Source organism: Amblyomma americanum, chromosome 2 (assembly GCF_052857255.1).
Source record: "Amblyomma americanum isolate KBUSLIRL-KWMA chromosome 2, ASM5285725v1, whole genome shotgun sequence".
NCBI lineage: Eukaryota > Metazoa > Arthropoda > Arachnida > Ixodida > Ixodidae > Amblyomma > Amblyomma americanum.
Genome location: NC_135498.1, coordinates 163,211,600 through 163,283,688, shown reverse-complemented (window position 1 = coordinate 163,283,688; position 72,089 = coordinate 163,211,600). Strand labels below are relative to the sequence as shown.

Here is a 72,089-nt window from a genome sequence, read left to right as displayed (position 1 = left end):
TGTTTGTTTCATTGCTGTCACTGCTGCGATGTTCGCCGTGATTAATTTTTCGAGTTTGGTGAATCTCGCTTCGAATTTGGCCTCGGGGTTGTCGATTCGATCGTTTTCTGTTTGCTTGCGCGTGGCCTCGACGGCTCGCTTCTTCGGTGCCGGTTCCTCTACGGCGGTCTCCTGGGTGTTCATGGTTGTTTCGTCGGTCTTGCTTGTGCGAGTGTTTTTCAAAATCGCCAAAGGTCCGACAAACGCCTTTTGCCAAGCACCGCATTATAATCGCTTTATAATATCGAATTATGAAAATTTTAAACATCGCATCACATTATAACAGCAATTGCCGATCGCTTCCTCGGATTTGTTCCAGCCGCCTGAAATCTGGGAACATGACTTGTGTCTCATCGAGCTCCACACGGTGACTGCGTCAACTACATACCCAACAGCGCCGCACTATCAGCAACGGCAACATCGAAGACGACGACCGTGAAGTCAGTGTACTGGTATATAAGCCAGGCCTCCCGCAGAGAATCTTTAACCTGGTACCTGATTTAATATCTGCAGCGGGTCCTTGGACCTAAGATATTAAAATTATTTTTGAAATATGGCGGAGTGCTTGGCTTGAAGCACTCTGGCACGGGTGCCCGGTATTGCACTGCCTCCGGGATCGGACCGGAACATATTAGCTCGGCGCGTATTTTCTTTCACCCCTTGCTCTCCTATCCTTTTCCCCTCCGACTTTCAGCACGCGGCAGCGATCGTGGTTCGGCTTGAGCCAGTAGGCAGGCCCGTGCACTTTCCTCTTCCTTCTTCCTCTCAGGATGATCAATCAGAGAATCTTTCAGTGGGCGCGGTAGCACTACCAAGATGCCGGATACAAACCGTTCTCTTTTGTGATTCAGATGAGAAAACGCTTCGGCAAAACCTTTCGTAGCAACAACCTTTGTCTGATTTCGCTACCGTGCCCACTGCCGCTGTTTGAATGGTTTTGCAACATGTTGGTCTCTTTACAATCTGTTGTTACTGGCGGAGGACGTCGAGTCTTATCCCGGGCACAAAAGCGAAACAATTGAAAAGCAACTGAAAGCGATCGCTAAAGACATTCAGGAGATAAAACAAGAGAAAACGGGGAACAGCTAAAAGCTAGGCTCCATAGATAAAAACTACAAAATTTGGTAACATATAAAAACCAGAAATGGAATGCGTGGCACGAGTTGATAAGCTTGAGAAAATGGTTGTGCCCTTGACGAAAACAGTTCATGATATAGATAACAGAATCCGGGGGTCTAATATCTTTATATATGGGAATTAGGAACAAGAAAATGAGACCCCCAAAGCTTGCATGACACTAGAGAAAAATTTTGAAGGAAAGTTAGAAATCAAAACGCCAGGTTTTGAAAGGATCCATTGTCTCCGACGAAAAGAAGCATCTGACGATTCAAAGCGTAGGCCTGTTATAAGTTATTTGACTACAGAGATAAAACAAACGTACTGGGAAACTGCACTAACCTGAAAAAAACTGGGTATTAAATTGGTGAAGACTTTTTCGGGGCTGTGGGACAAGATAGAAAGAAACTCTGGGAACAAAAAAAGTAAATTGTGATTAAAAAGATAAGGTTTTCAATAGTGCAATAAAATAAAAATAAACAAGCGTTTGTACATTTGCGACGAAGAAATACACGACATTATTGACTTTGCAAAAAAACTAAAGCAAGGACGAGGAACTCGAAGCTGCCGACGCCCCTAGCTGTTATCAATGTTGATGCGCGCAGTCTCTTGAACAAAGTTGAACAGCTTGAGCCAGTCTTGATTGATCTAAACCCCGATATTGTTTGCATCGCGTAAACGTGGCTGCACGCAGATATCAAGAGCCATGATATTGCTCCTCCTGGCTACACCATGGTGCGTAAAGATAGAAAAATTGGGCGTGGTTTAGCTCTGGTTAAACCTGTAGTAACGCGATAGCTACAGCTGGCCGAGTGGAACTTGCTCAGTTGAATTGCAAAGTCAGTCTTTCGCGACTCAACTTTTAGAAACACCTCTTATAACTTTATCAAATAATCGCCCCGCAAATTCTGGCGCTATATTAATGGCAAAGAAAACCCTTCCAATCCTTTGCCTTCTTACGAAGAAAAAAAGCAGGCGCTTGAGTTCAGCGCGTTTTTCCAATCCGTATTTACACCACACAATGATATTACGCATTCTTTAACGCAAGAAAACAGAGACAAATATGATGTGGTAAATGCCCCAGTCGTAAATGAAGAAGGGGCACTATCACTCTTGTTAAATCTAGATGATGAAAAGTGCAGCGGTTCAGATGAAATTCCATATGTCAATATGCGAGCGCTGCCTCCCAGCGGAATGGAAAGTTGCAAAAATAATGCCAGTTCTTAAATCAGGTGATTAGACTAGCCAGTCAAATTTCAGTTCTATTTCTCTTACGTGCACTTCCTGTAAAGTTTTAGAACGCAGTATCCTAAAATAAATATGAGAGTTCGTTGAATCAAATAACCCTCTCCATCCCCAACAAAATGGCTTCAGGCATGGTCTGTATACTGTTACACTAATTGTCAAGACTCTACACGACTTTTCAAAAGCAATTTACGACCAAATCCAAACATATGTAATCGTCATAGAGTTATCAAAGGCTTTCGACCGGGTCTGCACGCCAGACTGCCACAGAAACTAAGTCATGTATTAAGTGGCGGGCCAATAGTCCAATGGATCGCCGATTATTTAACCGACCGTCGCCTGTTCGTGCAACTCAGCAACCACACTACAGATACTGTATCGGTCCTTTCCGGTGTACTACACGGCTCTGTTTTAGCCCCAATTCTCTTCCTTCTCTACATAAACGACATTAATGACAAGGTAGAGGCGAAACGTAAGTTGTTCGCACATGATTGCGTACTATATATACAAATGAGAAGCCGGCAAGACCAAATAAGTTTAAACAATGATATTGGCAAGATAGCTGAATAGTGTTCAAAGTGGAAAATGGCTGTTAAGTTAGTCAAAACAGTTTAAATGGCTATAACAAGAAAGAAATACAAACTTAGCAGCCCTTACTGCTATAACAGCACTGCACTCAAGACAGTCACTGAGCATAACTACTTAGACATCATTACATCAGCCTGTATGGGGTGGACACCTCAGGTAACAAATCACGTAACACGTAACACATAAAGCGATGCGGAAGCTCATCTTTCTGAAACAAGCCCTGCGGTATTTTATGAAAGAAGCCAAGCTTTTGGCGTATACTATTATCACACGCCCAATACTAGAATACGCTAACCTCACCTTGTTCCCTTACATTCAACATAACATAACTGCGATTTAGACTGTCCAGCGAATAAGTGTGCGCTTTATCTGCAACACTTGCAGGCGCACCGATTCTCCGAAGCAGATGCTATCTGAGACTGGGCTTGATAAGGTAGCTAGTCGTGCCACGCCTCACCGTCTGGAGTTTCTGTACATGATTTTTCATAAGAAACTTAGAGTTGATTCTACTACATATATTACCTTGAACACCACGAAAGAAACGCGTCCCAAAAATAAACTCACCATACATGAATATTTCTGCGCAAATAATACCTTTATGTTCTTTTTTTCGCGAGCTGTGCGGGAGTGGAGCTCCCTTGATGATTCCGTGCGTGTATAGCCAACTACCGAAAAATTTATGGTGCTAGCTGGCAAAAGTGTTCTGTCAGGAAGCAAACTGCGATTTTTATTTACTTTTCTAACATTTTGAAGGTATTCCATGTATTTATATTTCCATGTATTTGTATTTCATGTATGTATCTGTATTTATCGTGATCATTTATGTAGAGAAAAGTTGATAATTATTCTTGCGTTATCTTTGTAATGTCTTTTCCAAAGCCTATTCACAATTTCCCCATAATCTACACTATCCTTGTGGGCTCGCCTCCTTTTTGCCTACTTGAATAGTGCTTATGCCTGGTCGACTGTTTGTCTATGGCCAGAACCCACTCCTTTGAAAAGTCTCTGAAAAAGAGAGCGGCAGTATTATAAATAAACATATAATCGAGCAGCACGCCCGACCTCTCCCTCTAAGCCCCTCCCGTGTGTCGCCGCAAGAACGACAAGCCATCCGTAAACCCGTGGGAGAAATGCTTCGCGACGACGTCATCCCGTCTTCAAACACACCCATCGGCGGCACCGGTTGCTCTAGGGAAAAAGAAAGACGGCGCTTTCGATTCTGCGTTGATTACCGCCGCTTGAACAACATAACAAAAAAGGACGTCTACCCCCTCCCCCGCATTTACGCCACACTGGGCCGGCTCTGCAACGCCAAGGATATCTCATCGATGGACCTCAAGAGCGGCTAATGGCAAACTGAGGTCGATGAAAGGTAACGGGGGAAGACGCATTCATCCTTCAGGATCGCCTCTTCGAGTTCAAGGTGATGCCATTGGGTCTGTGTTCTGCACCAGCGACGTTTCAGCGAGTAATGAATACAGTGCTGGCCCGCGTGAAGTGGCAAATTTGTCTGGTATATAGATGATGTCGTTGTCTTCGCCTCGAACTTTGAAGAGCATCTCAAAAAACTTCGAGTACTACTAGACGCCATCAAGTCATCTGGCCTAACCTTGAAAACAGAGAATTGCCACTTTGCCTATGAAGAGCTGCTCTTTCTAGGCCACATCTTTAGCAAGGAGGGAGAATGCCTCGACCCGCGGAAACAACTGCTATTGCACAGTTTCCACCGCAGGCCGATAAAAAAGCAGTGCACAGACTCCTGAGACTGTGCGCATATCAACTACGATTTGTGAAAAACTTTTCGCGCATCGCAGAGCCCCTGACCCTACTGACGAAGGCAGACGTCCCGTTTAGATAGTATGCGCCGCAAGCAGAAGCCTTTCAAGAGCTTCAGCGTATCTTAGAGTCTCTACCGATCCTCGCGAATTTTGATGAAAACGCCCGTACTGAAGTTCATAACGAAGCAAGCACCCTGGGCATAGGCGCCGTCGTCGTTCAAAAAAGCGACGGGCGGGAGAAATTCATCCCATACGCTAGCCGTTTCCTTTCCAAGGCCGAGGCTAACTGTTCGACAATTGGGGAGTGAGTTGCTATCATCTGGGCTACGTAGAAATTCCGCCCCTACCTGTACGGACCACCGTTCAAGGTGGTCAGCGATCATCACGCGCTGGGCTGGTTTGCCACTTTGGTTTGCCTCTCGCCGCCTCGCTCGATGGAGTCTGCGCCTCCCGGAGTTAGACGTCACCGCGGTTTACAAGCCGGACGCGAGCACTCTGACGCCGATTGCCTCTCAAGAGCCCCTGTAGATGTACCGCCGCCGGACGACGATGAGGGCTCCTTCCTTGGACCGACCCGCCCCAGCTCTTTTTCACAGCAGCAACGCCCAGATCCCGATCTAAATGGCCTCATCGATTTCTTGAAAAGCAAGGTTTCTTCACCTCCCGCGTCATTCAAGCGAGGACTGCATTACTTCTGTGTACAGAATAATGTCCTCGAGAAGAACTTCGCAGCGAAAAAAACAGCCTGCCGGCTTGTACCTGCTTGGCCAAGCGAAGAAGTTCTACAGGCTTCACACGACGAGGCGGCAGATGGACATATCGGGTTTACTCGCACCCTCCGCCGCATTCAAGACAAGTATTACTGTCCCCTACTGTCCGCCGATGTCGCACATTATGTGAAAACTTGCCGAGATTGTCAGTGACGAAATACCCCTCCCGCCAGACCAGCAGGATTTCTGAACCCCATTGAACACCCTCAAGGCACTTTTAGGTGATCTACATGGACATGCTTGGCCCTTTCCTAATGTCAACGTCTGGAAACAAGTGGATCTAGAGACCGACTACCTGACCCGCTGCGCCGAGGCAAAGGCCCTACCGAACGGAACACCAGCAGAAGTCGCCAAATTTTGCGCGGAGTGCATTCTTTTGCGACACGGTGCCCCAGATGTGCTCATCACGGACAGAGGTACAGCATTCATCGCGGAAATAATGGAAGCCATCCAGCGTTACAGCCAAACCGGCCACCGGAGGACAACTGCATACCATCCGCAGACCAACGGACTGACCGAACGCCTGAACAAAACCATCGCCCATTGCCTGGCCATGTATGTTGATGCCAAACACAAGACCTGGGACATCACCCTGCATTACGTCGTTTTCACGTACAACACCGCAGTGCAAGAAACCACCCAGATGACGTATTTTAGGCTCGTCCATGGCAGGGAGGCCACGACCACGCTAGACGCCATACTGCCCAACGTTACCGAAGAAGAGAACGTCGATGTTGCAGCCTACCTTCAACGGGCAGAACATCCTTCCGATAAAAAACAGTGTGTCCTCTGTTAAAATTGTGTATGATGACATTGTCCCGACCCCGCATTTTAAATGGTTATTAGAAGGCAATTTACAAAGCCTACATATTAGCTTAACCATAGCTACTGACGCCTCCCAATGTGATGAAAAGGCAGGGGCGCGAATATATTGCCCGCTTCTAGATTGGTCTTTTTCTATGCAGCTTCCCGACCACACCCCAATTTTCCAAGCGTAGTTTCTGGCGGTGGTGCTTAAGCTAGAGCCAGATATCTCTTAAGTCGCTGTCATTACAGACTCTTTCTTTGTGCTCGTTCCTTGCTTCGGCTCTGGACTCGCCAGTCTTAAACACCTTCCAATCATTACTCCCTCCGCATTTGAGCCTTGTTCACATGATATGGGTGCCAGCTCATAGCGTTGTGACAGCCAATGAAGTTGTGGACTGCCTGGCAAAGGCACCCCTCAATAGCCCCGTGCTACCTATTGACCCGGCTACAGCGTACATCACAGCCGCGAGGTTTCGAAGACAGAATTTGTTAAGAATGACAACTGGATCTCTTTTAATATCTGATGATTAGCTGCAATTGAGTTATTCGTGGAGCAGGCAATCATGCCATTTACGGCAGCTTGAGGTATCTCTGTCAAGGCTCCGCTGACAGATCCCACCCTTAAATTTTAATTTGCACAAGTCTGGGTTGGTGCTTAATCTTGTATGCGTATTCTGTGGTGAGCACGAAACCACAGACCATTCTTTGTTGTTTTCTCGCCGATACACCATGATGAGAAGACGGTTTTTAGAGAAACCACTACAACAGCTTGGAGTTGGACTTTGAGCAGCTCAGTCATATTGCCGTTTGGAGCCACTATACTTGGGTACAGGCACAAGTCTGTTTTTACTGCTGTCTAAAATGTTTTATTGGAAGCACATCAGCTACCTTGGTAATTCTTTTTCAATATTACTTTTGTTCTTACAATTAACTATATCATTTATTCACTCGGTTATAAACATCAGTCTTGATCTCCTGCGTGCGTTATGCATTTCTCGTTTCATTTCAATGTTCCTTTTTTGTTTACTTCTTCCTTCTTCAGCATTCATTTTATTTCCGCCCAGGAAATATTTATCTGAAAAACTCTCTGTGCCCCGCAATCCCTCGCCAATCCCCCTATGTGGGTATGTGTCATTGTATGGGGGTAACAACCACAACAACAGAAATAACGCGCAGAAGAAGCTCGAAGACTTGACCGATTAAGGATCAAAGACCAACCGCGGACCGACGCCAGACGCTACAACCTACGAAGACGAGACGCGCATTTCAAGCCAAGAGACCAAGTCTGCGTTTGGACACGAATTCGTGGTCGTGGGTTGCGTTAAAATCTTTTGCGCCGCTCTTTCGGCCCGTACAAGGTTCTTCATCGGCTAGGTCAACTGGATTATGAAGTCATTTCTGACGCAATGACTGCATCCCAGCGATGCCGCGTACGACCACAAGTTGTCCATGTCGTCCGTCTAAAGCCCTATTATGCGCGCTAAAGGACGCTGTGGTTCAGCACTCTGCGTTTATGTTCGCACGATCCGTTTTATTGGTTGCTATAGTCACCTTATTTGTTTTACTGCGTCGGGTCGATTCATTGATAGGGGAGTAATGCCGCGAGTTTTTACTGTGTTGGTTTGTTCATTCTTCAAAGCTGCCGGCACGCTGCTTTAAACGTTGTTTGAGATGCAAGACGCGACGAAATTTATCTCGATTGATTGCATCCGGGTAGACCTGATTCTACATTGGTTCCAGAATGTTCTAGTAACTTTGCACGCTTCATTTCTAAAGTTCACTATCAGCTTTAAATTGAGCTCGGCCGACAGCGGTGGGCATTCTGTTCGACGACCGCCAGGCACGCTTGTTGCTACGCCGCCGCCGAGTGATTCAGTCCATTGTGGGCGCAAGTCAGCCCAAATAAAGTGTTTTGTTTAGACACTATTTTCGCAGCCTGTCCGCTCTCCGGACTGCAGTCACCACTTCGTGATAATACTACCTTCAGTGGCATACACTGTAAATTAAAAAAATATACACATTTTCTGGCAGCTGTCGTGCCCGAAAATATTCGTACAGTTCAGTTTTCTGTTTTTAAGTTCTTCGGTTATTTTACAGTGTTATTTTCTATTATTTACCAAAAATTCGTGTGAAATTTTTGTGAACTTTTCTTTTCGGTTTTGAAGTAAATCTGTTGTTATACAAATTTTTTTGTCAGTATTTACTGAAAGCTGGCAAAATGTCATAGAGTTCACTTGTCTGTTTTCAATTCTTCTGTTATTCTACAATGTTTCATTGTATCGTGTACAGAAAATGTGTAATATAAATTGAGTTCAGTTGTCTGTGTTTGGCTGCCCTGCTAATTTACACAGATATTTCTTTTTTGTTTGCAGAATATATATTTTAAATTCCTGCAAAGGACTATTTCCTGGTTGCTGTTCCTTTATTTCAAAGGTTTTTTGCCGCACAAAATACGGTTTCTTACAAATATGATCTTTACGTCGTTTACACATTTGAAAGTGTGACATTCCATAATTCGCTGCTCGACGGAAGTTGCTTGTAGGTAACTTAACATTATCTCAATATGAAACGTTTGCGGAACACACTGATTTTCATCGTTATAGCATTGCCTGAGAACCAAAAGGCAAAGACCTTCATAAGAATGAACACTTTATTAAAGTGAAAGTGAAAACATGGGAGCACGAGATTTAGGCAGTCTCCTATAGCTCCAAAACTATTTGTGTGCACAACATTTATCAGTGCAATAATAAAATGTGCTGTCCTAGAAAGAGCAACACAAGCCAAACATCTAAAACTCATAGTTGAGTGGTGTTATGAGTGCAGCAACTATCAGTGCCAGACAGTGCTGCTTCCCGCCTGTCTTCTCAACCTTCGTTCCTCTTGCAGGAATAATAGCTGCAATATCCCTGAAACAAACAGCCACGAGCTACGACTAACGACCAGACACAAATACTAAATTTGTATAGTTGAAAGACAAATATATATATGCTGTACACTGGCACCACCACTCCGAGAGGGCAAAGCAAACTAAGATTCAAACCTTTATCCCTAAAGTTCTGAGACTGAGTCCATTGAAAAAAATACGTTTAACATTGAACTCATTTGTGCAGCACCCCTTCGAAATATAGTCTTCCTTGCAGTCTATGCACAGCTTATATACACAGCCTATACACAGTCTATACACGACTATACACAGCTATACACAGCAAAAAAAAATATACACAGCTTCCCACGCTTCTTGTGGCCTTCGAAACAGGTTTACAAAACGCTTCTTTTGGCACGGCTCTCAGCTCCTTTTTCGTGACATCTTGAATGGCTTCCACGCTCCCCATCCAGCGACCTTTTAGGGCTCTCTTAACACACGGAAACAAGAAAAAATCGCATGGGGAGAGGTCAGCCGAGTATGGCGGATGAACAAGTACAGTAATGCTGTGCTTCTCTCAAACTTCTCAAAAGCTGTCACTGACTGATTGTGTTTGGAAGGGCTCTGAACTTTAAGGCTTTCTGCCTCTCTGGATATGTATTTACAAAGTAGCACCGCTTCTGAAATGTCTGCTAGTGCGAAGCACACCGTACCATTTACATTTTATTTTTTAGGAGCGCTTTTCAGTTCAAGCCTGCAAAAAATAACAAACCTACTCATTTCTTTTCTTACTTCTGGACAAAGGACGGACAGCAAGAAATATATTCCTTACCCATGCTGAAGGTCCCTATCAAAGGTCATTTATCAAAAGTCAGACATTTAGAATAGACATCTGTTGAATGACTCGAAGCAAGAAAAATTTGTTTTCCGCACACTTCAAACTGCAATTTCAGCAACCTACTCTAGATTTTGCTTTTATCGGACAATGAATGGCGTCAGTATCCTGCTGGGAGTACAAGGTTCTCGGAGTCACTGACTGATGTTGTTTTCCAAGTGCCCTGAAATTTAAGGCTTTCTGTCTCTCTGGACATGTTGTATTGCTCAAGTAGCACTGCTTCTGAAATGCTTGCTAGCGAGAACCCGACCGCGCCATTTCCATTTTATTTTTCAGGTACGTTTTATTTTTTCAAATCAAGCCTGCAAAAAATAACAAACCTACTCTTTTCTTTTCTTACTTCTGAACAAAGAATTGACTGCAAGAAATGTGTTACCTACCCAGTTCATACTAAGGGCCCCTGCATGCGCCTCAGTTTTGAGGTCTACGTATATTGCATGGCCACATTTCGCCTATTTCCTAGAGTGCCCATTATCTCGTCCCTCTGGAATACATTTTGATTAGGCAGCTATAAACAAGGTAGGTTACCTTTAAAGCATTCTAGACCAAAGCTATCTATTAGGGAGCTTATTTATGATGTTTCTAGGACAACCACCTTGATGCCTATTCATAAACCAGGTGTTCCAGGGACGACTAAGTAATTCTCAAAAATAAGTGTTTTCGGGTAAAAATGTAGCCTTTACGGCCTAGTATTACCAGTGTTGGTAGACATCGGAAAGTTAGTGAATTCTCTTAAGAGTGAGACTGGTAACTCATTTCTGATCATTAACTTTTTAACTATTACAGTTAAACACCTAGTTGCAATTAGATTTGTAGCCGCTCGTTAGTAATAGCGATATGAGTTTTTAAAATATCGAAAATTTGATTTCCATCAGCGCTGTAACTCGACATGAATTTGGCTATATTGTGCCACAATACAGACATTTTCGAAAGCATGCAGGCAAAGCAAACCCTCCAGCGCAAGTAACTAAACAAAGAAGGCAAATTTTGTGGAGCCACAGCGCCAACGGTAATCACGTTTTCTAAATTATAAAAGCTGATATGGCTATTACTAACGACCAGCTCCAAATCTTTATTTGCAACTAGGTGCCTAACTCTTACAATTAAAAAATTGATTATTAAAAAAATAGTTAACAAGCTTGCTCTTTGAAAGGAATCACCGGTTTTCTTGTGTTCGACAACACCAAGTGGTCTATCACTGAGTGCGTTAACTGAAATAGCTCAGATTTTTTCTGGTTATCTTCGGAACCTTTTCATACTTATCACTCAACTGTAATACATCAAACTTTTTTGATAACTAACTTTCCTACAGGCGAAAATTGCGCAGCGACCGTGTTGCACATGTGTTTTCTCCTTCTCTTTATATGTATGCACTCATACGTAGCCTTTACATAACGGCAGGTTTACAATAAGTGTCCTAAAAGAAGGAGACCTGGGATTGATCATATGCGCGCTGTCAGAATGTTTCTCCACAAGAGGAAAAGTTCTTTCCATTTTCCGAATATGTTGTACACTGGAGACACCACTCTCGAAAAGTCACAACTTTACTGGTGTCACATTGTAAGTCTCCTGCAACTTTGCAAGCTTGAAAAAGAAGACCCTGTACTCCGAGCAGATTTTAACTGCATTGTTCATAAGATAAAGCTCATAGCGCAGTTTACTGCAAGGTGTGTGCCTTGAGAGTTAATCAGGCTGTACGACAGTAGCAATCCTGCAAAGGAGATTGAAAACACACGCGAACGTGAAAAATTGTTGATCTAATTTTATTCACAAGGTTGATGTCAATGATAAAGGTTAAAAAAATACCCTTTTTATTGACTCTCTCCGAACTACGTGTTCGATATCTCTGTCAAATAAGTTCCTACGATCATATCTATATGATTTATCTGCAGCGCCTCATCTATGGCCAGCCGGGGGCAATACGTACAAGCTATATGAAGGCAGGTTCATCACTAGATACGAGCCATAGTCCGCTCACAACAACCATTTTTCACGCCTTCAAATTTTTTATGTGTTATCATTTTCATCGCTCCAAAAGATATGACTGCCTATCTGACATCACGATGAGTCACTCCAGTCCCAAGACTCTGAAAAAAATTGCTTTGAATTTACAGAGGATTTCGACTCCCACGCCTGTGTCGCGAAATCTGCGAAATTTGACAACAGGTTTTATTGGGCTTCGTTGGTAACAGACAAAAGAAGTCTACACCGTTGAACGAAAAATATATTTAGTGACGCTCGCACGTTTGACTCTTTAGAGCCTTAGCTCTACCGGTAGCGTTTCGAGTCTCCGAGTTATGGTTATTCCGCGCATACAATCCAAGATGGCGGTCTCCAGAGCAGCGGCATTGTATTAGAGCGTTAAGCTGTACTTCTTGCGTTTCGGCTCTGAGCGTTGTGCTTCATAACGCAAATCGTAACCCAGTGGTGCCGTGGAAACTGATATGGTTACATAATTTACTAAAACCGTTTTATTTTGTGGTAGGTGAACAACCCAAAGTGACCTAGGCTATGAGGGACGCCGTAGTGAAGGGACCAGGAAATTTCGATCACCTGGTTTTTTTTAAATGCACTCACATCGCACAGCACACGGCCCTCTAGAATTTCGTCTCTATCTAAAGTCTACCGCTACGGACACCATCGTGCGCGGGTATTTCGCGGCAATGAAATAAAACTATTACCGGTCACAGCGTGATGTCCGCGCAGCACAACTGTGAACTGATTTGATTGGGATAACGGTCATTGTTAGCGCTGAACCCTAGCGGTCGCTTTACTAGATGGCTTCGAGCCAATGGCTCTCGGCACCTTTGTGAGCCCACTTCGTTGCGCATACTGGTGTAAAGGGGTCTGAGCTGGCCACTATGTCCTCCCACCACTTTACAGAAGGCAGTGGTAGTAGGTCCGCCTGTGGCAGCGCCTTTGGCAGCTCCCTAGGATGTGGTCGTATCAGGCAATCTCGCCGCATTCTTTGCGCGTCTGATTGTGTTGCGTTGGATACATCAGTGTTAGTTTCGACGGGCTAAAGAAGGCTCGCGTACAAAGCCGACGCCACGTTACATCCTGGCTTTTGTCGAGCTTTTTGTCTGGTAATGGATAGATCCTCCTTTCCAGTTTGACTTGATTAGGGAAGTCGTGAAAGGATACGAATGCATCTTTCGTGAAATTTGGGGACCCAACCAGGCTCGCTGCTCGGCTTACATAACCTCGAGCTATACTGTGAGAAAACTCGTGTCCCCTGTTCGGCGAGGGTGCCGGCACCCAAATTGGTTCCACCTCTCTTTGGTTCCAGTCTTGATGTCTTATGAATAGTTCTGCCTCTTTGGAGACCATGCCCCACGCGAAATTGCTTATAGTGATCCTGGACTGGTAAATTATGGCAACTGCTTTAGTCCTGACCATTGCCATGGCGATAACCGCCTCCTCCATCATCCCTGAGTTCTTTCTTTTGACCGAACGAACCGTTAAAGTTTCACCCGAGTCGGCCACGCACACGATCACAAAGAAGTCGCCTCCTTCTTATTCCGCCACGTCTACATAGGCTGTGTATTCCGGGCCTTCTAGCTTGGCTTGAAAGGCCTTTGCTCTTGCTCTCCTTCTGCCTTCGTGAAAAGCAGAGTGCACGTTTTTTTTTTAGAAATGGTTTAATAGTGAGTAATTTTCTCACTTCCGTCGGTAATAATGCCTGCGCGTTTCTCTCCGGGTTTCTGTGATGTACTCCTAGGTTTCTCAGGTTGTTGCATCCCGCTGGTGTGGTTGTGAGCCTCCTTAATTGCCCGAATATAGGTGTCTCGCCTAGATCTGTGGTGGTTTTGTAGACCCTCAGATTAAGAACTCTTTCAGTAGTTTGCAGTGGCGCAGCCCCAAGGTTGCTTTATATGCCTGCCGTATGATCCCCTCCGTTTCGTTCTTTTCGCAATCCCTAGCTTCAGATATGGGATGGCGTATACTGTTCTCCCAGTCACAAACGCCTGAACCATTCGGTACAGATCTTTTTGACTCCCCGTCTTTTGTTAGCTATTCACGTTATGAGCCTGGTTGTCATGTTATTTGTCGACTTCCCTCTACTATTGCCCTGGCTGATCAGTCCTAGTACCCTGATATTGTTCACTCTGGCTACCAGTGTCTCATTTACCTGTACGAGATTGCTCATGTTGGTATCGCATTTGCCCGCCCCTCGGATCACTAGCAGTTCGGATTTGCTAGGCGTGCATTTTAACCCGGCCCATTCCGCTTATTCCTTGACAATATTGATCGCACGGCGGAGATTTTGTTCTATTTTCTATGCTTACCTGTGTGCGTCCATATTGTTATGTCGTCCGCGTATAGCGTATGTTTTATCCCTTCCACAGTCTTCAATAGCGGCGGTAGGTTCTTCAAGGCCAGGTAGAATAACAAAGGAGAAAGCCCTGACCCCTGAGGGGTGCCCTTGTCTCCCACCTTAAATAATTTGGACTTAATTTCTCCACAGTTCTGCTGTTATTTCGGTTAGAAAGTACCCAACGTAGTCGTAAATTCACTTGTTAGGGGAAATATAAGCCAGATTAGTTAATATCGCCTCGTGATTGACGTTAACAAAGCCTTTAGCTAGGTCAAGGCCCAGTATAGTTTTGACGCCCCCCTTTGTTTTTTGTAACCTAAAACTGCATCGACGCGGTATACGCATCCCTGTCTGGCAGGCTTCAAAGTCGGGCCACTCAGTCCCGCCATTCATGTAAATTTTGTGGACCAACCATTTGCCGCAGAATGTTCCGCCTGGTGTCATAGGATTGCACGTTTTGGGCAGCATAAACTTACTAGTTAAGGTACAGCCTATCTTCTGGCAGAGGTTGCAAGCGGCGACATATATACCCCCAATACCACGTCTTTACAAACATTCATGTGAACACTGCGGCTCAACCGTTTATCGCAGAATGATCGGGGTTGTGGCATAGATAAGTCAGGGTCTAGCTCGCGCCCGCCATTTGAACCGGTGTCCTACGTTAAGTGTGTTAACGGTCGATATTTGATCGCTGCCTCAGTGCCCGCTAATTTTTTGGAGCTATGTATTTACACAAACTCTTATGTACGCCTTCAATACCCCGCCGTCTTCCCTCCAAATTCTACACTGCATGCATACTGTTGTCAAACTGCAAAGAGGCAGCTTGTTTTCCGCCGGAATTTGTTTCGGAGACCGCCACTGCGGCACCTGTTCCATTCCTTACTTCCTCCACTCCCTTCTTTATCCTTTCCTTACGGTGCGGTTCGGATGCCCACCGAGACATCTGAGCAATTACTGCCCCATTTCCTTTCCTCAAAACGAACTTTTTCACCACCTGTATTTTGTTCATGAATAAAAATCGATTCACCGATTGAATGATTCCACTTCTCCTCTGTCGCCAGTAGCATCGACTCCCTATCTGCTCAGCCTTTTTTCGCGGACCCCATTTATGTGCCTTTTATTTCTATTCCTGTTTTACAGATCTACCAGTAGGCCTTCTCATTTCTGTCTGCCTTATATGGTATTGTCATTCGTCTTTTGTTCTGTGCCCTTTATATCGCCATTTCCGCAGATCATACAGGATTGCCGGAACAACGACCAGTACTCCACGTTCCGCTCGCGTCTCCTAACTCCTGGTCACTTCAAAACCTTCTGTTTAATCACCATCCTTGCATTCTTCGTGTCATCATCATATGCTCACGCTGTATTCCCTCTCGCTTGTTTTGACCCCACCATAGGCGCCTGCGTTGCCGTGGCACTAACTGCTTTATTCTAACTTTCTCTGACTTTCTCCGCTTGGGGCACAACAGCGCTCTTGTTTTCTATTTGGCTTCTTCCTGCCGCAAGTGCTCTGGGTGCGGGCTCCCCCAACGTTTACCTAAATCTTTTCTTTCCTTCCCGGAGGGCAGAAACGCTAGGTGGAATTCTTAGAATTGGCGCTCGACTCCATCCCGTTAAGTTCAAATATTCAGGGAACGCTTTACCATAGGTACTTTTGCGCGATTATTATCAACTTATCTTCAAGTTTTGTTCAAAAATATTTTATTTAAAGTCATATTGCATACTCTGTCACGAGCCTTCGAAGTCCTCGTTGACGAATGCAAAGCGGCGATCTTCCCAAAAATGTCTTCAAGAACTATTATGTGAAAAACCGGTCGTTTTAGAGAACGGTCGGTAGGACCCTTTAAATGCATTCACAATTTTTAAATGTCGTGCGCGTGATGACAACAAAAGTGCCCTTAGGGAAAAATAGTACATTTGCAGTAAACTGCAGAATGTGTATAATGTATTTTAATCATTTTTTTATTTATAAATTCACTGAAAACCTGCAGAAAATATTTGTCTGGAATTTAATACTCCCTATTAGGAATATATCTCTTCAAACTGAATAAATAAAAAAAGATCTTAAAATTTGTGAAAAACAACTAACCTAAAGCATGCTTCGAGCGAACTTCAAATGCATGAAAAAATATACACTTGTTTTTAGCCTCTTTTTAGTGTATTAAAAGTTTTCTTTCATAAACATCAAAATAATTTGTCCCAAATATGCTCCACGTCTAAAAAACGAGCAGCCGTCAAAACATACTTTCACCACATTTCTAGCTGCCGTAGAACACTTTAGTCCTCGTTATTGCGTTTCGGGAAATATTATTGCACGATGGCAATGCATTAAAGGTGTACTTTAGCAAATATGAATATAAATCGTACAAATTATATTTCAATCGTAACAAATGAGGAGTCCTTGTATATATTGGTTTATGGTTTATGGGGGGTTTAACGTCCCCAAGCGACTCAGGCTGTGAGGGACGCCGTAGTGAAGGGCTCCGGAAATTTCGACCACCTGGGGTTCTTTTACGTGCACTGACATCGCACAGCACACGGGCCTCTAGAATTGCGCCTCCATCGAAATTCGACCGCCGCGGCCGGAATCGAACCCGCGTCTTTCGGGCCGGCAGCCGAGCGCCATAACCACTCAGCCACCGCGGCGGCTCCCTTCCTTGTATATATATTTGCAGCGCACTTTAAGCTGCCGCAGTACAATCTAGTGATAGAAATCGCGTTTCGGAGAGTAGTATTTGCATTTTGGCAATGCATTGAAAGTGGGCTTTCGTAAATACAAAATTAATTTTACTCAAGTACAGTTCAATTGTAACAAATGGGAAGTCTTCGTAAACACATTTGCAGCACACTGGACTAATCTAGTGCTCGAAATCACGTTTGTAGGAACAGTCATAACTCTCCATATTTTGCCGTCCTTTCGTTTATTGAAGCATCTAGCAGGAACAAAACCACCACTTAATTACAGTACGTGTAGGCGACGTGATTGCATCAGACCGGAAAGTGCGTCTCCGCAGCTCAGGGCACGAACATGCTTTGGAATAGGACACTGACTTGCAAGGCGCGCCAACTCCCATGGACGCCCATGCATTTGGTGGTTGACAGCTCGACCCCTGACCGATGCCTGACGTAATTCACCAGTATCAATTCACTACTCGGCCCCCAGGTTAGAACGCGACAAGTACGGCACTTTTGCGACAATTTGTGGGCCCACAGTCTTTGAGACTGAAACGGCTCATCGAGAAGGTAATGTCATCTCTCGGTGGGGTATATAAGGCAAGGCGAGCACCACGCTTGCATCTCGCTTTCTGTCAGCTATCGCGGTGTAGAGAAATCCTTTCCGCTAGTTAGAGTCACGTGACCTTGCAACGTCATCGACCTCTTCGTTGATGAAAACACCACATTTGCTCAAGGATGCGGATACTTATGCATACGCATCAAAAGGGTCACCGAACAAAGGGTTCTCACGGCGGTTCTCAGTGATTAGTTTTTCTGTTCACAATTTTAATAACTCTCGTCCGGTGAAACCAACTTGTAGCCTTCTTTTAAGTTTAAATGAATTTTCGAGGTATTTTTCGCGTAATGTAGAGAATCTATTGTACCCTTTGATTGTTTTTTTGTGTATAATATGATTACTAAGCGGAAAAAGTTTTTTTTGCATTTATGTGAGTATATTCAAATAATTACTCCAAGCATAAATAGAAAGGCTTTGTTTTGAGTATTTATGTATAGAGAAAAATGTACAAAATTAAAATCAGTTTAATACACTATGTTCGAGATGCATTCTTAGAAGAGCCTTTTTGGCTAAGGCTGATGTGCAAAACAAATGAGATCAGCGTTTTTCAGCCACATGGAAAATTGTCGTCACGTGGTCTTCGATAGAAGCTTCACTCGTTGCGCTATCGTTGACAATGCTTGTTCAGCCGTAGAAGGCTCCAATGTACGCTGCGAGAGCTTGTGATGAAGATTATCGGATGTCTTTGCTTTGTTTTTGTTTCTGTAACATCAAAGGAATCCTATTGCACTTTAAGACCATTCATTGTTAACATTGGATGATAGATTTACGTTCGCCTGTGTCGATACTGAATAGTGCCATTAAGTCCATCTAGCTCACGAGCAATACTGATTACGGAACTGAACCACTTCTGTAGACCTGTTTATTGTTTTCAGATCGGTTTGAAAAAGCGCTGCAGTGTGTCATCGCAAACGGCTCTGGCTGGAGAAACGCGCTTTGCCATCGTTGCATTGCGTAGGTTTGCTACAGCGTTTCACCGTTGGAAGGCCCGTCGAAAAGGGTCCTGTAGTGGCATTTACGATCAATCTTCTTTTCCTGTCAAAAGATTTAGACGATACAGATCGCGCTTTCGAAAATAGTTCACGAATCGTGAAGGAGTGCGCACACACCGTGCAGAAACAAGAACTCCAGTGTTCCTTAAGGCCTCTATCTACAAAATAATGCATTCCCTTGTACTCCAGCACTCACCTCTGACAGTGAAGCTTGGAAGGTAACAAAAGAGATTGAAATCAACTTTAGCAGATTATGGCGAGTTGTGCGAAGTATTAATGATATGCACGAAGTAGTGAGATAGGAAGATAGTTGAGTCAGTGAGGGAGCTATTGAAAGTTAGTCACATCTAGCGATTATCGTGAACATGTAATGTACTCAGACAGGCATGTAATGTAGGTGATGTATACGTGCATTTAGACAGGCATGTAGGTTCCATTAGGCCAAGGGGTGAACTCGAGGAGTAAGGAAGATTAAAAGTGAGGGAGGCAGAGAGGTGGATGGATGAGATTAGAAAGTTTTCAGAAGCATAGTGCCGTCAGATTGTTTTCAGTAGCTTAGTGGCGCCCTCTGGGCTCAAGTCGAGTCGCGGTATGTTATCATTAAAGCATTTATGTTTTGTAGGCTTCGCCCTATGGGCTTGCCGTCGCAGCTACGCGGCACGGCCTCTAAAGCACTCCATGCGACATTTGGAGCTCAGGTCCATCCATACCTGCTACTTCTCCCGAGTAGACGAGAGAACGGCCGTTACCATCAGCCTTCCTGGCACTGGGTTCACGGTCTTCAGAGAGTGGGGCGCGCATCAGATTTGTTCTTACGAGTTCCTTGTAAACGTATAACTTTCAGTATAAATCAAAATAGACGAATAAAGATACTCATTAGGCAGGAATAATATGAAACATTAGCCAGGAATACTATTTAACTCAGAATGTATGAACAGTTATTTACCACGTGCATTTATAGTTTAACAGATGGGCATCTCGAGCCGCCTTTCCTACAAGATATATATATATATATATATATATATATATATATATATATATATATATATATATATATATATATAGTTAAAGGAAATGAGGGGCCCGTTTGACAAATTTATGAAGGGAGCCAACAGTCACCGAAACCAAGGTACATAGGGGAACGTTAATTTTTTTTTAATTATTAATGTGTTATGCTTATCAGTGGGATAATAATTACTTAAAGAAAATTACTTATAAAGCAGCAGAAAAAACAACCATGCCGCCGGTGGGATCCGAACCCACGAGTCCGAATATCGCGTCCGGTGCTCTTACCAACTGAGCTACGGCGACGGCTGTCCAATCTGCTGCTCTCGTGGGTATTTATGTTTACTGGGTGTAAGCGAGCCTTGAGAGTGTTCACCAGCGCCACCCTCGACCATAGCGGCGGACGTAGCACGTCCTGTAATACCGCGAGCGTGACGTAGAACGTCATCTAACGGTGAGGGCGGAAACTGTGCGAGAGCCCTCTTATGCTAACTATGGCATCAGGACTGCCAGAACCGAGACCCTCGTGAAGCTATTAGCAGACAAGTTAAAGGAAATGAGGGGCCCGTTTGACAAATTTATATATATATATATATATACCGGCATTCCACCAAGTATTGCGCCTGTGCTGTAACCCCCATCAGCACAGGAGGGTGGCTTGACGAGAAGAGATAAAGAAACAAAGAGAAGGTGCCCAGACTAGACACGTGGACGCCGCCAGCTATACCTACCGTACAGCAATGGTGCCACCGCGGTCAATGCTATCCAAATAGATATCACCAGCGCTACCTTCAAGAACTGAATAATGACGGAAGCCGAGGAGAAAGCGCTAGCTGTCACCATTGGCGAACCATATAGCAATGGTGGCCACAGTAGTTGTTGCTATTCATATTGATATCACCAGCGCCACCTTCAAGACCTGCGTTATGATGAAAGCCGAGAAGAAAACGCTAGCTGTCACTATCGCCGAAAGCAACCGACCGCATCGATCAATGGGAAATATTTCCAAATAACACAGGGGCTAACGTAATTACACCGACAGAAAGACTACGAAATAACACAGTCAAATCAAACTTGATCACATGCACCTTACGTCACCTGGGTCCCGCGACACGCCGTCCTGACTGGAAAGAAGGTAGCCAACGCAAACGCTGGCCAACTACCAACCGGGCAGGTGACGGCAAACGAGAATCCGCTAAAGTCTTAAAGACGTAAGGTGTCATCCTGCAGCGTGTACGAGGAGGAGGCCAATGCTACCAAACACCTTCCTTAAAACTTAGGAGCGAGAAGTTGGTCCCCTAGAGACATTTGCAAATCTTGATATTTCCAAACCTATTTATTTACACAAAGCTCACCCGGCCAGTACGTCCCATAGGTTGCATAATAGGGCTCTCGCACAGTTTCCGCCCTCGCCGTTAGATAACGTTCCACGTCACACTCGCAGTAATACAGGACGTGCTATGCCCGCCGCTATGGTCGAGGGTGGCGCTGGTGAACACTCTCACGGTTCGCTTACACGCAATAAACATAAATACCCACGAGAGCAGCAGATTGGACAACCGTCGCCGTAGCTCTGTTGGTAGAGCATTGTACGCGGTGTTCGGAGAATGATCGAAGTATGATTCTAATATCATATTCTATTATTCTATTATTATTGTAGTCAGCACTACAAATAAAAAAATACATTCCCCTATGCCCCTTGGTTTCAGTGACTGTTGCCTTCCTTCACATATATATATATATATATATATATATATATATATATATATATATATATATATATATATATATATAAAAAATATATATATATATATATATATATATATATATATATATAGATATATATATATATATATATATATATATATATATATATATATATATATATATATATATATATATATATATATATATGTGTGTGTGTGCGTGTGTGTGTGTGTGTGTGTGTGTGTGTGGGTGTGCGTGTGTGGGTGTGTGCCTGTGTGTGTATGTGTGGAACGAGTTTATGGTGTCGATAGCTGTGATCGATACACAAAAGAAAAAAAACTGCGCAGCACGCAGGCTTTAGCAAGTATCACCTAACGCGTTCGCGTTGTAGCTGTACACCCCCATGTACACGATCTTGGCTTTGACCTCCGCCACCTCCGTTTTCTCAACTTCCTCTAAAGCGTGACCATTTCGGATTTAGCGATAGTAAAGGCATACTCACGCTCCCGAGAGAGGCAAGCGACACGATGGATCACGCAAAAATTTTGTCCGACTACTTCGTCGAAAATGCACTGTGAACGCTCTATTCATGCACGAGGCTGAATATCGCTGAAAACGTATTTATTTTTCTGCGATTGCGCTTTTGCTGTACCACCGCGACGCAGATAGCTGCATATTCTCAACTGAGAGCACAATATACCGTAGACTCGGCGTGTCCATCGCTGACTGCTACCAAGAAATTAGCGGCGACAAAAGCGCGACGACTGGAGCTACCTCCGTGAGCAAGAGGTGCCGTCCTGATAAATAATGGGAAAAACGCCAAGGTCCTGACACCTGTAGTAATGGATAAAGAAGGTTCAAACACGTTTCCGATAGTCATAGACACCGGCGACACAGGAACACTTCGCCTTCTCCACGGCAGATTCTGTAAAGACGTTGGTCTCTGAGCGCAATTTTAATATCGAAAATCACACCGTCAACTCAAATTCGGTCTGATCGTCTCTGGCGCCCTCAAAGAATGTCAGAATTAAGTCCTTAGTGTCAAAGACGCGATTAGCCGCCCACAAACCAGCGAGAAGTTTCTCAAAAGCAAGCTTTGCACGGACCTCCACTCATAACATGTTGCCAGACTTCGCAACGCATCCTGAAGTTGAGTTTGCTTGTGAATAATATGTCTACAGACAAAAGGAAATAACGTTTGTTATTGTGATAGCGTGAGCACCTAGCGAGCCGCTGACGTGTCATTCCGTGCTGCTGAGAAGCTGCGCACGGCACGCTATCGGCGCACTATACGAACACCATGCTCTTGGCAATAAACGTTTTTTAGTTCTGGACCTTCGTCGATGCTGGTCGTAGTTATTTCACTGGCGACGAGGATGGGATCCGTCGGGACTGGCCTGCCAAGCGTGTCTGGGCAAGATCGGACGACGCACATCGGAAGCCACTAACGCGGACTGCAAGTGGCTGGCGGCCAGGGGCAAGCAGCTGACAACGGATCCTACGCACCAAGCAAGACATCGACACGATAAGTAACTGCACCGAAGCGTTGTTACGTTTACGTTGTTACGTTTGTGCACCGAAGCGATGTCGCGTCTTGGCAGAATCGATGAGTACGACCCCAAGGTCCAGAATTTTGATTCTTACTTGGAACGGTTTGAACATTTCGTCAGCGCCAATGAGGTCTCGGAAGCAAAGAAACTGTCAGTTTTTCTAACAGTACTTGGCGCAGAGGCGTATGAAGTCCTCAAGAACCTGGTAGTTCCAGCGCTTCCCGGTGAAAAGACTTTCGCTGAAATCAAGATTCTGCTGAAGAATCACTACAGCCCGCAAACTTCAGTCATTGCTGAAAGGTGCAGGTTTAACCGCCGAGTTCAACTGGAGCAAGAGAGCGTAGAAGATTTCGTTCTGGAGTTAAAACACCTTGCTCGGAAGTGCAATTTCGGAGACTTTCTGCAGGATGCCTTGCGAGACAGACTGGTAGCAGGCATTCGCAATGAGGAAACTCAAAGAGCTCTGTTCACCACGGAAGGCTTAACATTTCAAGGCGCATGCAAAATTGCGCTGGATAGGGAGTTGGCCACACAGCAGGCCGCGCTATTGCAACAAAGAGGTCGCAGTGAGGCACTCAACGCGGTGGGAACGCACGAGAGGTGCGACCGAAAGACAAAAGACTCAACGCGAGGAAAAAGTCAAAAACAGAAGTGTAGCCGCTGTGGCAAGGCGCATACTTCAGACAGCTGTTGGTACAAGAGGTACAAGTGCAGACGGTGCTCGAAAGTGGGTCATCTTCAAAATATGTGCCAGGCAAGCCGTGAAGAACTAAAAGCGCATCTAGTATCCGAGTCATCGGAAGAGGAGTCCACGTTATACAGTTGCGACGCTACGCCTTCTAAGAAGAGCTATGTTGTGTCTGTGAATGTTGAAGGCCACGACCTGCCAATGCAGGTTGACACCGGTGCTGCTGCGACTGTTGTACCCGAAAGCGTGTACGCCGCTAAGTTGTCGCATGTCAAGTGTGAGCCAACGAAATTGGGGCTCAAAACTTATACAGGTGAAGAAATGCATGTGATCGGTCAATGCAATGTTACTGCTCGCTATGAAGGTCAGTGCGCCGTGTTACCTATTGTTGTTGTGCGTGAGGGTGAGCGCAATCTGCCTATACTTTTAGGCAGGAGCTGGCTTGAGAAGTTGCAGCTTAACTGGAAATCTCTTTTCGCCTTGAGCATTGACGACAGGGTGTTGAAGTTGCATTCCAAGTTCCCTAGTGTATTTTCTTCCACTTTGGGAGCGATTAGGAACTATGAGGCAAAATTGGTTCTGCAGCCAAAGTGCACTCCTGTGTTTTGTAAGTCCCGGCCAGTACCCTTTGCGTTGCGAGAAGCGGTAGAAAAAGAACTGTCTGACCTTGAAAAGAAGGGTGTAATCGAGCGAGTAACGCAGAGTGAGTGGGCAACTCCCCTCGTAGTGGTTCCAAAGAAGGAAGGTGACAAACTAAGGTTGGGTGGCGACTTCAAAATCACGCTCAATCCGGTCCTAAAAACGGATCACTATCCATTGCCCCTACCGGAAGATTTGTTCACAGCCGTTTGTGAGGGAAAAGTGTTCTGTGTGCTTGACTTATCATCAGCATACCAGCAGGTGATGCTAAGCCCGGAATCCAAAGCAATTGTTACAGTAAACACGCACCGGGGGCTCTATCGGTACAACAGACTTCCCTGTGGTATAGCGAGTGCCCCGGCTTTAGCAAAATGGTGGTTTGAGCTAGTTGGCTTTGTTCCAATCTTTAATGGATAAAGTCTTGATGGGCATTAAGAATGTAGGTTGCTACATTGACGATGTCATTGTAGCTGGCCAGGACATAGATGACTGCGAAAAAACACTTGAGCTAGTTTTGCAACGATTGAACGAATACAACATTACTGTCAAGGCAGAGAAATGCAAGTTCTTTCTAAGCTCAGTGTGTTACCTCGGGCACAAGATAAGCTCTGAGGGGATACATCCCACTGAAGGCAAAGTGAAAGCAATCGCCCGTGCTCCTGAGCCGGCGAATGTCACTGAGCTGAAAGCTTATCTAGGGCTACTGAACTACTATGGCAAATTTTTAAACAGCCTAGCGTCTGTAGCAGAGCCATTGTACAAGCTACTTCGAAAGGGAAAGCGTTGGGTTTGGACGAAGAAATGTAGCGATGCGTTTGAGGCCACGAAACAGCTCCTTATCAGCAGCCGAGCGCTCACGTACTACGATGCACGCAAACCTCTGTTGTTGCAATGTGATGCATCAGCGTATGGTGTGGGAGCGGTCATTTTTCATGTGTTTCCCAACGGCCAAGAGCGTCTAATTGCATTTGCTTCGCGTACCTTGACACCTGCAGAAAAGAACTATGCGCAGTGTGAAAGAGAGGCTCTAGCTCTTATTTTTGGTTTGCAGAAATTCCACAAGTTCTTGTATGGCAGGAAATTTGACTTGTACACGGACCATCAGCCACTATTGGGAATTTCGGGTCACAACAAAGCCACGCCAGCATTAGCAGCTGCCAGACTACAAAGGTGGTCTTTAATTATGTCTGCTTACCAGTTCACTCTGAAATACCGCAAGGGAACTGAAATTGAGGTGGCTGATGCTCTGTCAAGATTACCTACTTGTGGTTCTGCTAAAGCAGAAACTGCGGAATGTCTGTTTTCGAATGCACCCCGCTCACAGCACGGGATGTGTCAAAGGAGGCTGCACGAGACGGCACCCTCAGCAAAGTAATCGAGTATGTTCGGTCGGGTTGGCCAGCAAATGTCGTGGACGAATTGCAACCTTATTACGTCCGTCGCCTGGAACTCTCCGTCGAACAAAATTGTCTCAAATGGGGGACGAGAGTAGTTATACCTGAGAATCTGAGGCCCGCAGTCCTGTCCTTGCTTCATGAAGACCACCCTGGCTCTAGTCGAATGAAAATGTTAGCAAGAAGTTTTGTGTGGTGGCCCAACATGGACAAGGCTATTGAGGAGTACATAAGGAAGTGCAGAGTGTGTCAACTCGTACTACCGGCAGCTCAGCCAGTACCTCTCCAGCTGTGGCCGTACCCAACAAGGTGTTGGCAAAGAGTACATGTTGACTATGCGCAACAAGGTAACCACAACTTTCTTGTCTTGGTGGACGCCTACTCTAAATGGGTTGATGTTTGGCCTATGACGTCAACTACCACCTCTCAGACTATTAGTAAGCTTCGCAGCCTCTTCGCAGCGTATGGTTTTCCAGAGGAGATTGTCAGTGATAACGGCCCACAGTTTGTGTCGCAGGAGTTCGCAGCATTCTTGTCTCGTAACAGTATCAGACATACTAAGACTCCACCATATCACGCAATCTCTAACGGAGCAGCCGAGCGGCTAGTCCAGACAACCAAGAAGGCGCTTTTAAAGCAAGTGTTGTCCCTAGCTGAACACGGAAAGCAACAACCCTTGCAGGAAGGATTAGACAGTTTTTTGATGTCGTACAGGAATACCCCTCATTCTCTAACTGGGAAGACACCAGCCGAGCTGTTTCTGAGGCGACAGCCACGAGTTAAATTGTCGTTCCTCAAACCGCGTTTTGTGCAAGACATGACTGATAAGCAACGATGCATTAAGCAGCAAAGAGACAAGGACAGGGGCTGTGAACGTGCTTTCGCCGTGGGGGAAAGGGTGTTTGTGAAGTGCGTGCGTAGTGAGGACACCTCTTGGGACGATGGCACTGTGGTACAAGTTGTGAGCCCAGTGACTTATCTCGTGCGCGTGACGGGTCAAGTTCGATTTGTGCAAGCCGATCACCTCCGCCCTTCTTTTGCACGACCAGCCTCGCTATCGCAGCAGGCATCCCTACCAAGTGAGCAGCCTCGGGAGTCGCCAGGGTCGGCAGGGCCCACAGTTGAGACCACGTGCCCCGAGGAGACATCGTCGGCCAGCACCAATGCACCCGCCTCGCCACCTTCTCCGGCAGCCGACTCGACTGTGCAACTCGACGCTTCAGGTGATTCGCGAGAGTCTTCGCTGCCAGCCAACGACGACGCTGTGGTGCCTCCTCGCCGTAGCCAGCGTATGCGCCGGCCCCCGGATTGGTTCAGACCATCAGACTTCAAGAAATGACTTCGTGTTGTCTAAGGGGGGAGGAGATGTGATAGCGTGAGCACCTAGCGAGCCGCTGACGTGTCATTCCGTGCTGCTGATAAGCTGCGCACGGCACGCTATCGGCGCACTATAAGAACACCATGCTCTTGGCAATAAACGTTTTTTAGTTCTGGACTTTCGTCGATGCTGGTCGTAGTTATTTCAGTTATAGACCTTGGTCTATGAATTGTCTACAGACAAAAGGAACTTCAGGCGGTTATAGACTGTAGCCTATATATAGTTCTAAGATAGTCTATAGACAAAACGAGATAAAATCTGTCATAGACAGGCTATATATCCGCTATAGTTTGTCTATAGACAAAAGGAAATTAAGGCTTGTCGATTTTAGTCTACAGATATATAGTTGATAGGCCGTCAATAGGCAAGACGAAATTGAGCCTGGTTTAGGGTTTGCCTATAGATAGTCGGTAGACGAAAGGAAATTAAGGCTGTTACTGACTGTCTATAGACCATGAGTAGACAAAGGAAAATAAGTGCTGTCTTAAATTTTAGCCTATTTACAGTGTATAGACCATTGTAAACAAACACAAATTTAGGAGATTACAGACATTAGTCTACAGATAGTCTGTAGACAAAAAATGAAGGCCGTTGTAGACGCCAGTCTATAGATAGTATATAGACCGTCTATAGACAACGAGACATAAAGGCAGTTAGAAAATTTAGTCTAAATAATCTATAGACTGTCTATATGCAAAAGAAAATTGAGGCATTTATCGACTTTAGTCTATACATTCAGTATAGCCTGCCTATAGACAAAAGCAAAAGCGAAAAAGATGGCACTAGAGGGTCGATAGGCCATTTTTATAAGCGTCTAGATCATCGTAGACTAATCAATCGGAACTACATCACCGTAACAGCCGCAGCTAAGCTGCGCAAAGCAATAAATGGTAATAATTCATCAAGGTAATTATTCAGCAATAAATTTTTTCCATATATTATTTCTCCGAGGTCGAGTTGGATATTCAAGACAATGGGTAATTATTTTTTGAACTTTCTAGGTAATTTTTCGTATTTCATCAAAAATTGTCGGGAAAACCTCTCAAACGCTTTCTTCGATGTATGAAAGGTCACGTACCAAGTCAGACATTCAGAATAAACATCTGTTGAATCACTCCAAGGAAGCAAAATCAAGTTTTTCGCACAGTTCAAACTGCCCTTTAAGCAGCCTACTTTAAGATTTGTGTTTATCGTACAAAGACAGGTGTCAGTATGCTGCTGGGCCTTCATATTTCTCGGAGTCACTGATTGATGGGTGTTTTCCAACTGGCATGAACTTTAAGACTTTCTGCCTCTCTGGACATGTTGCATTGCTCAAGTAGCACCGCTTCTGATGTGTTTGCTAGCGCAAACCAGACCGCACCATTTCCATTGTAATTTTTTTGGTGCGTCTTTTAAATTCAAGGCTTAAAAATAAAAAACCTACTCTTTTATTACTTCTGGACAAAGAGCGGACAGCAAGAAATGTATTACCTTCGCAGTCCTTACAAAGGGTCCCTGCATGCGCCGCAATTTTGAGGTCTACGTATATTGCATGGCCATATTTCGCCTATTTCCAAGAGCGCCCATTGTCTCGTCCCTCTGGAACAGATTTTGATTAGCCAGCAATAAACCAGGTAGGTTATCTTTAAAGCATTCTAGACCAAAAGACCAAAGCTATCTATTAGGGAGCTTATTTATGATGTTTCTAGGACAACCACTTTGATGCCCATTCATATAGCAGGCGTTAGAGGGGAGACTAAGTAATTTTCAAAAATAAGTGGCTTGGTGTAAAAATATGGCTTTTACGGCCTAGTATTACCAGTGTTGGTAGACATCGGAAAATAAGTGAATTCTCTTAAGAATTAAGATGGTAACTAATTTCTGATCATCAACTTTTTAACTATTACAGTTAGGCACCGAGTTGCAATTAGAGAACTGTAGCTGGTCGTTAGTAATAGCGATATAAGTTTTTGAAATTTCTAACACGTGATTATCATCGGTGCTGTGACTCGACAAAATATGGCTGCATCGTGCCACAATAAATGCGCTTTCGATAGCATGCAGGCAAAGCAACCCCTCCAGTGCACGTAACTAGGAGAAGAAGCCAAATTTGTCGACCCACAGCTGCAGCAGTAATCGCGTTTTCTAGAATATAAAAACTGATATGGCTATTACAACTGACAGGCTAGAAATCTCTAATTGGAACTAGGTGCTTAACTTTTATAATTAAAAAGGTAATTATAAAAACTATAGTTAACGACCTTGTTGCTTGAAACGAATCACCGGTTCTCTTGTGTCCGCACACACCAAGTCGCCTATCACTTGGTGCGTTATCTGAAATAGCGCAGATTTTTTTCTGGTTATCTTCTGAACTATATTAGACTTACCACTCAAGCGTACTTCTTCAAAATTTTCTGGTAAATAACATTACTACAGGCGAAGCCCTAGACAAAATGGGCTGTGCTAAAAAGGCATTTCGAAGCGTTTTTTCCTCCATAAAAACGCAGCCGCCGGGTTCGAACCCGACCGCAGCGGCTGCGTTTTTATGGAGGAAAAAACGCTAAAGCGCCCGTGTGCTGTGCGATGCCAGTGCACGGTAAAGATCCCCAGGTGGTCGAAATTATTCCGGAGCCCTCCACTACGGCACCTCTCTCTTGCTTTCTTCTTTCACTCCCGCCTTTATCCCTTCAATTACGGCGCGGTTCAGGTGTCCAACGATATATGAGACAGATACTGCGACACTTCCTTTACCCCCAGAACAAATTATTATTATTAACACATTTATTAATTTCGTATTTATTTTGCATTTTTTGTCCCTATGCTTAAATTGCCATACGAATGCTTTCTAAGTATGCTAGAAGTAATATTCTGAACATTCTTAGAAATGCATCAAAATACATCTTGTGTCCGCTTAGTATCTGTATTATACATTAAAATATACTAAAAGTATACAATATATACATTAAAAATATGCTAAAATACACAAATAATACATTACTACTCTGCCACAATTAATAATACTCTGCCATTACAGATAAAAAAGGAGATCGCTGATGCTTTTATTACTTACTTCCAAAGCGTGTTTACCAAATCTAATACAACGTTTAATGGTTGCTGTCTGAATAGTCTCGAAAGAAGTGCTACTATTAGCAGAGAAGGAATAGTAGAACTACTCCTGCGGCTAGACCCCAAGAAATCCCCCGGCCCCAAAAATATCCCCACTACATTTCTTCAAATGTACGCTGGAATACTAGCCAAGTTTTTGATAATAATATTTGATAAGTCGCTTGAATCGGGCATAGTACCTGATGAGTGGAAAATTTCCGGCGTGGTTCCGGTTTTTAAAAGTGGCAACCGACTGCAAGTTGGTAATTGCCGCCCTATTTCACTTATTTCCGCCTCCTGCAAAGAGCTAGAACACGTACTTACTAAATACCTCAACAATGATTTAGACCAGACGGGAATAATGACCAAAGCGCAACATGGCATCCGTCGAGGATTCTCCACAACAACACAGCTAGTGGTCACTGTAGATGAACTTGCCAAAGCGCTCGATTGTGGTGACCAGATTGACATGATTTTTTTAGGTTATTTCAAAGCCTTTGATAGAGTCCCTCATCATAAACTAGTAACAAAAATGAAAAAATTAGGCATTCCGGATAAAATAATCAATTGGGTAACGTCATATTTATCCAAACGAAAGCAGTTTGTCGAAACCGATGGAGCCACCTCTCGATTCTTAGAGATTTCTTCAGGTGTACCTCAGGGATCGGTTTTGGGTCCACTTCTCTTCAATATCTATATAAACGACCTCACAGAAGCTTTCGAACCCTCTGTGTCCGTGAAGTTGTTTGCGGATGATTGCATTATATTTGATACTATCAAATCTGTGTCTGACCAGCTTACTTCGAACGCAAATATACAATTATTAGCTAAATAGAGTAACGAATGGGGAATGATTATTAACTTTGACAAAACAGTTTCTCTGCATCAGCAAAAAGACTACGCCACTTAATTTCACATACAACTTAAATAAGAATGCTATCAGAGATGTAAAAGAATATAAGTATCTAGGTGTCACAATAACGTCGCGGCTCAAATGGACGAAAAACATCGATAATATGCGTTCCTCCGCCCGCAAAAAGTTAGGACTTCTTAAGTTTCGGATGGGCGGTTGCCCTAGTGCCCTAAGACTTGAAGGCATATAAATCCAATGTAAGGCCAACTCTCGAATATGCCTGCATTGAGTGGGATCCCTACACTACAGATGACACCCAAAAACTCGGAAAAAAAAACGTCTTGCAGCTCACTTTATTTTCAACCGTTACCGGCGCCTAGACTCTCCTTCCGCCATGCTTAAACTTTCAGACTTAGAACCACTTGCAGATAAAAGAAAGAAAGCCCGTCTCAATTTCCTTCATTAATAATAATAATATTAATTGGTTCTGGGGGGAAAGGAAATGGCGCAGTATCTGTCTCATGTATCGTTGGACACCTGAACCGCGCCGTAAGGGAAGGGTAAATGGTTTCCTTCATTCATTATACTTTTCTCGACTTGGTTTTCGACCCGGGAACCACATCGCTAGTGATTCTAGACGAGCCTCGCGCCACAAGCATACCCTTAACCTGTAACATACTTTTGCACGCGCAAATATGTACAAGTTTTCTTTTTTTTCCAAGAAACCCAGTTTCTGAATAGAATGCTCTACCGCAGAACTCTCCGTTGCTTTCTAATCATTCTTGATATCTTCACCGCTGCATTCGTAGCTGCACTGTAACTGCATTTTTATGTGTGTTTTTGCATTGTCTAATTTGTGGTATCTATATTGTTCGGCACTTGCTTTGCTTTTCTCCTGTATGTATTTCCCTCTCCTGTTTGGACATACAGCATGTCCGCAGTATTCAGTAAATAAATAGATAGATAAATCAATTAATAAAAGTATAATAACAATAAACATTAAATACATTAAAGTATACTAAAAGTATACAATAAATACATTACATTACAAATAAAATGCGCTAGAAATATGCATTACTACATGAAAAATATATTCACTTCTGCACGGCTTACAAAAGGTGCGCTAGTCGGATTCACCGGATAATACTGATCAATGCTGTTAAGAGCAGAAGTAATGACAAAACTGGTTATAAGCATCAGGAGACAGACAATGCGAGAGAAAACGTGTTGTCATCAAGAAGTCTATGCCAATGCCAAGTCACGTGACGGATTTGAACGTTAAAGATGTCGCCACGCAGGAAATGCCACCGGAAAGTGACGTCCGCAAACAGGAGCTGCTCCGACAAGAGTAATGCATGGCTTGTTTTATATATACCCCCCGGGAAGAGACGCATTATCTCTCCCGACGAGGCGCTTTTTGCGCAGACTGTGGGCCCCAAATTGCCGCCCAAGCGTCGGAAACGTCGCGTTCGAATCGGCGGTCTATATAGAACCGAAGTGTTAGTCGTAACTTGCATCAGGCATCGGTCACAAGTCGAACTGTCAACAAACAAATACAAGGGCGTCTATGGGAGCAGGTCGGCCTTGGCAGTCGGGGTCCTTTTCGCTGGCATGTTCGGGCCCGGAGGCGCGCATGGCGCCATTGCCGGTATAATGCTATCCCGCTGTCCACACGTAATTTAGATAAGTGGTGATTGCCTTTGTTCTAGAAGTTAACATAAACGAATGAACGAAAAAGGAGTTTTCACTGTTCCCGGAAACGTGATTTCGAGCAATAGGTTGTTCCACGGCAGCTTGAAGTGTGCTGCAAATATGCTGACGCGGACTACCCATTTGTTAGAGTTGAATTATACTACGCACTAATTATATTCGTATTTACGCGATATCGAGCACTAACTATTCAACGGCAGCTTGAAGTGTGCTGCAAATACGTTTACGCGGACAGCTGATTCCTTAGAATTAAAGTGTACTTCGGACAATTTGATGTCGTATTTGTGAAACTACATTTTCAGTACATAGCCGATATTCAAAGGCCATTTCCCGAAACGCGATTTCGAGCACTAGATTGTGCCAAGGCAGCTAAAAGCGGCCTTCAAATCTGTTTAAAACAACCGCCCGTTTGTTAAAACTGAAGTATACTTAAGACGAGTCGTACACATTAAATGCATTGACAATATGCTAAAACCACATACATATTTTTTGACCTGCTAGAAACGTGCTCGAAACATGCTTTAAGTGACGCATACTTCGAATCCATTAATTTCATTTTTACGAAAGTACACTTTTAATACATTGACGAGATGTTAAAAGAATTTTTTTTCACGTATTTGAATCGAGCTCGAAACATACTTGAAGTGACGTATAATTCGAATGCATTAACTTCATATTTACGATAGTTCACCTTTAATATATTGACACGATGATAAAACCGCAATTTTTTCCCCTATTTCAAACGTGCTAGTAACATTCTTAAAGTGAAATATACTTCGGATGAATTAATTTCAAATTTACGAAAGCACGCTTTTAATACATTGACAAGACGCTAAAACCGCATTCACATTTTTCCACGTACGTACCTGCATAGTGGCCGAGGGGGTCAAAAGGAAGATTGGCACGGCACGAATCATGGATTGGGACGCTTTCAGGGTGCAATGCACGCAGATAGAGGGCGAAATCGAATCCGTAGAGGAGTGGAGTCAAAAGCTTCGGCAAATCTAGGAGGGATACACGAAAGCTGTGGATAGAACAGAGCAAACACCGGAAGTAGATAAAAGGCTCATCGGGCTATGGGAGGCATGACGAGGGCTTACCAAGCGCTGCAAAGGGCATAAGCTAAACCGAAAGCTTAAAAGGAAAATCGCTGAGATAACTGAAAAAGCAGAGCAATATGCAATACAACTGGCAAGGCAGGGCTGGCAGCAGTTCAGTAATTCGCTGAATGGCACGCTAGGCACGGCTAGGACGTGGCAGATTCTCCGAGCCCTCATGGACCCAACCCAAAGCAAAACCGAAGGCAGCAAGTCGCTACAGAGATTGGTACATCAATATGATGGAACCGAGGAACAGCTGCTAGAGGAAGTTAGGATAAAATGCTACGGGAAGGGTCAGATAGAAAGCTACAAGGAAGAGTACAAAGGTGAAGTGAATCTAAACATGGACAGGCCTATCACCAAGGAAGAGGTAATCGAGGCGGTAAGAGCAGCCACAAAGAACACGGCAACGGGAGCAGACAAAATCAGCAACTCACTAATCAGGAATCTCAGCGACAACGCCAAAGACCAGCTAGTGGTGTACCTCAATAAGCTTTGGCAATCCGGCACGGTTCCGGCAGAGTGGAAGCACGCAATGGTGGTTATGATACTAAAGCCAGGCAAAAAGCTATCGATCGAAAACCTCAGTCCCATTTCCTTAGCATCATGTTTAGGTAAGCTCTACGAGAGGATAATCACCAAAAGGATTCAAACACATCTGGAAGGAGGAAGGTTATACCCGGATAGCATGTACGGTTTTAGAGCGAACCTGTCCACCCAAGACATCCTAATACAGCTTAAGGAGGAGGTTCTAGCCACGATGCCAAAAGCAGGGGAAAACGTGGTCATGGCCCTCGATATAAAGGGGGCCTTCGACAACGTCAGCCACAACGCCATCATGGAGGGAATCAATAACACCAACTGCGGAAGAAGAGTCCATAATTTCTTGAGGGCCTTCTTAAGAGATAGAACTGCGACAGTCGGGCTTGGAGACCTTAGAAGCGACCCTTTCGGCACACCATGCAAGGGCACTCCCCAGGGATCGGTCATCTCACCGATATTATTCAACGTTGCGATGATCGGGCTTGCGCGGCAACTCGAGAGGATACCAGGGATAAAACACGCGATGTATGCCGACGATGTCACGGTATGGGCCACCCAGGGCTCTCTGGCGGAGAAGGAGGACAGACTACAGGAAGCAGCCGCGTGTGTGGAGAAGTACACCAGAAAAAGAGGCCTCAGATACTCAACCGAGAAATCGGAGCTGCTGAGAGTCGGAAGACATCCCACTAAAGCGGAGCTGGAAGTCTACCTGGAAGGGCAGAGGATCCCAGAGAAAGACATGATAAGGGTGCTAGGTATGTGGCTGCAAAGAAGCAGGAAATGCAGCCACACCATCAGCATAATAAGTAAAGCAGCAGATCAGGTAGGAAGAATGATCAGCAGAGTCTCGCATAGGCGGTACGGCATGAAAGAGGAAGACACGCTCAGACTCGTGAGCAGCCTGATATTCAGCCGAGTCACCTATTCACTGCCCTACCAAATACCAACCAAAGCCGACATGGAACAGATAGATGTAATATTAAGAAAGGCATATAAGACCGCCCTGCATCTACCTAGGAACACACCGAACGAGAAACTACTCCAGCTAGGGATTAGTAACACCTTCCAAGAGCTGAGGGAGGCCCAAATCAGGGCACAGTATTCGAGACTCCGAGGCACGCCAACAGGCCGGGAACTGCTGAAAAGAATAGGGGTGGAAACACAAGAGCGCCTTGACAGGTACAGGGACGTCCCGGATGGAATTAGAAAAGCCATTCGGGTCGCACCCCTGCCCAGGAACATGGATCCGAATCTGCACGAAGGAAGACGGAAAGCAAGAACCGAGTATATCGAGCGAGGCTTAGCCAATCTGGAAAACAAGGTCTTCACGGACGCGGCGCGGTATCTGATGGATAGGAAGCGCACGGCCGCGGCTGTAGTAGTCGACCACCAGAGAGAACTGATCACCTGAGCAGCGGCAGAGGCTGCGGACGCAACGGAAGCCGAGGAGGTTGCCATAGCTCTAGCGGTCGCTTGCGGCTCCCAGGGAAACAAATATCTAAACATACTTACAGACTCTAAAGAGGCATATAGGAACTACACTAGGGGAAGGATAGGTGCCGCAGCCATGAACATACTAAGAAAAGCGCGGGTCTCGGACACAAAACACATACACAGCCTGGTTTGGATACCCGGACATGCAGGTATTAAGGGAAATGAAAGAGCGGACGGCCATGCTCGAGCGATGAGTTTCCGAGCGGGATTACCGGACGACTTTTGCACCCGAGCCTGCGACGGGGGGTATGCAGAGCACCTGGCCCTATACAGGGGCTTAAGGTATAAATATCCTCCGCCACACAAGGCACTAACAAAGGTAGAGGCTACCGGGTGGCGCAGACTGCAGACGGGTGTTTTTCCAAATTTACACATACTAAACAAGATGTTTCCGACACAATACAGAGCCACATGCCCGTGGTGCGGGGCGGTACCAACACTGTACCACATCACATGGGAGTGTGAGCGAAACATAAAATTCCACCAACACAAACACACAAGTGCGGAGCAATGGGAGAACCGGCTCGTCAGCAGCGAGCTCACGGTCCAAAGGACCCTGGTGCAGCACGCTTACGAGGCAGCGCGGCTCAGCGGAGCCCTGGAATGAGGGCCCGACCTTGCGAAGACGGGATCCGGGATCGCCTGATATGAAGACGACGCGGATCCTGCTGCCGCCGAACTACGCAAATGTTCAATAAAAGTTTTTCACTCACTTACGTACATGAAACGGGCTCGAAGCATTCTTTAGGTGACGTATATTTATAAAATTTTAATATATTATGAATACCAATCACAAAATGTCAGGAACCTATTTCCGGCATATATTTAGTGCATTCATGAATACAAATTATGTTTAATATAGATTATATATATCCCGAAGTATATTCAAAACGCATTAGTTTCTGCTAAGAGAAACGGCGCAACGACCGCGCAGCGCGCTTGACTTTTCTCCTTTTTATGTTAATGCAGTCATACATAGTCTTCACATAACGGCAGCTTTACAATCAGTGTCCTAAAAGAGGCAGAACTGAGATTATTCATAAGCGTGATCTGAGAATATTTCTCCACAAGAGGAAAAATTCTTTCCATTTTCTGAACATGTTGTACACTGGAGACACCACTCTCGAGAAGTCAAAACACGTTACAGGTATGACAATGTAAGTCTCCTCCAACTTTGAAAGCTTTCAAAAGAGGACGCTGTGCTCCGTGTAAATTTAACTGCATTGTTCATAAGAAAGAGGTCAAGACGCAGTTGACTGCAAGGTGTGTGCCTTGAGAGTTAACCAGGATGTACGAGAGTAGCAATCCTACAAAGAAGATTGAAAACACCCGAGAATGTGAAAAATTGTGAATGTGTATTTATTCACAAGTTTGATGTCAGTCGCAAAGGTTTAATAAAATACCGTCTCGTATTGACTCTCTCCAAACCACATGTCAGGTATCCCTGCAAAATTAGTTCCTCCGATCATATCTATATTATTTCTCTGCACCGCCTCATCTATGGCCAGCCTGGGGTAATACGTACAACAGATATGAAGGCAGATTCTCTACTACATGCGAGCTGTAGCCTGCTCACAACAACCATTTTTCACGCCTTCAAAATTTTTTATGTGTTATTGCTGCGATGGCGTAGAGGTAGGGTGTCCGCCTCGCGAGCAAGGGGAACGGGACTCAAATCCTGGTGCCGCGCAAGTCTCAACCGGGTTTAAGAAACAAAAATCCGCGTGTCGATGGAATTGCACAACCAGCCCTGGGGTGCGGCCTGATCTCGGAGACGAGAACAGAGAACGCACTCCCTCGCCAGAACAGGATTGGGCCACACTGGTACTACACTACACTGGTACTACACTGGCACTACTGGTGTAGTACTTGGCCACAACCTTCTATGAACAAACCAAATCACCCTCGGCTCTCAGTCCCCAGCTGCCGCGGAGCAACTGACCACGGAGGTGGTGAGGCCTGCGACGCAGCGGAGGGTGCAAATAATTTCTAGCTACGGACAGGCCGCCATTGGAATCTGAACCTGGCAACGTTTAACGCTAGAACCTTATCTAGTGAGGCTAGCCTAGCAGTGCTCTTCAAGGAACTAGCGGGAATTAAATGGGATGTCACAGGGCTTACCCAAGTTAGGACAGGTGAGGCGTATACTGTGCTTTCGCGGATTAACGGATGGACGATAACTAGGCGTGGGGTTCCTCATTAATCAGGATATAGCTGGCAACGTAGAAGAGTTCTACAGTATTAACGAGAGGGTAGCAGCTAGTGTAATTAGGCTGAATAGGAGGTACAAGTTGAAAGTGATACAGGTCTACGCGCCTGCATCCAGCCATGATGACCAGATCATTGAAAGTTTCTATGAAGACGTGGAATCGGCAATGAACAAAGTAAAATCACACTGCACTGTACTGATGGACGACTTCAATGCGAAGGTAGGCAAGAAGCAGGCTGGCGACCAGGCGGTAGGCGAATATGGGATAAGTTCTAGAAATAACAGGGGAAAGTTATTAGTCGAATTCGCCGATAGAAATGATTTGCGGATCAAGAATACCTTCTTGCTCAAACGAGAGAAGGGGAAGTGGACCTGGAAGAGCCCCCATTGTGAAAATAAAAATGAAATCGACTTCATTCTACGCGCTCAACCTGGCATCGCTGTTGCCCAATTTTCTTTTACCAGCTGTGGGGCGTATTCCTCTGCTTTCTCTGTAAATTAGGCGATCTTAAGCTTGAGTTTCCTTTTATTTTTTAGTTTTTTCCCTCTCCTGGTGAGACTGCGCCTAGCATCCCAGAGGTTGAGCAGCCAAGCGTCCACCTCGGGTGTTTGCGCCATTCGATTTATGCTTTTGGTGTACTTGTCTTGCGTATCGCTTAGCACGGTTCCCCACTCCTATCGACTGCATGCCATTCTCTGTAAGCTTGCGGTCGCATGCCAGAACACATTCCAGTCTGTTATTTTTGCCGTGCCCAACTGGCGTCTCAGCCTGCCTCAGGTTACTTGCATCGTGAGTATGTTGTGGTCGGTGCCTAAATTTTTCAATAGGTTCTCCCATTGTGTTTGTTCGATTTTTCTTACGAATGTGAGGTCGGGGCAGATGTCGATGCTGACGCTATTTCCAACCCTGGTAGGGGTTTATGGGTCGGTGAGAAGGTTGCAGTTGAAGTTATCCGCAACCACGGCTAGGGTTAACCTTTAATCTTCCCGAAAATATCTTCAAGAACAATTATGTGAAGACCAGTCGTTTTAGAAAACGGTCAGTCAGACTCTTAAAATGAATTAAAAATTTTTAAAAGTCGGGCGCGTGATGACAACAAAAGTTCCCTTAGGGAAAAATAATGCGCTTGCAATATACGGCGGCATGTTTGTAATGTATTTTAAACATATTTACTATATATAAATGCCCCGGAAAGGTGAAGAAAATATTTTCCTGAAATTTTATGCTCCCTATTATAAATATATCTCTTCAAACTGAATGAGTAAAAATAGGTCTTAAACTTTGCCAAAAATACCTAACCTAAAGCATGTTTCTAGAGAGTTCCAAAGACATAAAAAATGTACATTTGTTTTTAGGATCTTGTCAGTGCATTAAATGCATACTTTCATAATTATGAATATAATTTGTCCCTTATATACTGCACTTCGAACAAACGAGCAGCCGTCCAAGTATATTTCCTCCACAATTCTAGCTGCCTTAGAACACTTTAGCCCCCGTTATTCAGTTTCGAGAATTCGCGTTAGCACGATGGCAATGCATTAAAGGTCTAGCTTAGCAGGATGAATCTGAATCGTCCAAAGTTTATTTCAATTTCAGCAAACGGGATGTCCATGTAAACATACTTGCAGAAGACTTTAAGCTTCCACAGTACAATCTAGTGATAGAAATCGCAGCTCGGAATGTAGTACTTGCATTTTGGCAATGCATTGAAAGTGTGCTTTCGTAAATCCAAAATTAATTTTTCCTCAAGTACAGTTCAATTGTAACAAATGAGAAGTCTTCGTAAACACATTTGCAGCACACTGGACTAATCTAGTGCTCGAAATCACGTCTGTAGGAACAGTCATAACTCTTCCTATTTTGCTGTCCTTTCGTTTATTCTAGCTTCTAGCAGGAACACAACCACCACTTAATTACATTACGTGTGGAGGACGTGATTGCATCAGACCGGCAAACGCGTCTCGTCAGCTCAGGGCACGAACATGCCTGGGAATAGTACACTGACTTGCAAGGCGAGCCAACTCTCATAGACGCCCATGCATTTGTTGGTTCACAGCTCAACCCCTGACCGATGCCTGACGTAATTCACCAGTATCAATTCACTACTCGGCCCCCTGATTCGAACGTGACCAGTACGGCACTTATGTGTTAATTTTGGGGCCCTCAGTCTTTGAGCCTGAAACACCTCAGCGAGAAGGTATTTGTGCCATATCTGGAGGGTGTATATAAGGCAAGGCAAGCGCCGCGCTTGCATCTCGCTTTCTGTAAGCTTTCGCGGTGTGGCGACATCCTTCCCGCTGAGTTAGAGTCACGTGACCTTGCAATGTCATCGACCTCTTCGTTGATGTAAACACCGCGTTTGCTCCAGGATGCGGATACTTATGCATACGCATCAAAAGGGTCACCGAACAAAGGCGGTTCTCAGTGATTAGTTTTCTGTTCGCAATTTTTATAACTGTCGTCCGGTGAAACCGACTAGTCGAAGTGTTTTAAGCTGAAATGAATTTTTCAGATATTTTTCATGTAATGTAATATATCTATTGTATACTTTTATTGTTTTTGTGTACAATATGTGTACTAAGCAGGAAAAAGGTTTATTTTTTACGTATATATAAGTATATTCAAATAAATACTCCAAGAATTATTAGAAAGGCGTAGCTTGGAGTATTTATCTATAGGAACAAAAGTGTACACTATGAAATTCAGAGTATTAAAGCATGCTCGAGATGCATTTTTGGCTAGACGCGATACGCAAAACAAATAAATTTAGCGTTTTTCAGCCGCACGAAAAATGACCGTGACGAGATCTTCGATACAAGTATCACCTGTTGCAGTATCTTTGACAATCATTCATGATCCACAGCAAAATAATGCAATGAACGCTGCGAGGGCTTCTGATGAAAATAAAAGGATGTGTTGCTTTTGTTTTTGTTTCCGTAGCATCAAGGGAATCCTTTTGTACATTGAGACCGTTCATGTTTGACACATGAGGATAGATTTACGCTCACTTCCGTTCATACTGAAGAGTGCCATTTATTACATCTGGTCCGCGAGCAATACTGAGTACGGACTTAAACACTTCTGTATACAAGTCTATTTTTTTCAAAACCGGTTTCAAAAAGTGCAGCAGTGTGTCCTCGCAAGCGGCTCTGGCTGGAGAAACGTGCTTTGGCATCGTGGCATTGCGTAGGTTTACTACACTGTTTCACCGTTAGTGCTATCAAAATGAGTGCACTAGTAGCGTTTACAATCCATCTTCACTTCCAGCCAAAAGGTTTTGACGAAAGAGATCGTGCTCTCGAAAATAGTTCACGAATCGTGAAGCAGTGCGCAAACACACCTTGCCGAAACAATAACTCCAGTTTTCCTTTGAAGCCTCTTTGTACAAAATATTGCACTTCTACCTACGCCGGCAGTCACCTCTGGCAGTGCAGTTTAGAAGGTAACAAAAAAGATTGAAATCAACTTTAGCAGAATATAGCGAGTTCTGCGAAACCGAAATGATACGCATAGAGTAGTGAGATAGGAAGGTATTAGAGTCAGTGAAGGAGCGACCGATAGTTACACATCTAGCAGATATCTTTAACAGGAAATGTGCTCACATAGGCATGTAATGTAGGTGATGTTGACACGCATTAATACAGGCCTGTAGGTTTCATTAGGCGAACGGGTGAATTCGAAGAGTAGGGGAGATTAAAAGTTTGGGAGGCGGAGAGGTGGATGAGATTCAACAGTTTCCAGGCACACAGTGGCCTGAGATTGTTTTCAATAGCTTATTGGCGTCCTCTGGGCTCAAGCCAATTCGCGGTATGTTTTAAAAAAGCATTTGTGTTTTGTGCGGTTCGCCCTATTCGGGAATTTTCCAATCCATGCAGAACCTAGCGGCGCAGGGAAGAAACGGAGTGTGGATGTCCAATAGCAGACGGCCCTCGCGAGCCTAATGGAAACCCGTAAACATAACGCTCATAGAGTCACAAAAACCAAAAATAGCGGACGGGGAGCCATATCTGCACTGTTCTGCAGTCCGTCCCAGCGCAATGGCGCATCATTTTATAAATAATCTTCGTGCTGAAACGGTCGGTGCCGAAGGATTGGCCGTATTCAGGTTCCCCTGTGATCTGGCAAAATGCGCGCCGACAGTACTATTTTCGCCAGTTCTGATGGTGCGACTTCACGTCTCCTGGTGTCTATTATCTCCTCCTGAGGTTACTGTGAAACTCCTCCGCAGCTGTTGTGCTCATCCTCGCCATTATTCTCGCAACTTCGGCAAGCATAAACTGCAACAGCTGAATTTAGCGCACTTCAATCTCGTGCTTTTAAGTTAAGGCTTTGTGTACATAAGCAGTTCGTGGTTTTCGGCTTTTTTCGCCGCATCTTTTCTGTGAGGGTCAGTGGCATCGGGTTCAATATAGGACGACGCGCGTTACTGCCATTTGCATGATTGTTCGCGCATTCGGCCCCGCTCGCTGGACTGTAAATTTATGCCCTATTGTTTGTATTTCGTGGTCTGCGAGGAAGGGACGACCGACCGACACGGTAACCATTCCACAAGCGCCTATACTCCAAATAAGGTCTGCGAAGGGCGCACGCCTAGGAGCTAAGTCTACATATGAAGAGGCGAGGCGCGTGCTCGAAGGCATGCGCTGCTTGCTCGCAAGGAGGCCGCGTTGGCATAGAGGAGCTACGTCCTTGACAATATGATGAGGGTCCACATGAATCATCCACATGCAGAGGATTTTTAACATTCACACCTAGCCGGACTTGCTGTTAAAACCTGTTAAGCACTGAATAATAATAAACACACAAAGGCTCAGAAGCAAGTAAACCGAGAAGGCCGACAGGATTTCCTTTCAGTAGATTTACTAATGGTGGTAACAAAGCATGCTTCAGTGCCACCATGATAGGCACATTCTGTACATAACAATGTGCCTGCATTCAACCTATTAACTTGATATATTCGTTCGTTCAATAACCTCACTTATTTATTATACTCCTTAATAAGCCTTACAGGCAACAGCAGGAAATGCGGCAATGTTCGAGATGTGCAGAATAATAAAATGGTATGATCATAGAAAAAAGACAGAAGGCCGTGTGAAATAACGTACAAGATTGTGTTAGGGCTTCCCTAGAGTGGAGCTTACATCAAATGCAAAACTTGACCACACGCATAGACAAGGTTGTTAAGGTAGCTATTGGCTGCTTTGTAACCACTGCATTGCCGCCGGAGCTACACTTCATGCATTATGCCTTTACTTCGAGCTGACACACGCATCAATAATATTTTCTAATTTTCAATTTTGCACCAGCGTTCTCCTGCCTCAGCAACAGCATCATAATAGTTTGCTTGCACCAAGAAAGATTTTTGTTGTTTTTCCATGAGTAAGCATTCTCACAAAGACACTATGCATAGAATATTTTTATTATAAACCACAGCTGAATGACACACACGTTTTCACATCAAACAGTTGTGCCAAAACACATCATCAACCTCTCCTGGTTTTCAACAGGAAGGGAACTGCCATTCATTATCACTGATGTCATTCCCACCACACGCCAGAGTAGTCAAAAAAACGACACTAGTGTTTACGGTAAGCGCGAAGTGGCTTTTATTGTTGAAAAATGTGACTACCGTCTTATGGCACTCACCTGTCTCAGCCAATCCAAGCACTACTTCACAGCAATCACACTGATTATCTTGCAAAACATTATCACTGTTATTGAAGCCCATTGTAGAAAATGCTTAGCAGTCTCCACCAGCAGTATACACACAACACAGGTGAACACCTAAGCAGAATGAAACGCAAGTGAATAAATTACATAGCAACAGCACAAAAAAATTTGTTCATGTGAATCGTTGCAGATCTCGAGCTGCAAGTACACACAGCAACTGGTTTGAAAGCAGTGAGCTGAATATGCAATTGAGATATAATATGTGGGCGGCAATAAAGTGATATGGACTTTCATAAAGCCCCATGAAGCCTTCTTGACAGCACAAGTCATTCTTAAGTTATGAAACCAACCCAGATACAACGCATGGTGGACATGAGGTTTCAGAAAAAGTTTGGCTGATAACCAGGTATTAATTCTGGCGGTATTTCACTGTGTATTGTACAAATTTAACTCTTAGGTGAAGTACAACCTTAATTTACAGTTTTTGTACATGAGAACAAATTTATATACCATTTAATTTTGTGGATGCATGCTACACTGAGCTGCAGGATGCTGAGTGACGATTTAATACTTTATCAATTACCTGTGTGAAAGCCAGTGTTTACTGGGAATGCCCAATACCTTACTTTATGTAGGAACTGCGACATGACTTGTGCCATGTACATTTCATCAGTCGTCTTTCAAAGCCTGAAAAGCAGTAGCCTCATAATACGCATGGAATTCAGCAAAAGCAATCATAATTTCAAAGGGCGAAGTGGCCTCTTTCAAATTGTGTTAAGGTTAGCTACGTCACCTGCCTACCGTTAAAGCCATGCTTCATAAGTTTTAAAGAAATTTTGTTGCTTTATTCGGCACACGGTCTCTAAACCATCTCGGCGCTTAGGTCACTTACATGAGCAACAGACAATGCCATGAGTAGAGCCCGCCATGAAAGGAAAGTGATGTGAAGCGATACCTGTCTTACACGTCTCGAGCCCTGGGCTCTATTTCTTGCCATTTTTGTATGAAACAGATAATCAGTCATCTTTAGTTTTTAAATAAACCAAGCATAGCTAAGGTGCAGATCCCTCTAAGGATTTCAGTAAGGAATGAACAAATGTTTTAGGTGAATTTTGTATAAATATTATTTGCAGACTTCAGATGTATACCGAATACTTGCAGTAAAAGGGTCATTTTGAGAGAATATAGCGTGTCACAGACTCTATTTGTCTTTTACCGCTGTTTGTGTGCTGTATATTTCACATACATGCTGTAGGATGTCTTCCGCCTTCTGCACGAGCTCTTTAGTTTGGTGTCTAGGCACCTCCACCGCAGTAGTTGAGCACCCTGACAGGCACTCTGCTGTTTTGCTCTTCCTTTAAAGCTGCACTTTTGAAAAAAAAAACATCCGAAAAGTGGAAATTGTGAGCTTTAAATGAAGGAGCACTCGAGTTTGCAGACACTGCATAAAAATAAATTTATGGGTTGAGGAAACGTGAGCAAGGTATCCTGGCATATACCTTGTGTGTTTTCATGGTCAATAAAAATTCAAAATGCATACAAATCCGACAACTTCACAAAGGGTTTTGCAAACGAAATCGGTAAAACAATTATTTCTTATTTTTCATCACCACAATTTGTGAAGTTTCAGAAAGGTAATTCAATAGATATTCCTCCGTTGACCCATGATGAAGAAAATCGACTTTCTTGTGTAAGCGCTTCTTGGCATGTACTTCGACGTATGTCGTTCGAGTAGCATGTGAACACCTGTCTACTTATGGTGTTCTGAGCAGAACGCCTGCATAAGCGACAGCTCTCGAGGCCCTCGCTCGGGAACGAGTTTATGGTTTCCAATAGCTGTGATGGATACAGAACGACAAAAAACTCTACGCAGCACGCAGACTTTAGCAAGTATCACAAATAAAATCCGCGTTGTCATGGTGCGCCCTCACGTACACAATCTTGGCTTAAAACTCTTCCACCTCTGTTTACTCAACTTTGTCTAAAGGCTTACCATTTCGGATTGAGCGTTAGTACAGGCAAACTCGTGCCACGGAGAGAGCCAACCGACACGATGGATCACGAAAAAATTTTCTCGGACTGCATCGGCGAAAATGCACGGTGAACGCTCTATCCATGCACGAGACCGAATCTCTTGGAAAGCGCATTTATCTCTGTGCGATTACGCTTTTGCTGTCTCATCCCGACACAGATAGCTGCACATTCTAAACTGAGAACACAACATACGGTCGATTCGAGGTGTCTATCGCTGACTGCTACCAAGAAATTAGCGCCAACAAACATTGCAGATAAAAAGCGCGACGACCGGAGTCACATCCGATTAGCGAGGCGTTGCCGTCCTGCTATATAATAACAAAGACGCCAAGGTCCTTACCACCTGTAGTAATTGATAAACACGGTGCAAACATGCTTCCGTTTGTCACAAACACCGGCGACACAGGAACACTTCGCCTTCTCCACGGCAGATTCTATAAAGTTGTTCGTCTCTTAGCGCAATTTCACGAGTATCGACAGTCACGCCGTCGCCCCAAATTCGGTCTGATCCTCTCTGGCGCCCTCATAGAATTTCAAAATAAAGTGCTTAGCGTCAAAGACGTGATTAGCCGCCCACAAAGCCGTGAGAACTTTGGCACAAGCAAGCTATGCATGGGCCTCCACTCATACCATGTTACAAGACTTCGCAACGCATCCTGAAGTTGAATTTTCTTGCGAATATATTGTCTACAGATCAAAAAAAAAATTTGATTGTTATAGACTTTGGTCTATGAATAGTTTACAGACAAAAGCAACTCAAGGCGGTTATAGAGATTAGCCTATATATAGTTCTAAGATCGTCTATAGAAAAACAAAATTATATCTGTCACAGGCTTAGGATATACACCTTATATAGTGTGTCTATAGACAAAAGGAAGTTAAGTCAAAGTTAAAGCAATCCTTATTTTGCAAGTGCAAAGCATTGCATAAAAATATTTGGAGCGATAGCAGTGGGGTTAGTGAAACGGTCCAGTACAAAAATAAAATAAAATATACCAGACAGCCGTAATTAGCAAAAATTAAAATAAAATAAAATAAAAGAAACTCAAACAGTAGTTAAGAATGGCTTGAAACAAATTGCGCACTTGAAGTAACACTTAAAAGTAACAGAGCGATAAGGTACAGGAAAGAAATGTTCTTAAAGGTCAACAAACAGTTCAAAAAGAAAAGGTGGTGGTCAGGGCCTTTCCTGGTTGGTAATGAAGAAAAAATGCAGCGCACCTTAATGTTATTTGCAAGCTTCACATTAATAGGCACCGTATTCCAGACTTTGCGCCAAAAGCTTTAACTATGCGTTCCCCTTATACATTGCGACAGGCGGGCAAATGGGAATTTTCATTTAATGCATGTCTTATGTTAAAGTACGGTAAAAAGAAAAACTAAGTGGTAGAGGGGCATTAGTATTACATTCTTTACCAATACGCATAATTTGTAGTTAAGCATAGATTCAAATGATAATATGCGATGCTCTCTGTATACACTTTTGCCGTTATTGCTTGAAGACGCATGGCTAATTACCTGCAATTCTATCTTCTGTTGTCTCTGTATGGGAACTAAATAGGTTTGTTATGTGTGGCCCCCCATTCCCAGGAGTAGCTGTTGTGACAGTCAAACAGTGAAAAGTACAAGGAACGAAGTACATTCTGCGGAAAATACTGCTTTACCTGAATAAGTGCTAGGCAGCTGAAAGCTATCTTTTTGCACACCTTTTCGGAGTGTTCCTTCCAATGCAGGTGTTGGTCAAAGGTGACTCCGAGGTATTTGTAAGAAGGCACCTGCTGAATCCTACGGTTGTTTAATGATATGTGAATAGTACCATTGTCAGTGTTTCTTCTCCTAGAGGGGATTAGTACACATTTAGTCTTATCTATATTTATTGTTAATTTGTGGACCAACCATTCGACGCAGGATGTTCCGGCTTGTGTCATACGATTCAATGTTTTGTGCAGCTTAAATTTACTAGTTAAATTAGAGCCTACCTCGTGGCAGGAATTCAAAGCGGCGACCTATATACCTCGCATTCCACGTCTTAACAAATATTCATATGAACCTTGCGGCTCAACCGTTTGTCGCAGAGTGATCGGGGTGGTGGAATACGATTTCGTGTTTCGTGCAACATTGACTTCATAATTAAGTTAGTCTTTCTTGCGGCCAGCATTTTTATGGGCGACCTTTGTTAGGTGTGTTAAGGGTCGATAGTAGATCGCGGCCTCGGTGTCCGCTCATTTTTTATAGCGATTTATATATACAAACTTTTATGTGCGCCTTCAATAGCTTGCCGTCCACCCTCCTACTTATACATTACATGCATTCTCTTGTCAAACTGCGAAGAGGCAGCTTGTTTTCCGCCAGAAAATGCGTCGGAAACCTCCTTTACAGCACCTCTTCCTTCCTTACTTCCTCCACACCCTCCTTTTCCTTTCCCTTAAGGCGGGGTTCAGGTGTCCACCGAGATATCTGAGCAATTGCTGCCCCATTTGCTTTGTCAAAACCAATATTTTCACCACCCGTACTTTGTTCGTGAATAAGAATTCATTCATCGATTGAATGACCCCACTTTTCCTTTGTCTCCAGTACCATCGACTGCCTATCTGCTCAACCTTTTTGTGCGGGCCCCATTTATGTGCTTGTAATTTCTATTCTTGTTTTACAGATCTACCAGTAGGCCTTCTCATTTCTGTTTGCCTTATATGGTACTGTCATTCATCTTTTGTTCTGTGCCCTTTATATCGTCATTTCCGCAGATCATACAGGATTGCCGAACAACAACCAGTTCACCACGTTCCGTTCGCGTCTCCTAGCTCCTGGCAACTTGTAAACCTTCTCTGTTTAACCACCGTCCCTGCATTCTCTGTTTCATCTTCATAAATGAATGGGTGAATGGATACGGCTGAACCCTTCAAATCGGGCGGTGGCTCAAGCCACCTAGCCATGACATATGAAAATTTATTTTTCTCTTGATTTTAGCCACCAATCAGATAACCTTCGCTTGGTTACTTCTACCAGCTTAAAATCTACTTTCCATTCACTGTCCTTAAACGACAATGCCTTGGATAAATCAGCCCCGCTGCTTTCCACTGCAGGGTGAAACCCTTTACAGAAAAGTATCAGGTGTTCAGCCGTTTCCTCCTCCTCTCCGTACGCAACGCACAACGCGTCTATCTCGTGTAACCTGACTCTATATGTCTTAGTCCGCAAAACTCCCGTCCTGGCCTCAAACAACAAAGAGCTTCCCCTATAATTATCATAGATATTTTCTTTGGCAATTTCCTACTTAAAAATCCTGTATGTTCCCAGTGCTGATTGCGCCAACATTCTTGTTTTCCACAGAACCCTCTCTGTTTCTTTAACCTTTTTCTTAAGCGATAATTGCTGATTGGCCCCTACTGCTGTCAGATATTTGCTTGTGAATTTTCTTGTTCGCTTTCTACATTTCGTATCAACATTCCTTATATACAGGTGCCTGAAAACTTTCCTAGCCCACTGATTTTCCTCTTTCCCCCCATTATTCTCAATCACTCCTCAAATGCTATCTTACTGCTAGCTTCTCTGCTCTCGAACAACGCCCATCCCATATCACCTTGTACCCCCTGATTTGGTGTACTGCCATGTGCTCCCAAGGCTAGCCTCCCTACGCCACGGTGTTTAATTTCTAACCTTGCTTGAACATCTGGTCTCATGCACAGGACCACATTACCGAAAGTCAGGCTAGGAACCATGACCCCTCTCCAGATCCCTCTTACCATTTCATCCCTACTGTAATTCTACAGTGCCTTATTTTTTCATGACAGCTGCATTCCTACTAGCTTTATTCATTACAAATTTTTCATGCTCTGTCATATGCTCACGCTGAGCGCCCTCTCGCGCCTTCTGACTCCACCTTAGGCGACTGAGTTGCCGTGACACTAAGTGCCATTATTCAAACTTTCTTTAATTTTTCCATTTGGGCCATAGCAGGGCTCGTTCTCTGTTTGGCTTCTGCCTGCTGCAAGTGCTCCTAGTGCGACTCCCTCAACGTTTACCTAAATGCTTTCTTTCCTTCCCGGAGGGTCAGAAACGCGAGGTGGAATTCTTAGAACGGGCGCTTGACTACACCCCGTTCAGTTCGAATATTGACGGAGCGCTTTATCCTAGGTACTTTTGCGAATTAGTCATCTTATCTTCATCAAGTTTTGTTCAAAAAATTTCATCTAAAGTCCTATTGCATGCCCGGTCAGGAGCCTTCCAAGACCTTGTTGCAGATGCGAAGCAGCGATCTTTACAAAAATATCTTCAAGAACTGTTATGTGTGTAAGGAAGACGACAAGTATTTGGGCGAGCCGCATGGTCATCGCCTGGTGCACGCTCCTGGCTGGACTAGGTGACCTCGGATTGCTGTTGGCCCTGCTCCCGTTAAGAAGTTTCTCAGAATAAACCCTACCTTACATTCTGTGCAAGTGCGGGGTAATACCCTGTCGCCCTGGAACTCCGAAACCGAACGCTACCCCCTACCGCGATGTCTAACCACAAAGCCGTACAAGTGAGCCCGGCCGCCGTTGTCTGTGCTGCTTCTCACCGCCAGCGAGACCCCACTATCTTCAGTAGCACGGACGACCATGATGTTGAGGATTGTATCGCATCGTATGAGCGGGCGAGCGCATACAAGTGGGACGGAAAAACCAAACTGAACAATGTGGTTTTCTGTCTTACGGGTGTGGCGAATCTGTGGTATCAGAACCACGAGGCGGAAATTACATCAATGTCTGTTTTCAAATCTAACTTCTCTGAGGTATTCGGCCACCCGGCAGTCCGAAAACTCCGTGCCGAACAGCGCTTGCGTGCGCGGTCGCAGCAAGTTGGCGAGAACTTCACGAGTTACATCGAGTATGTCGTCGATCTGTGCAAGAGGGCGAACGCTCAGATTCCCGAAGCCGACAAGATCAGGCATATTCTCAAGGGCATTGATGACGACGCCTTTCAGATGTTGTTGGCTCGAGACCTGCGCACCGTCGCGGAAGTCGTCACCTTGTGTCCGAGCTTCGATTAACTACGCAGGTCGCTGAGGCGCTCCCGCAAGCCCCTCAGCCCACACCTTTTGAGGCCCCACTGACATATGCGGACGTTGTTGCGCTACCTCTTCCACCAGCCTATGCCCTGCATCCTGGTCCCGTTCGATAGCCCGCTGCTTTTATTCCGCCACCTACTCACCTACTCATCTGCGAACCTTTTGGGGCACGCCTGATAATAACCGACCGCCTGCTCAACTGGGAAACTCCTGGCGCACGCCTGACAACCACCCGATCTGCTACTTCTGCGGCTTACCAGGTCATGTGGCGCGGCTTTGCCGTCGACGCATGAACGTCTCACGAATACTCACCTCCTGCTGAGCCGACCCTAAGCCGCTCTCTGTCTCCTGAGCGCACCTCCTTCTCTGGACGCCGTTCGCCTTCTCCACGTCGGCGCTCCATCTCTCCGATGCGGCGGCGTCCCTAGACCACTCAAGAAGAAAACTAGGTGCCGCAGTTCCTGAGGCGAGAACTGCGCAGTCGTTGAAATTTGAAAGGCCTCGTCTGTCTGCCGCAAATTTAATTGAAGCTTTTGTAGAGGGCGTATCTGTGATGGCGCTTGTCGACACCGGTGCTGCGGTTTCAGTCATAGATGCAGCGATTTGCCGGTCTTTGAGGAAAGTGAAGACACCCCTTTCAGGCCTGTCGTTACGAACTGCAAGTGCGCACCTCATCCAGCCGTTAGCAGCGTGTATTGCTCGAGTAGTCATAGAAGACATTCTATGTTTGGTTGAGTTCACCGTTCTGCCATCATGTTCGCATTCGATTATCTTCGGCTGGGACTTCCTATCGCTTCACGACGTGGTCATCGACTGTGCTCGGGCTCATGTAGCGCTCTCTACGTTGCCGAATCCCATAATTTGCGGTGCCCTGGTTCCTGCCGGAGATTTTGTCCCCGACAGTACCGACATTCCTGCGTGCTCTTCCGTGATTGTGCCTCTCTCCTGTGCTTGTGTTCGCGATGCCAGTGTCCTCTTCATGCCGTCTCCTACTTTTCTGCGTCGCCATTGCCTGCCGCCGCCTTATTCCCTGCTCACTTTCTCCGCCAGCCTCACTGCACTGTGGGTATTCAACCCGTTTTCAAGTCCCTTCTTTTTGCGCCGTGGAGAATGCCTCGGTACCATGCAGCTCTTTGATACTGTTTTCAACCATTCCGACGCTGCCGCAGGATCACCGCCGGTCGTCATGGACGCCTTCAGCTCACCTACTCCTGCGCCCGCCCCATTATTGACCGGTCTATTCCTTCGCTCTATCGACGCCACTCTACCTCCAACTCAGCTAACACAGCTGCTTGCGCTTCTTGAGGAGTTTCGCTCCTCCTTCGATTGCCACCAACGCGTTTTGGGGCGCATGTCGACTGTCGAGCATCACATTGACACCGGCGCCCATGCCCCTCTGCGACAGCGCCCATATCCTGTTTCCGCCACTGAATGGCGAGTTATTGAAGAGCAGGTAGATACCATGCTTCAGAGCGGCGTTATTCAGTCTCCCACCAGCCCCTGGGCCTCCCCGGTTGTCCTCGTAAAGAAGGATGGCTCCGTTCGGTTTTGCGTCCATTACCACCGCAATAATAACATCACACGCAAAGACGTCTACCCTCGGTCCGGTATTGATGACGGTCTGGACTGTCTTGTCTACAAGGCGCGGAGTTCTTTTTTTCCCATGATTTCCGCTCTGGTTATTGGCAAGTCCCAATGGCAGCTGCAGATTGCGCCAAAACCGCGTTCGTGAATCCTGACGGCCTCTACGAGTTTACCGTCATGCTTTTCGGCCTGTGTAACGCTCCTGCTATTTTCGAGCGAGTGATGGATACCGTTTTGCGTGGCCTCAAGTGGAAGACGTGCCTGTGCTACCTGGACGACATCGTTATCTTTTCACCCGACTTTCCAACGCATCTATCTCGCCTGCGGGACGTCTTGACATGCCGCACAAACGCAGGCCTGCAGCTAAGCTTAAAAAAATGCACCATTGCAGCCCGTGAACTGACAACAGTTTTAGGTCACGCTGCGTCGAAAGACGGTGTACGCCTTGACCCAGCGAATCTACGTGCCGCGCCTGAATTTCCCAAACCTTCCACCACTAAGGAACTTCGCAGCTTCCTAAGGCTCTGCTGATGGGCGTTTCATTCGCAGCTTTGTCTCAATTGCTGCCCCTTTGACTGAGCTGCCCGGCGCCAATGTCGACTTTTCGGCTTGGTCACCCGCCTGCGACGACGGCTACAACACCTTACGTCGTCTCCTCACGGCACCACCCATCTTGCGCCATTTCGACTTGGCGGCCCCGACTGAAGTTCACACGGATGCCAGTGGTATTGGTCTGGGTGCAGTGCTCGCTCAGCGCAAATATGAATACGACGAATATGTCGTTGCCTATGCCAGCCACACGCTTACAAAGGCTGAGTATCAGTACTCTGTGACTGAAAAAGAGAGCCTCGCCAATGTGTGGGCCTTAGGCAAGCTTCCCCCTTAGGTGTACAGCCCTTTTTTCGACGTTGTTACCGATCATCACGCCCTTTGTTGGCTTTCTTCTTTAAAAGATCATTCCGGTCGCCTCGCGCGATGCGCACTGCGTCTTCAAGAATATAAAGTTCGAGTCGTCTACCGGTCGGGCTGCAAACATGAAGACGCCGACGCCTTGTCTCGGTCCCGCTCCCCGCTGAACTTTCCATCCTCTGCGAAATTAGAGCCCCTACGCCGTCTACCACCGTCAGTGACATGCCTTCTGAACAGCGCAAGGATGCCTGGATTCGTGCTCTTCTGGACTTTTTCTCCGACCTATCGGCGGTTACACCATCGCGCGTACTGCGCCGTGAAGTTTCCCATTTTGAGATCCTAGATAACCTGCTTTATTGCCGTAATTATTATTATGATTGACGAAAATGGCTCCTCGTCATTCCTCGCCACCTACGGTCCTATATCTGCTCATGTTTCCACACTGACTTACAATGCGGTCACGCAGGCCTTTTCAAGACTTACACGCGCCTCCGCCTCCGCTACTACTGGTGTGGCATGTACAATTTCGTTTTGAAATACGCCTGCTCGTGCCTCGACTGCCAACGCCGCAAGACACCCACTACCCGTACTGCTGGCGAGTTGAAGCCGCTATCTTGTCCGCCTCGCCCTTTCGACCGCGTTGGCATTGATTTATATGGCCCCTCCCGTATACTGCTTCTGGCAAACGATAGATCATTGTTGCCATCGATCACCTCACGCGGTATGCTGAAACTGCCGCGCTATCTGCTGCCACGGCACAGGATGTGGCATCCTTTCTTCTGCGTCGGTTCATCCTTCGACACGGTGCCCCTCGAGAACTCCTCAGCGATAGAGGCCGTGTCTTCCTATCTGATGTCATCAAAGCTCTGCTCCGCGAGTTCAACGTCATCTATCGGACTTCCACTTCTTACCACCCTCATATCAACGGCCTCACTGAAGGCTTTAACCGCACTATGGGGGATATGCTGGCTGTTTACGTCGGTTCGAACCACACGACCTGGGCCTTATTTTCCCGTATATTACGTTCGCGTACAATACTGCTACGCAGTCTATGACAGGATTGTCTACTTCCTACTTTATGGCCGCCATCCCTCCGTTCCCATTGATACTGTTCTCCCCTACCACCCTGACGCATCTGAGTGCACCACCGTTTCCGAAGCCGCAGGCACGCCGAAGACTCCCGCCGGTTCGTCCGGTCGCTCATGACAGCTACCCAGTCCTTTCAAAATACGTGCCACGATGAAGATCAACAACCCCAGCATTTGTCGCCCGGCTCTATTGTCTGGCTGTGGATACCTTCCAGTACTCAGGGGCTCTCCCGGAAATTGGTGGCCAAATATCAAGGGCCCTATCGCATCTTGAAACAAACATCTTCAGTCCACTATATTGTTGAGCCCCTCACGCCTTCACCCGATCTTAGACGCCGCGGCCGTGAGACTGTACATATCCAGCGCCTCAAGAGATACTACGACCCCGCTGTCTTGTCCGCCCCTTAAGTCGCCAGGATGGCTCCTCTTCTGTCCGGGGCAATTGTAAGAAAGACGACGAGCATATGCGCTAGCCGCATGGTCATCGCCTGGTGCACGCTCCTGGCTGGACTAGCTGACCTCGGACTGTTGTTGGCCCTGCTCCCGTTAAGAAGCTTCACAGAATAAACCCCACCTTACATGTGAAATACCGGTCGTTTTAGAGAACGGCCAGTAACAACCTTTAAATGCATAAACAATTTTTAAAAGTCGTCCGCGTGATGACAAGAAAAGTGCCCTTAGGGAAAAAATAACACGCATTCAATATACGGCGGCATGTTTATAATGTATTTTAAAAATTTTTGTATTCATAAATCCCCCGAAAACGTGCAGAAAATATTTTCCTGAAATTTCATGCTCCCTATTATAAACATATCTCTACAATCTGAATGAATACGATGGATCCAAAAACTTGTCAAATATGCCCAACCTAAAGCATGCTTCTAGAGAGTTTCAAATACATAAAAATATTCATTTGTTTTTAGCATCTTGTCCGTATATAAAAAGTATACTTTTATAAATATGAAAATAATTCGTTCCAAATATACTGCACTTCTAACAAACGATCAGCCCTCAGAACACATTTCTAGCTGCCGTAGAACACTTATGTCCTCGTTATTGAATTTCGGGTAAGAGCATTTGCACGATGCCAATGCATTAGAGGTGTAATTAAGCAAAATTAATTTCAATCGCCCAAATTCTACGTCCATTCTAACAAATAGGGTGCAATTCTAAACACATTTGCTGCACACTTCAAGCTGCCGTAGAACAATATACTTATGTAAAAGCGTTTCAGGGGACGGTATTTGCACTTTAGCAATGCTTGTCATGTGTGCTTTCGTAAATACGAAATTAATTTGTCCGCAGTACAGTTCAATTGTAACAAATAGGCAGTCTTCTTGAAAACATTTGCAGGACACATGACCAATCTAGTGCTCGAAATCGCGTTTCGAGCAAGTCATGGCTCTTCTTTTTTTGTCGTCCTTTCGTTTATTGTAGCTTCTAGCAGAAACAAAACTACCACTTAATTGCATTACATGTGGAGGACATGATTTCATTCGACCGGCCAGCGCGTCTAGTCAGCTCAGGTAATGAACTTGCCAGGGAATAGGATCCTAACTAGCAAGGCACGCCAACTCCCTATTAGCCCATGTATTAGTTGGCTGACAGCTCAACCCCTGACCGATCCCTTAAGCAAGTCACGAGTATCAATTCGCTACTCGGCCCCCAGATTCTAACGCGACCAGTACGGCAGTTATGCGACAATTTGTGGGCCCACAGTCTTAGAGCCTAAAACGCCTCACCGAGAAGGTAATGTGTCATCTCTCGGAGGTGTATATAAGGCATGGCAGGCACCACGCTTGCATCTCGCTTTTTCTCAGCTTTCGCGGTGTGGCGACATGCTTCCCGCGGAAGTAGGGTCAAAAGACATAGCAAAGTCATCGACCTCTTCTCTGATGAAGAAACCGCGTTTGGTCGGGGATACAGGTCCTTATGCATACGCATTAAAAGGGCCACCGAACAAAGGGTTCAAACCGCGGGTCAGTGATAAATTTCTCCTGTTGACAACTTTCTTCACTCTCCTTCGGTGAAGACGAATAGTCGCCCTCTTTTAAGCAGAAATGAATTTCTCATTTATTTTTAATGTAATGTAGTGCATTTATTATTTATTTGTAGTGTAATTTAGTACATAATATAAATGCCAAGCGGGGAAGAGGTGTTTTACATATTTGTAAGAATGTTCAGAAAAATAGTGCAAGCATACTTAGAACGGCTTCGATTTAGCATTTAACTATAGAGACAAAAATTATAAAATTAAAATGAAATTTATACGGTATGTTCGAAATGTATCCTTAGTAAAGCGTCTTTGACTAAGGGCGATGTTCGAAACTAAGCAGGTCCGAGTTTTAAGCCGCATGAAAAATTGTCGTCCCGGCATCCTCAATACAAGCGTCATTCGTTGCAGTATCGTTGACAATGCATGAGCCAGAGAAGAATCCAATGAACGCTGCGATAGCTTCTCATGAAAATTATAGGATGCCTTGCTTTTGTTTCCGTAGCATCATGGGGATCGTTTTGTACTTTGAGAACTTTAATTGTTGACACATGATGATAGATTCACGTTCACTGGCGTTCATTCTGAAGAGTGCCATTTATTACATCTGGTCCACGAGCAATACTGCGTACGGAACTGAACCACGCCTGTAAACCAGTTTAATGATTTCAGATCGATCTGAAAAAGTGCAGCAGTGTGTCATCGCAAGCGGCTCTGGCCGTAGAAACGCGCTTTGGCATCGTGACATTTCGTAGGTTTGCTACGGCATTTCACCGTTCAAAGCCCGATCAAAATGAGTGCTTTAGTAGCATTTACAATCCATCTTCACTTCCAACCTAAAGGTTTAGACGAAACAAATCACGCTTTCGACAATCGCTCACGAATCCTGAAGGAGTGCGCACACACCGTGCCGAAACAAGAACTCCAGTGTTCCTTAAAACCTCTTTCTACAAAGTTTTGCGCTCCCACATACGCCGGCTCTGACCACTGGCAGCGAAGCTGGGAAGGAAAAAAAATTAAAATCAACTTTAGCGGAACATACCGAGTTGTGCGAAGCAGTAATGATAAGCATACAGTAGTGGGATACGAAGATAGTAGAGTCAGTGAAGGAGCAATCGAAAGGTAATAACATCTAGCGGATGTCTTGAACAGGAAATATGCTCAGATAGGAATGTAAAGTAGGTTATGTAGACATGCATTCAGACACGTACAGTACTCACGGATTGAAATAGGACATTCGGAGCGCGTGGCCGTCGCTTCATGGAGCGCCGCCCGTAGATGCTCATGGAACCAAGGTGGTGCATTGTGGTATGGCGCGAGGGGGAGAACATCTACAAAGCAGAATTGTTCCTTCCAGCCGCCAACGAGCCGGCCTGTGGTTTACCACATGCCTGCGTGGCACTGCAAGGCTTGGCTTCGAATGTCCTATTTCAATCCGTGAGTACTGTACATAGGCTCCATTAGGCGAACGGGTGAATTCCAGGAGTAGCGGAGTTTGAAAGGGAGGGAGGCAGAGATATGAACGGATGAGATTAGAAAGTTTACAGAAACATAGTGCCCTCACATAGTTTTCAATAGCTTAGTGGCGCACTCTGTGGTCAAGCTGAGTCGGATTATGCTATCAATAAAGAATTTGTGTTTTGTGGACTTCCCTATATAGGCTTGCCGTCGCTGCAACACGGCGCAACCACTAAAGCACACCACGCGACGTCTAGAGTTGAGGTCCATAGCTGGTAGTTGTCCCGAGTGGATGAGAGAACGGCCGTTACCATCAGCCTTCCTGGCACTCGATCCACGGTCATCAGAGAGTGGGGCGTGCACTCCGGATTTGCGCTTACGATTCCCCTGTAAGGGTATAGTTTTTAGTACAAATCAAATTAGGGAAATAAAAAAACAAAACATGTTAAACAAGAATAAAATGAAAAATTTTTCAGGAATACTAGTTCACTCATTAAGTTTGAACAGTTATTTGCCACGTGCATTTCTCGTTTAGCAGGTGGGTGCCTCGAGACGCCTTTCCTAGAAGATATATATACCGGCATTCTGCCCAGTATTGTGGCTGTGCTGTAACATCCATCAACACCGGAGGGCGACCTGACGCGAAGAGATCGAGAAAGAAAGCGCAGGTACTCAGACTACACACGTGTGGGCGTAGCCAGCTATACCTACCATACAGCAATGGTGGCCACAGTTCTTGAAGCTATTCATGTAGATATCGACAGCGCCACCTTCTAGAACTTTATTATGACGAAAGCCGAGGAGAAAGCGCTAGCTGTCACCATTGCCGAAGGCAACAGACCGCATAGATCCTTGGTATATATTTTCGAATAACACAAAGCCTATCGAAATTACACCGACAGAGAGACTACCAAATAACACAGTCAAATGAAACTTGATCACAAGCACCTTACGTCTCATGGGCTCCGCGACACGTCGTCTTGACTAAACACAAGCTAGCCAACGCCACCACTGGCTAACTACCAACCAAGCAGATGACGGCAAACAAGAATCCGCTGAGGTCTTAATGACCTTAGCGGAATGTTCGAATATTCCGAGGACTCACACCATAGAATCAACTTAAAAAAAAGCCGCATCCTCGAAACCGAAACAAATTACCACAAAAGGCTCATTCTGACATCGGCTCATCCAAACCACCCCGAACAACGTCAACCGCACAAAAGGAAACCTGCCCCCAATATATTCCTAGGGACTTCAAAACGAAAAAAAGCTCAACGAAAAAAAAGTCGTCATTGACTGCCTCCCCACAGTGCGACAACATGGTTAACAGCCTTAACCTCTTCCTCCCCCCACGCCTTTCACATCACAGCTTTCGTTTTTTTTTTGACCTCCTCCTCCAATCCATACTTAAAGACGCTAGCTACTGCCCTCAGTCAGCCGTGATGAAAGAGCCGAGTCGGCTTCGAAAATTTGGGTTAAAATTAAAGTTTTATGGTTGTAGATGTGCATTATTCGGTCTTCAAACCCAACCAGACAGGCAAATCTGTCAAAATGTTTACTTTTTAATAGATTATGACAACGTTTGCCGCTATGTGACCTTTCTTCTAACCAATGACTTTGAATCCATCCACCTGCCCTTCCGGGATGCGATGAAGATTCCTTGGCCTTCTGTGTTCCATCGCGGTGCGGTGAATGAAAGAGTCCTCAACGGTGTCAGTGCGTTGAGGAAGCTGCAGCCGCCTGCCAAGTTGAAGCACTTCACCGTGCCTCGCATACGCTCCCGGGAACTCGGGGCGCTCGTTCGGTGCTGCATCTATTCGTGTTGAAGCTGTATGCGCGAACCCTCGGCAGACGTCGTGGAAGAAGAGTGCATTCCGCGTCGACGCTAGGTTTCCTTTAGCACGAGGACTAGGCGCACGAAGGCGTGAACGGAGTCAGTTTCCTTGGTGGTTAGGACAACAACATGGACGCAATTATACAGGCCGTCGACGACATACTGCCTCGCAGAAGGCGTGGACGATATGATGCTTCAAGCATCGAGCAGATTCATCTTGTACACGTAGACGGTGACGTCCTCATCAGGAGCTTGGTACTACGTCCCCATCCGCATGTATTTCGCATCATGCGCGCTTGGAAGTGGGGCGAAAGCGTGCACGAGGGCTGCTGCCCACGCTGACCAGGTAGAGGAGTGCCCACCTTTGTATTGGTGCCAAGCCTGCTCGGCACAGCGGAGACGGTCTTCTGCCATGACCAGAGTGGTCTCGGAAGACGAGCGAGAACGCCGGGCAGCCGTTTCAATGGATTCACCCCACTGCACTTGGTCCTCAGGAAAGTCCCCGTATTCCGGCAGCTATACTGGACAGGTGCAGGACTCCGCGGTGCGGCCTGTCGTAGCGGTGACGGAAGGTGGGAGGTCGTGCAGCTGCTGGCAGATGGTGGGCACGAATTCGGGAAGGAGGGGCTCATAACCCCCCAAGGACAGTTTAGCCATTACCGAAGCATCCGATGTTGTGTGGGCCTGGGCCGGTTCTAGTGAGAAGGCACTGACGTCGTCCGCGGAAGAAAGGGAGGCGGCAGGCACGGTGCGTGGAACTTCCGGCCGCTGCGAAGGATGAACTGTGGGCATAGTGCCGCCGAGTCGGGTCTCCGTTCGTCGACTGCGCCATTGTAAGGGACTCAAGCTGAAACGCGGCCGTTCGTTGTTGATGTTGTTGCCTCAAAAACGATGGCACATACCCACGGTGGGGGAGTGGTTAGTGTTTGGTGCAGGTCCAGACAAGAAAAAAACTCATCCAGGTTTATCTCAAGTGGCTCATAAATATAGAGGAATCTGAGAGAAATCAAATTCACGAATTTTGAGAGATCTTGGGAAATCGGAATGAAAATCGAGGAAACAAAGCGGTGTTGGTTGTTTAACTAAATATAAAAAATACTCAGAACGAAAATAATTTTCAGAGGAACGTGAAGGCATCGAGAACTTAAACAAATATCTCTCGGTTTCGATAATATACTTGTGCAGAAGCTGACAAAACTGCCTAATGGCATGTCCTTTGACAGTTTCACCGAAGGAGAGGAGGACGGGAAGAGTAAACGGCAGCCCTAATTAAGCGAGAGGGTTTTGCAAAAAGTGAAGTCTCTGCTGTCCAAACTACCGGCAGAAGAGGTTGAAATGTTCTATCGTTTCCACGTTCCCGCATGACGCACATTGTTTCGACGGCGTGAAACCAGAATAGCGTAAATATAAATTAAGGTGAGGAATCCTGCAGCGCAACAGCGTCATGGAAACCTCACATTGTCTTGCTGCGCAAGAACGCTTGTTCGATGGGAATTTTAAATGGTTGAAATGCGCTATACCTTGATGAGCTCTTGGCTCAGGTACTGGAGTATTTGGTAGCGTTCGTAACGGGACGTGGTCAGCAAGGTGAGGTTCGGAACGACAAGGAAAACAGGCCTATTGATGGCTGATCTCGCTAAGAAATAGGCTATCGAATTTTAAGTAATGCCGCAGTGCCCTGGGATCCACTGAAAACGCAACTCTTGGACATGACGTGGCACAAAGTACATCAGGGATTGCTACAAGAGATTAGATGCTGAACTTTCTAGCGCTGCCGAGAGTGAGAGACAATACAAGGGAAAGATAACTTGAGAAATATTGCGGAGAACGTTTTGCAGGGCCAATTGAATAGCGAGAAATTCAGCAGCAAAATTTGGTGTATAATCAGGAACCCGGATAGAAAAACTCTAATCTAGTGTATAGAAATAAGCACCTACTACTGCCTTTTAACCTTGTTGAGAGGCACCTCTGAAAATTGCAGCATAGCTCGAATACTAGAACAGATATTTCTCCAGGAGACCGTTTAGCACATTGGCAGAGAAGTGGTTTGCATAAAACGGCAGCGTATGATTGAAGCAAACAGCTAGTACAGCCTGCACATTGCTAAAGTATTTCACGGACCTAAGCGAGACAGCAATTCTAGACAAGATGTGCTCAGTAAACACAAATTGAGGCAGTTCGTAAAGCGGCCAATGTCTATCTAGAAGCAAAACTGGGTCAGTCAATACGATTGCAGAAACCACTCCAGCATAGGCTCAAGTCCCCGTAAGAAAGCTTGCACTGTGAAAGCATGGAACCGAGAGTTCAATCCCCGTATGCGAGCTTCCAGAAAGAGGACACAATTTGCCACTGATTTTGGTAAACCCAGGCAAAGCCGTAGAGCGCGCCTCTCCAAAAGAACCAGAGGCCGAGTTTTGTATCTAGTACAACCGGAGAAAAGACAACCGAACTCCAAAATTTGTCTTGCGTATTCTTTTTAGATAAATAAGAGATTATCTCTGCGCATGCATACCGAATTTCTGATTGCTGATTTGCGTCAGGCGACCCAGAGCTCGCTCACTCAGGCGCCGTGACGTGGGCCCTGACGTCTTCTCAGCAGGTGGGTCACACCTATTCTCTCGTTACAGGTCAGCCGAGCACAGAACGTAGACAGCCTCACCGAGCTCTTTGCCCTTGGCATAGTTCCGCAATGCACTTCGCGAATCACACAACACCGTTTGGCACCCGGGGTCGGCAATGGCCAAGGCAATGGCCACCTCCGCCTGAAACGCCTCTCGAACCCGTAAGCTCGCCGTTGCCCTCGTGGCGCCTGACGACGCATCGATGACGTTACGAACGCCGCGCGGTCTCTCTGGTATTCTGCCGCATCATCGAAACTGGCGTGCTCGTCCTTGGCATGAAAGCCGATGAGGAATTTGGCCCTCGCTGCTCTTCTCTTCTTATTAAACCCCGGGTTCATGTTTCTCGGGATGGGGTCTACCGAATCCGGCGCCGGGCCCCGTCCGGGACAGGAACGTCGCTACCCACCTTTTTTGCCCTGGGCTTGATGACAAAGTATTGAAGTATCGCCTGCCGTGCTCGGTCATAGAGAGCCGCTCCGGCTGGGTGGTCTGTTGCGCTTTTGCAAGTTCATCAAGGGTATTGTGGACCCCATACTCAGGAGCTTGTTGGTGTTCGCACACTCGAATAGTCCGAGCGCCGCCTTCTAACCTCGGCGTATCGGGGCGCTGATCTTATTCTTTTCACACTGCATCATGTTGTGGAAGGCTGCAACATAGGTGACGTGGCTAAATACGAAGGAATGCACAAGCTGAATCAAGCTTTACTCCTTCATCCCGGCCTTGCGGTTGGCGACCCGTCTGATGAGACGTATTGCGCTGGTAGTCTTGGCTGTAAGGCGGGAAATGGTCTCGCCGTTGCCCCGTGTCTTGTCGATAATCATGCCGAGCACACGAATTTTTACGACCTCCGGGATGACTTGGCCGTTCCTCGTCACTATCTTGATCGCCGCGTAGTCTCTCGGTTTGCTCTTGTTACGTGTGACGTACTTTGGCGGTATCACCAGCAATTCTTACTTGCCTGGTAAGCAGAGCAAACCGGATCCATTTAGCTGGTCTTGGATGGCATCGACGGTCTCTTGCAGCGTGTTCTCAATGTGACATGTTCACGTGAGAAAAACCAGCGAGAAAAGACGAAAGACCAGAGGAAGACACACACAGACTGTCGCCGGACTTTAAACTGAATTTATTATAAGTTCCGCCAAATATTTATAGCCACTACTTGCGCAGGCGCACATGCCACATGCATATATTACACATTCAACAAAGTCCGGATGTCATTAGTAGCCAGATAAAAAATTCCATTCTTTGTCAGCGAGAATAACAGATGGGTCGCTGATACAAACATGCTCGTTCTTTTTGATTAAAAACGCTTCTAACAGCTCGCGCGCTCGTGCCTGGACTTCCCGCGGCCGATAATAGTAGCATTGCGCAGCAAAGCTGAGCAATTTTAGCACTCGTTGACATGTATGGCCAGGTTGCTCCCTGTACCTAAGCGCAGCGTTCTGCCATGTTCCCTGAGTCACTCGTTCAAACATTGCCCCGTCTGCCCAATGTAAATTTTCCCACATGAAGTAGGAATAGAAGATACTACCCCACAGCACACTTCGTGAACTTTGTTTGGTGCTTAGGTTTGCAGGCAGGTTCTCGCTTGGTGTGTCTTCCTCTGGTCTTGCGTCTTTTCTCGCTGGTTTTTTTCACGTGAACATGTACCAACTCGCCCAACAATTCACGCTTCTCAATGTGACCATCGCTGCCTCCCGGAACCCACAGCGTGAGGTCGTCGGCGTAGATGGTGTGCCGAACCCCTTCGACTTGAGAGAGTTGCTTGGCGACACCGATCATAACGAGGTTGAATAACAATGGCGAGATGACCGAGCCCTGGGGGGTCCCGACACTGCCGAGCTTTTTTGGTGGGAGCTGTAGATCACCGGCGCATAGCTCTGTAGTCCACCCCGTGAGAAAGTTCTTTATGTAATTGTATGTGCGTGCGCCCATGTTGAGCCTGGACACCTGGGCTAGGATCGCAGAGTGCTTCACTTTGTCAAAGGCGCTCTGCAGGTCCAACCCTAAGATGGCCTTGTTGTTTTTCGTTAGGGTGTCAGCATCAATGATATCTTTCTTCAGCAGAATCATCGCGTCTTGGGTGCCGAGGGAACGCCGAAACCCGATGATCGTGGTGGGATAAAGTCCCGACTCCTCCAGGTAGTCCTGCCACCTACACATGAGAACGCAGGACGTGAACGAGATGGGCCGTAGGTTGTCCGTGTTTGGTGGCTTGCCGGGTTTGGAGATGAGGATGGTTTTGGCAGTCTTCCACTGCTGGGGCAGTGACCCCGCCCTCCAGCACATGTTGTAATAACCGGTGAGTTTCTTGATGGCTACATCGCTAAGGTTCTTAAGTGCTCTGTTGGAGATGTGATCTGGGCTGACCGCTGACCTGCTGTTTGGTTCCTGCCGGGCCGCTCGCAGCTCCTCGATGCTGATGTCGCGATCGAGCTTCTCGTTAGCCTGACCGCTGTACTCGGGATGCCTTTCCGTGGGTGTAACCTGGAAGTACTTGTTATCTCTGCGTCTGATTACTTTGGGTTCCCAATTTTCCTTTACTGTTCTGTAAATGATCTTTGCGAGGCGGTCGCGTTGGTGGGATTTTGTTTTAGTCTCGTCGAGCAGATGCCGCATTAAGTTCCAGGTCATACCGCAATGCATTTGCCCGTCCGCGGTGCTACAGCTTTCGTTCCACTGTTGCGTGCAGAGCACCCGACAATGGGCTTCGATGGCACGATTCAGTTTCGCCACTCTCTTCCTTAGGCGCTGATTTAGTCGTTGCTTCTTCCACCTATTTAGGATACATTGCTTTGCTTCGATTAAGTGCGCCAGGCGACTGTAAACCTTGTTGACCTGTTCATTCGTTCCTTTGATCTTGGTCGCCTCCTTGATCTTCCCCGAGATGTGGGCTGACCATTCTTCTATGTTCTCGATTTCCTCCACCTTCGTTGGTAATAGCCTGCGGAAGGCATCCCAATCCGTAAAATTATGTGTTTTGGTGTCCTGGGAGACCTTGGCCTCTACGATGTAGTGGTCACTACCGAGCTCAGACACCGTGTTGCGCCCGGAGGTATTTCCCTTCTCATCGTTCTTCACGAACGTGAGGTCCGGCTTCGGTCCCTGGACACAGAGTTGTGGTGGGAAGTCCACAATTTTTGACGTCCCGGTAGCCGCGGCTGGTGAGTCGGCGGAACGGGCTGTTGACGTTGCTGGCCGGCCGAGCTGGTTGCCGAGAACGTTCTGGGCTGCGCGAGCCAGGTCGCGCTCTGAGCTTCGTCTTCATCAGCGCCGCAGGCGATACCAGCCCCGCTACAGAGTTCCCAATCCTCGTAGGATCAGTAGGGTCTGTGATGAGGGTGATGCCGAGGTCTATTGTGTCTTGGAACAGGTCTCGCCTCTTGGCCAATTGCTTGTTATATCCCCATGCCGGGTGCGCCGCGTTGATGTCCCCGCAGACAACGAGCCACGGTGCTTGCGATGTGAAGAAGCGTCTGGAATTTCTGCCTCAAGTGTAAAGGGCTACTGTAGACGTTGAGCAGAAAGGTGATGTTCTTTTCTTTCTTGCCCGTAATGACATCGATGAGAGTGTATTCAATCTTACTGCTGTGCACCTCGTGCTCAATGAAGGTGAGGCCCTTGCGAACCAATGTGCATATCCCTCTACCGCCGCTGACTTTCGGAGACTTGGCGTATACCCGGTAACCGGGTAGCGATACTGCATCAGTGCGAGTCTCTTGTATCATGATTATATCGGGCTTGCGTGCTACTTGTGTTATGTGTTGCTGCAAGACTGCCTTCTTGCTAGCGAAACCATTACAGTTCCAGTGCCAGGTCAAGGGACCCTTCACTGCTGTAGTTATGGCTGTGGCTGGAGCGGCCATGATTGTTGTTGATTGTACTGCTGCGTTATTTGCTGTATTGCATTCGTTAACTGCTGACACGTCTGCTCGATGGCGGCGAACCTGTCGTTAGACATCTTGGTGAAGGTTGTCTTAATATAATCCTCGAGCCCGTTGTGGTGTTCCTCGATTTGGTCGACCTTGTATTTCAGGTTGTCCTTTCGGTCGTTAAGCTTGCGCTCTTTCGGGTTCTCGATCGTCCGTCTCATCGGTGCCGGTTCCTTTTCTGCGAATGTTGATGGTACAGCACTGCTGATGATGGGTGTGGGGTCACATATTACCGCTTGGGGCTTTTCGTTTCTTGTGAAAAGGGTCGTCAGAAGGCTCTTGAATTCTGCATCTGGTTTGCCATCTTGCTGATAGCAGCCTCTTGCCTACTGACTTTCGTCTCGTGCTGGTTGTTTTTGCGCCGCAGTGCCTCGTTGGCTTGCTTCAACGTCCTCATATTTGCAGGGCATTGAGATAGGTATCCAATAGCTGGTAAGGTGAATATATGTCCCTAGCAGAAGCAAAAAAAGCCTATGTAGTCTGCATGCGCATACACTTTTTGTCACCCTGAATTGGTACGTCCCGCATAACTATGTTAAAAACTAAAGGAGACATAACCAATTCCTGAGGCGCACACCGAGTCTATGAAAATGTTTCGTAAGTAAAGGAACCGTCAGAAAAAAAGAAACGTTCGTTTTTTAAGAATTCTTGTACGCATGCAAGAATGCAAAAAGGCGGCCTAATTTCGTCAAGCTTGCTCAATAGTATTAAAGCTCTACGCTGTCATAAGCTTTAGCGATATCCAAAGTGACTGAAACCGCGACCTCATTCTTCTCTATTGCGAGCCTAATTGTGCTTTCTAAATCTAAATGAGCTGTCCAAGTCGAGCACCACCCACAAAACGCTATTTGAGAAACACTAAATTAAGGCTTGTATTGCATGAACGTGATCTGTAAGACGGCTGTGAACAATGCGTTCAATAAGTTTTACTAAATTAGACAAGACGGAAGTCGGCCGAATGTTATCAATTACAAAAACCTTCTTTGGATCTTTGAGAAGTAAGATTATTTTCTTGGTTTACCATTCAGGAGGGAGCCAAGCTGTCTCCAGGGACACATTAACAATATACAATACATCAGAGGTAAATTCTTCCACAAGAGACTTCAACATATCAATAGAGACCCCTTCGCATTCAGGAGCTGCAGGTTTGAGGCCAGTAATGATGCGAATTAATTGAGAGGTTGTTACCACAATGATGTCTGCGCGCGGAGAGGGTAGGACAGATGGAACCACCAACCACGCTTGAGTGCGCAGAGCAAGGCCTTGTGCTATCTTGTCAAGTTCTTGTTTTGCATCCTTGTATGGTAACACCACTGACTGTGTAACATGTGAGGATGGCGTATTATGGTTACATTCCATTAATCGGTACAAAACTTTGCGGTTATTTGGCCTTGATAACTGTTCAAACTCGCATTGTACTCCTTCTTCGCCTTACCAATTGTCCTTTTAAGTGAAGCCGCGAAACATTTAAGCTATCCAATTTCGCGGGAAGTGGTTACGAGCGAGGCTTTTCCAGGCAGATTTTGTAAGTCAATATGCTCTCCCACACTCAGCATTCCACCACAGGGAGGGCTGTTTGTTTTTGACCGTAGATTGCACCGTGAAAACTGACAGCTCAGAGGCCCTTAACGCGGAACAGAGAACTTGCTGAGTGCGATCCAAGTTATCAGATGATGCAATGGAGGAGATAGAGGATTGCACATGTTTTGTGAAAATTGTGTGGTTTACGAATTTTTGAGGAGAAGCGGTCGCCCTGTGGGGAGAAGCTATTATGGTGAAAGTTATAGGAAAGTGATCGCTGGAAGTACCCCAATCCAGTGTAGGGCACGAAGAAATCTGCACACCGTTCAGTGCTAGTGTAAAATAAATGACAGACCAAGAATCAGAACGAACGTAACTCCTGAACTGTTACTGCAACGCACGTTCCTGGCCGGCATCCATGACCGAAAAAGCTGGCCACATGCATTAGCACCTGAACCCAAAATTACGGGATGAGAATTGAAATCACCGGCATTCACCACTCTATTGTTAGAACACAAAACAATATTTAAACGATCTGTGCTGTGGACACCTGAAGGAAAGTGAACGTTAGCAACGATAAAGGAGCACAGTGTGGAATTGCGATATCAACAGCAAACAATTCGCAGTTAGGCCTTTGAATTTGGTGTGACATATTCGCCGGACAAAAAAAAATAGATGAAGAGAAAATAATTTTTACAAGCAGCCACCCCAGCCGCAGTTGTGATAGGCTCGGAATACCCTTAATATTTTAGAGAGAATGACCTAATAGGAGTAAGCCAAGTTTCGTGAAGTAAAATTATGTCTGGGTCGAATGTGAGACAAGGTTCTGCAAATCGTGAAAAGAAGATGTGACTGAACGGCAATTCCTCTGTAGTACTCTTAACCCCGCCATTTGTACTGTAAAAGTAGAGAGGCTGTAACAGCCTCCTTTAGTACATGTTTAATGCGGATTACTGGGGGAACTTTTCTTGATTTTGTTCCTAGGGAGGGCAGACTTCGACAGAGAGGAAGCAGCTCTACGCTTCTGGAAGGGAATCGGCATCCCGACGTCCGTAGTGCAAACGGTAGAGAGGCTGCTATCCCCGGCACCATGCATAGGCACAGACAAGGACGCAGCAGGAATAGGAGCCAGGGAAGAGACAGCAGAGAGGCTATGGGATGGACTGTTTGATGAACTGGGGAGACTAACAGCTGCATGGGCAACCTTACTTGAAATGACCTGGTATAGAGCTCCACTGAATGTAGTCATCATACGGTCCACAACACCTGCAAGCGCCTTCTAGATAGCTGACACCACAGACTTTGTCAGCAACGCCTCTGCATCAGAACCAGATGATCTGCAATGCCCGCATAAGACTGCTTCTTTCGGACTAATTGTGCATAAGCATCAGCTCTAGAGCACCTCCTCTGCTGAATGATGTCCATAACATTCTGCTCATCTGAACGTTTGGGACAACCAGCATCATCAGCCGGATGAACGTCGCCACATGGAGCGCAAGTGGGACCCTCAGATGTGCAGAGGTCTGCGGAATGGTTTTCTCCGCATAGTCGACAACGCGTAGCAGAAATGCAAGCTTTGCTGCTTTGACCAAAGCGCCAGCAATTCCTGCATTGCAAAGGACGAGGATGGAGCGGGTCGACTCGGTACACTATGATCCAAACCTTAATCTCAGATGGACCAGAAGACCCTGCAAACGTTACAGCCACAGACTGTCGGCACAGGTGTGCTATTAGCATCTCTGGTACAGCGCTAAACTGATCACACGCCAACACCAGCATCCTGAAAGTCGTCAAGTAGTTCCTGAGGAGAGGCCGATGGGTCCACGCCGCGGATGATACCTTTTGAACATGCGAGTTGCTCTGGAATGAAGGCTTAACTGGAAATGATGCGAAGGATGTGCAGTGCAGCAACTGCGACACGCACTGCATTCTAAGGATCGGCACAGAATGCTCCTACGGCCGAAAGTGCGCACTTCTGAGATTTCCAGGTGGCGGCTGGTAACAGCCTTCAGCTGCTCCTGGATAATTTTAGAATTTTGCAATCTTACGGCCCTGTCTCAAATGGCTACAAGCGCCACTGGGATGTCACTGACGCCACTCCGACCGAAATAATGTAAGGGCAAACTGGACGGGCAGGCTGGCGAACCAACGAGCCAGACCTCCACCCACGGAAGCCTAAGACAGTGCTCGAGGCCTGAGGGTACATTAAAGCTAACTATCGGTACAGCAATAAAAAAAGCACCTGGCCAAATCCCCAACCCGCGGAATGGCCTCACCGCAGAAGGAAAAAGAGGAAATCCAGAGGTGGCAACAAGATCAAAGAGCCACCCGATTCTTTGCCGATCCCCCAGTGTGGGTATGTGCCATCTTTTGATAGGCTAACAACTACAACAACAAGATCAAAGAGAGGGACAGCGGCAGGAACCGGCAGGCCACAGATCAGCAGAAGCAGCAGGTCCCAGTTCAGCGTGGACCCACTCAACACCACCACCACCACCACCACCAGCGCTTATGTCTTCATCATCTTTTGCCCCGGCTGCATTCCTCACTTCCGCCTCGTCTTCGCTACCGCTTGAGAATATATATAGTGAGCAGCCAGCCACAAAAGCGGCTTCATACAAACAGATAGACAACGGCAAAATGCGGGGAGTGGCCACTAGAAGTTAAAGCGCACAAAAATGGCCTAGAACCTTCAGTGATGAGACCAAGGCAGTTTAGTAATGACAATCTTTGGACAAACTGCCCTTGCGTCATTGATATTAAATGCTTGTGCAGACAGTAGTCGTGCTGCAGCAGAAACGCCTATTTTGTCTTTTATTCACCGGCCATGAGATCACTTCATAATCGAAAGGGCAGTTAAATGTGAAGTCTAACTTTATTAGAAATGCATTTAGAGACCTCATTGGAGTCCTTTGTTTACACATTAGAATTATAGCTCAATCGTTGCAGAGCCTAAAAAGCTACGTGGTGTGCAATACTATTATGAAAAATTTTAGAACATAACCGCTCTGTTTATATGAAGCGTGCCGAAGTTCTTGTTGTTTATTTGGTTAGAACCTGCAAGAGAGTTGATTTGTGCTCTTGGAAACGACTGCTTCTAGCAATGTAATTCGACATTTTCAGACCTCTCTAGTCAATGGCCTTGGGACAATATGCGTTGTGTCTGCAGAGCTCATACACACTAATAGATATCTTGGTAGTATGCCTAGCCATATATGTGCTCGAACTTTCCTGATCACTCTTTCACTTGTTCTAATGTGCAAAGTTCTTTTATAATTTCCCACTTCGCACCGGGGACAATAATATTCCTAAATGTAAACGAGAATTCGTCAAATTATCCCCAACACTTTCTGCTTCAGGCCATTTTTTTCAGCAGGTTGAAAAGTCCATAAATTTGGAGAGAGTTAAACAGTTGCAATTCCTAAAGTATTATAACAATTATGCAAAAAAATTTTCGGAAAATTTTACGCTTTAAATTTTTCGAACTAGACATCAGTGCCAGAAAACTCACCTCAAACTTCAGTGCCTTGGGACCGCGCTGTGAGCAAGGGGAAAAATACGGATTGAAAGGAATAACGGGGCACTTTAGTAGAGTGCTCTTGGCTATATCGACAAAAAAAAACATGTTTAACATGCCCTGACAAGGCACAGCAAAAGTGCATTTCTACATTTCACCTTCATAGAAATATGGCTGCCACGACCCCTCAACGACGGAAGATCGGAACAGCGTTGCAGCTGCGTTGGAGCGGGCTCCAGCATGTCCGCGTGCACCTTATTTGTTTAGCACGCTAAGAATGCATGTGCAGGAGCGGTTTTGGGCTGCTGCACGGAAAGGAGAATGCTTACCACGTGTTGCATTGCCCTGTGCTATTGCGGGTATTGAGGCAGATCTGAGGATTTCAGCGTTTAGAATTTTTGCCGGTTAATTCGTTCGGAAGCATCATAAAACTGCCAGCGTGAAACAAGGCACAAAGAGAAGGAAAAGACGCGAAGAAACACAGCGCTAACAACAATAATTGTAGGGAACACTTAAGCTTCGCATAAGGGTGTGGCACGATAGCGTTAATTCGCATATATACCCATACGTGCTTAATTGGTCATTCTCTGTTTAACATTAATTGATTCCTGGCAGCCCTCATATTACAACTCGCACATTTGCACTGTGATTAATCGATGCGCCACTGCTCTGCGATGGCAGTTGTTCTTACCGAGCAACCTCCCGGAAAGAGTAATTACATTAACTGCCTCCTGCCACGGTAGTCAGTCTGTTTGCAGAGGTAGTGGTGACGCCACAAGGTCATGTGATCTGAGTGGCCCATTTAGGTTGCTCGTCAGATTGT

The 72,089-nt window shown here is 45.7% G+C and overlaps 1 protein-coding gene across 1 annotated transcript; it reads left to right on the top strand.

Moving 5' to 3' along the window:
• The first annotated feature begins 22,723 nt into the window (after nt 1-22,723).
• On the top strand, nt 22,724-24,099 carry LOC144120191 (uncharacterized). The gene is made up of 2 exons (XM_077652611.1): nt 22,724-23,928; nt 24,084-24,099. Exons 1-2 carry the CDS (start codon nt 23,000-23,002, stop codon nt 24,097-24,099), a joined length of 945 nt encoding a protein of 314 aa, XP_077508737.1. The 5' UTR covers nt 22,724-22,999.
• Nucleotides 24,100-72,089: the final 47,990 nt, after the last annotated feature.

What these genes read in the sequence shown, in the direction of transcription:
- LOC144120191 (XM_077652611.1), top strand. Translation starts at nt 23,000, where the DNA reads ATGTCGCGTCTTGGCAGAATCGATGAGTACGACCCCAAGGTCCAGAAT.